Source organism: Nycticebus coucang, chromosome 7, assembly GCF_027406575.1.
Source record: "Nycticebus coucang isolate mNycCou1 chromosome 7, mNycCou1.pri, whole genome shotgun sequence".
NCBI lineage: Eukaryota > Metazoa > Chordata > Mammalia > Primates > Lorisidae > Nycticebus > Nycticebus coucang.
The window spans coordinates 134,476,132-134,528,785 of NC_069786.1; the positions used below are offsets into that span (position 1 = coordinate 134,476,132).

General features: G+C 56.5%; 2 protein-coding genes across 4 annotated transcripts; both read left to right on the forward strand.

The window, feature by feature from the left end:
* The first annotated feature begins 436 nt into the window (after positions 1 to 436).
* Positions 437 to 31,642, forward strand: ESPNL (espin like). Its single transcript, XM_053597919.1, has 9 exons — positions 437 to 730; positions 1,884 to 2,074; positions 4,066 to 4,252; positions 6,893 to 7,075; positions 19,518 to 19,649; positions 25,873 to 25,987; positions 27,191 to 27,303; positions 28,245 to 28,442; positions 30,032 to 31,642. Exons 1-9 carry the CDS (start codon positions 437 to 439, stop codon positions 31,640 to 31,642), a joined length of 3,024 nt encoding a protein of 1,007 aa, XP_053453894.1.
* Positions 31,643 to 36,963: 5,321 nt separating this feature from the next.
* KLHL30 (kelch like family member 30) lies at positions 36,964 to 49,202 on the forward strand. 3 transcript variants are annotated; one of them, XM_053598177.1, is made up of 8 exons: positions 36,964 to 37,054; positions 38,786 to 39,632; positions 40,685 to 40,817; positions 42,530 to 42,616; positions 43,180 to 43,335; positions 44,378 to 44,566; positions 45,491 to 45,636; positions 47,432 to 49,202. In XM_053598177.1, exons 2-8 carry the CDS (start codon positions 38,859 to 38,861, stop codon positions 47,681 to 47,683), a joined length of 1,737 nt encoding a protein of 578 aa, XP_053454152.1. In that variant the 5' UTR covers positions 36,964 to 37,054; positions 38,786 to 38,858; the 3' UTR covers positions 47,684 to 49,202. The 3 variants fall into 3 exon arrangements, with proteins under 3 accessions (XP_053454152.1, XP_053454154.1, XP_053454153.1); XM_053598179.1 differs by lacking the exon at positions 47,432 to 49,202 and adding an exon at positions 45,777 to 47,000; XM_053598178.1 differs by lacking the exon at positions 36,964 to 37,054 and adding an exon at positions 37,088 to 37,356.
* The last annotated feature ends 3,452 nt before the right edge of the window (positions 49,203 to 52,654 follow it).

Sequence of the window (52,654 nt, forward strand, 5' to 3'; positions counted from 1 at the left end):
TAGGTTCCAGGCACGGATTGCCCAGGGACACTCAGCTTTCTCGTGAGGTTGCAGCCCACACTGACCCCATAGTGGAGTGTGCATTCCAAGCCCACTGGGCAGGGCTGCCCTTCTGTGAGACTAGGAGAACAGTCTCCCAGGGCTGTAGTGACAGTCGATGGCACACATCCTCACCCTCTGCAGGTGAGCAGTGGTCTCCAGGAGGAAGAAGTGGGGGTCCCCCGTCCCCTGCACCCCCACCCCTGTAGCCCTGGCAAGGCCTTTAAGCGCTGTGGGAGTGGCTTAGGCAGGGCCCATCCCCAAGGCCTCAGCCCCGCTGCCTCCCATCTGCCCCGAGAGAGCTGCTTATCGGGTAACCAGAGCCGGCAGCTTCGTCCACGCCTGAAACAGGAAGCCTGGGCCTGTCCATGAGTTGCTGAGAGCCTGGGACAAGAGGATGGAAGGGCAGCGGGCACTCGCGGCCGCCAAGGCCGGGGATGTGGCCACCTTGGAGCAGTTACTGGAGGTTGGCGTCCTGGGCCCGGGCATTACTGATGCCCTAGGGGCTGGCCTGGTACACCATGCCACCCGGGCCGGCCACCTGGACTGCGTCAGGTTCCTGGTGCAGCGCGCCAAGCTGCCTAGCAACCAGCGGGCCCACAACGGGGCCACACCAGTGCACGATGCCGCGGCTACAGGCAACCTGGCTGAGCTGTGCTGGCTCGTCCGCGACGGGGGCTGTGGTCTGCAGGTGAGCACGGACAGAGACAGCCAGCAGTGGTCCCCAGGACCCAGAGGCCCTGGGCCTGGTTTCTGTCAGAATTGGTGGGTCTGTCTCTGCCCCACATCCCTCCCCAGCTTCCAAACACCACCAAGCCCTTGAAAGCCAAGGCCACCTCCTAAATCCTGCTCCTCACCTACTCCTGTGTCAGGCACAGAGAGCACACGTGCCCTTGTCCCCTCCCCTCCTCCCAGGAGCACTGGGCATAGCCAGTAGGGGTCCTACAGCATTCAGGACCCCGTTTCCCAGAGGGTCTAGAAATGGCTTAGGGGAGAGGTAATAGGGACCCGGGCCAGGAGGTGGGGGCCTGGCTGTGGAGGGCAGTGGGGTGTGGCCAACGGGGTGTGAACAAGGGTCTCAGGTCACATGGGAATCCCGTACAGGGCGTTTCTCCCAGGCCCCCACCTTCAGCTGCCAGCCGGCCCAATCCCCTCCGTGCAGGGGCCTCAGTGATGCCCCAGAATGCTGGCCTGAGATCAGAGTTCGGAGAGGTAGGGGCTGCTGGGATGGGGAGGGGTCCTCCTGTCACCTGATCCTCAGCACAAGTGCAACGGCCTGGGCACCCTGTGCTGTTCGGCTCTCCTGATGATCCCGAGTGCAGCAGCAGGGAGCTGTGCCCACATCTGGGCTCACTTCTGATTACGGGGCCCTCAGAGGATGCCCAGGCTTCAAGTGACACCAGGGCTGGAATGCTCCCTGGCCCTGTGGCTGGCAGAAGGGCACTTGTGGACATAGGACAGAGGCCCAGAGGCAGGTATCCCTGCACACTGCTGGGCAAGCAGAAGCCTCTTTGACCATGAGCACAGTGGACAGGGCCTACTGGCCTGGCTGAGCAGGGAGGGGCCATCCCTCCACATGGGAATGAGGCCAGGATGTAGACCCCCAAGACCTGGACACGGGTTCTGGTCCTGCCTCTTACCCTGAGCAGGTGGCCTCACTCAATCCCCAAGGAGGGAGTTGATGGGAGGGAGGAAGGGAATGGAAGCCCCCACACAGGGGTATGGGCAGTGTAGGGTCTTCAGTAGGCCCAGCCTTAGGCAGCTGCCTCTGGCCATGCAGTGCCGCCCAGCAGAGGTGGGTCAGCACCTGCCGCCAGCTCACTGACCTGCCTTTGTCCCCATAGGACCAAGATGCCTCAGGTGTCTCCCCACTGCACCTAGCCGCCCGCTTCGGACACCCACTGCTGGTGGAGTGGCTGCTCCAGGAAGGCCACTCGGCCACACTAGAAACACGGGAGGGGGCCTTGCCACTGCACCATGCTGCTGTCAGTGGGGACCTAACCTGTCTGAAGCTCCTGGTGGCTGCCCACAGCAGGTAAGGAGCCTGGAGCCCCACCTGGGTTGAGCTGGCCTCAGGGGAGGCTGCTCAGGTATGGCCTTTGGGGTGGGCCCTGGGGGCAGGCACTGTGGGGCAAGCCTGGAGCCACAGTGAGGCAGGCTGTCCCACTCCCTCAGGTTTGTTTGGAGATAAGCGTTCTTATTCCCTGGGGTTCCCACCTTGGATAGCTTGGCAAAGGCCTTAGGGATCACTTCTGTGGCTCTTCCCCAGAGCATCTGCACAGCCCAGGCCTGCTGGCCACAGAGACTCACAGACACACACAGCTTTTTTTTTTGGCCAGGGCTGGGTTTGAACCCACCACCTCCAGTATATGGGGCTGGCGCCCTACTCCTTTGAGCCACAGGAGCCACCCAACCCACACAGCTTTTAAAGAAGTCCCCACGAGTGAAACCCAGTAGACTTCACACACACGCTTACATGCCTGTGGCCTGCATTCCCACCTGGGCACTGATGCAGGAGCCAAGAGGTGGCTTCCACCTGGTCTCATGCTCACTGATGGCCTCACTGCCCACTCGCAGCCCCTGTACTGGACAGCTGCCTGTACTAACCCAGGTTTTTGTTGAGGAGCCCTGGCAGATTCTTGTGGGAGTAAAACTTCCCCACAAGAAGGCACCAAGGTACATGCTCAGCTCTTTGAAGTGCATTCCATGAGGCAGTGGACACTTGGGCACTTGGGCTCTGCAGGTCCAGGGGCCGAGCCTCTGTGTAACCAGAGCAGGTGCATTGTGGGTCCAAGGCCAGGGGCAAAGGGGAGAGGGAGGGACAGGTAGAGACCTTGTGAGGCACGGGGGGTTCATCCCAGGCACAGGCTGTGGGTGAATCATTCAGCTCTCAGCCTGTTTCCCTTCTGCCAGCTGAGGCCTGTGTCTGGACTCTGCATGACCAAGTGGTCAAAGTGCTCCTCTGGGTGGGTCCCGAGTTGCTGGGGTTCTCCCATCAGAAGTGGGGCATGAGTTGTGGGGGCACTGCTCAGAGTGCTATGGCTAAACAACCTCCCCCATCTGGCGAGGGTCTGGGACAGGCTAGAACTTGGTCAGCAGCCTCAGAGGACAGTCATGCTCAGCTGAGACAGCCAAGGAGTGGAGGGTCACTCAGGCCCTGCTCTCCATGCAGCCCCAGTATAGCACAGCTCATCACAGGCCACCGCGACCACCAGGCCGGATGCTCAGAGCAGCGGCACTAGCTGCAGAGGAAACATGGGCGTGCGGGGGGTCAGCTTTCTGTCTCCACTGGGACAACTGAGGATGTGAAACCCAAGGTTGTGACCTTCTTGGGTCTAAAAAGATTGATATGTATAACCTGGACCTAGGAGTCCCAAGGAGAGGAAAGAAGGCCTATAGGCACAGTCACCTGGGGGGCCCCAGCCAGGGTGAAGGCCCCAAAGTAGCTGTTGGAAGGCACCTGGGGATGAGTTCACAATGTGCAGGGTGTGGGCAGTGGTGACGCTGTGTCACCTGGGAATTGGGGTCATCCTTGGGCAGGGGCTAGCCCTCCCTGCAGCTGCTCGTTGGGCAGTGGGACACACCTGGGGTGACAACCTGAGGGCAGAGTGGGATGCAGGAAATCCCAGCATGCTGCTCTGACTCATCCTTGATGGGGACTGGAATTTGGGTTCCAGCCCCGGGTGCTCATAGCTCCTGTCCTAATCATAACAGTGCTTTTTTAAGAGCAGGGCCCTGAAACTGGGCAAGGTTCAGGGACCTGCCTAGCTGCAAGCCTCACTGTGCTAGGCAATCCTGTGCTAGGCAATCCTGAAACACGCCATGCCCTGTGCCCCAGCTCGATGGACAGCAGGCGGAGTGGATTCCCTTTAACAGTGCACAACCTGTGCAACAAGGAAGGTGGGCACAGATAGTCCGGCCAGGTGCCCAGACTGTTCCTGCCTCTCCATCAAGGTCTTTCTCTGGAGTAGCCCAGACACCCATGACTCCCTGGCCAATTGCCCTCTGAACCCTTCTTCCCTGCAGAGATGTGAACCGGCGGACACGCAGTGGTGCCTCCCCCCTCTACCTGGCCTGCCAAGAGGGCCACCTGCACCTGGCGCAGTTCCTAGTGAAGGACTGTGGCGCCGACGTGCACCTGCGTGCCCTCGATGGCATGAGCGCCCTACATGCCGCTGCCGCTCGCGGCCACTACTCACTTGTTGTCTGGCTGGTAAGGGGGACCAGGGGTGGGGAGGCGAACATCCAAGAAGCCTGGACCCTGGAATGATCAATGCCCGGAGCCTGGGTGGGGGCTCTTCTGGAAGCTGGGGACACATGGGGCTGCTAGGGTGTCAGAAGGGCCAGCCTGTGGCCCACAACCCCCGAATGTCCATGAGGCTGGGCCCCACAGCCTTGACACTGGCTCTGCGCCTCTGCTCTGTGGGCCCCTCCCCCAAGGAGTCCCAGTGGGTTTCCTGGGCTCTCAGGATCGGTGCTGCGGTGGCTGCTCTGTCGCTGGTGCCCACAACAGCAGCGGCCTGGGCCACTCGGCTGCTTGCTCAGGTCATGCTGCCTCAGACCCTTGGACCTATACCCATCCCTCATCCTTTTGGACCATGAAGGGACCATTTAGGCTTCTTTTGGGAAGGCAGCCCGGGGACCCCAGGGCACAGAGTGGCCAAGGTTGGGGAGATGGCCCCTTAAAGCCTGGACTGGGGGCTTCCTACCTCCACAACAGAAAACCAGACCAGGTGGGCTATCCAGGAGCGCTGAGGGTCTGTCACAGAGATCTGATGAAGTTTAAGAGGAGGGAGGCCTTCCCTGGGAAGGTGATGTTGGGGGCAGAGGTGAAGATGGACAAGGGGTAAGACCCAAAACAAGTTCCCAGAGGACGATACAGCTGTTCAGAGGGCCTGCAGGTGGGTAGGAAAGGCAGGCAGATCCTCTGGGAGGACCTGAACTCTTCTGAGGGTACTAGGGAGCCACAGAAGGCCTTGAGCCAGGAGCAGCAGTGTCAGAAGTCACTGTGGCTGCCCCACATTCTGTGCTAGCCCTGGGGCAGGTGTGGTCCTTTCCATGTACTATACCCTGAGCCTGGCATGCAGGTCCTCGAGTGAACGTGGGGCCTTCCTTGCCCTCCTGTGTGCACTGGTACCCCCTACCCAGCCCCATCCTGCTCCCCTACTTTATCCCCTCCGTGGCACCCACCCTGCCACGCTGTATGTCCACCTCCTCCGCCTGGTGGGGCTCCATCTCCACCCCGGGTTTAGGTTCCGGAGGGCAGGACTTTGTCCATCCGCTACATCCCCGGCCTGGCCATGTTCAGGATGCAGGAGATTCCTACTGGATGGATTGACAAGCAAAGGGAGAAGCAGGAAGCCCTGGCCCTCGGGATGGCATCCCCGGAGGACGCCGGCATTTGCCTCCCGCCTCCCTCTATGGCCTTGGCTAGAGGAAGCTTTCCGGACTGGGTCCTCCCCCCTAAGGCGGTGCTGCCCACACGACTCCTGCAGTTCTGACTCCTTCACCCCAGGCTTTGGCCCCTGGGCACCCACCTCCCAGCCTAGGCCCCTGGGTGAGCTGGTGGGCTACAGGGGGAGAAACAGCAGCTCAGGGCAGGGGCATCCCTGGGGACAGCAAGCAGGTGTCCACTGAACCCCTTGGGCTGAGTAGCCTGTTCTGGGGAAGAAACTGCCAAGCCACTGAGTCCCGGGCCAGAAAGTCCATTCCAGACATGGAACACTCGGCAGCCTCCAGACGGGCACACTCACTCATGGATGGGCACCCTGTCCCATCGCTATGCCCAGCTCACTGTCCTGCCTCTGACAAACATCTGAGTGCTGATCCTTTGGGGACACTTTGGCTACAGAAGGCGAGTGGACTGAACAGCTGGGGCTGTGTATGGTGACCCACGCCTGTAATCTCAGCACTCTGGAAGGCAGAGGCAGGAGCATCGCTTAAGCTCAAAAGTTCAGGACCAGCCTGAACAAGAGCAAGACCCTGTCTCTACTAAAAATAGAAAAACTAGCCAGGTGTTGTGGTGGGCACCTTGTAGTCCCAGCTACTTAGAGGCTGAGGCAGGACGATGGATTGAGTCCAAGAGTTTGAGGTTGCTGTGAGCTATGATGATGCCATGGCACTACCCTCATGGTGACAGAGTGAGACTCTGTCTCAAACAAACAAACAAACAAGAAAAGAAAGTGATAGGGTTGCTCTCATCTCTGCTGTTCCCATGGTCTTTCTCTCAGGGGGAAAGTTGGCCACATTCAAGGCGGGAGGAGGGAAAGAAGGGAGACACCCCCCGCCACCCGGCATCTCAGGGGCCACATGGCCATCCCACAACTTGGGTTCCAGCGAGCCAGCCGAGGGGCCCTGGAGGTGCTGTGGTCTAGCACCGCAGGGCCCTGCAGCTGCGGCCGGGCAGCACGCAGTGCAGCCCCCACTGCCCTATGGGACCCCCGGCCTGGGCACTCTCTGCACTGGTGCCCAGGGGACGCCAGCAGTTCCCAGCGTCCTTTCCTTCTCTCCCTACTTCCTTCATTGGCAAATATTTGTTTATTGTCCCCCAGGTGACAGGTGTGGCATTTTTTCATTTGCTGTGATGTTGATTTAAGACTTGGGACTGTGGCATCTCCAGATAAAACCACAGTGCTCTCTCCGTCCCCACCCAGACCCTGAAGCCCCATTGCCCGGGCTACAGGGGACACATGTGATGAGCTGGCTCTGTCCCAGACTTCCAGAGATGGGTTGCTGCCCTCCAAGAGGAACAGCTGAGGTTGCCCCCCTTCTGCTCTGAGCCCCTCCCAAAGACCCTCCTCCCAGGGCTGCCCCCCTGAGCCCAGCCTCAGCTGGAGAATCCGTCTCCCCCCAGGTCACGTTCACCGACATCAGCCTGACCATGAGGGACAACGAGGGGGCCACAGCCCTCCACTTTGCGGCCCGAGGGGGCCACACGCCCATCCTAGACCGGCTCCTGCTGATGGGGGCCCCGATCCTGAGAGATTCCTGGGGTGGGACCCCCCTGCATGACGCAGCAGAGAACGGGCAGATGGAGGTAAGGTGGTGGTGGAGGAGTGGCCAGATATCACCCCAGGCACTTCATGCCGGTGTCCCTGACCCTCACCACAGCCCTGACCAGGCTTAGACTCCCTCCCTGACCTTCACCACAGCCCTTGGGACGGGCTTAGACTCCCTCCCTGACCCTGACCGCAGTCATGAGGACGGGCTTAGACTCCCTCCCTGACCCTCTCCACAGCCCTGGGGACGGGCTTAGACTCCCTCCTTGACCCTCACCACGGCCCTGAGGACAGGCTTAGACTCCCTTTCACAGGAGAGTAAATGGAGGCTCAGAGGAGGCTGATTGGCAGGACCCACGCTCCATGCTCATCCTGTGATCAGAGCCAGGGTATGATATCAGCCCCTTTGCTATTCTTTTTCTTTTCTTTCCTTGAGACAGTCTTACTCTGTCACCAGGCTAGAGTGCCACAGCCTCAGCCTAGCTCACAGCAACCTCAAACTCCTGGGTCCAAGTGATCATACTGCCTCAGCCTCCCGAGTGCTGGGACCACAGGTGACTGCCACCATGCCCAGAAAATTGTTTTCTATTTTCAGTAGAGATGGAGTCTTGCTATTGCTCAGGTTGGTCTCAAACTCCTGAGCTCAAGTGATCCTCACACCTTGTTTCCCAGAGTTCTGGGATTATAATCGTGGGCCACAGCACCTGGCCCCCTTTGCTAGTCTTCAAATGAATCTTGGAGGCTCGTGTGGCCTAGCCCTCAAGGAAACAGCATCCAGAAACCTGGCATGGGCAGGGGGATGTTAGACGCTTGACACCTGTCAGCTTCGTGCCTGACCTTGGAACATGGACTCGGCTATTTGCTTCTGACCTCTGCACTAGGGCCTACCTGACATTAACTCCTGCTAAGGGCAAGTCCACATTCAGAGCAGTGCACACATCTGTTCCTCCCAGCTCCAGCCCACTCTGGCAGCGTTGAGTCCCTTCACCTCCATGGGGTCTCCAGGGTTCCCATGTTCCAAAGTCCAGGGGTTTAGGAAGCTACAGTCTAGAGCCAAGAGAAGTGTGTCCTGGCCCAGCCACAGCTGGTCTATAGAAGGGGATGTCAGTGACCTATTCTCAGTAGTGTTATTAATAGAATCACACACAGGGCAGCGACCTCAGAAGGCACTTGTTTGGTGCAGAGTTTCACCTTTTGAAGAATGCAAGGAAAGCCCCATGCCAGCTCCCTCAGCCTGCCAAGACTGTCTTTCTCTGCCTGCACACCTCTCGGGTCCTCAGGACCCTGCTGCCCCTATCCACTCAGCCCTGTGCAGCTCATACCCCATCTCGGTGCCCCCTCTTTGTCCCCTGCCTCAGCAGATATGGGAAGGTTAGGGCTGGGGGCTGAACCACAGGCCCTCAAGAAGAGAAAGTCTACAAACACCCCCGCAGTAATCCTCCTGGCCCCGCTGCGTTAAGAAAGAGGGGGTGCCAGGGTCAGTGCAGGGGTACGGGGGAAGAGGCAGAACCTGCATGGTGGGGCTCATGGCCAAGGTCTGGGTGGGGGCAGAGAGGTGTGTCTCTGACAGGTATGGTGGCAGGAAGAGGCCAGGGCTTAGGACTGGTGGCCCAGGCAAGTCCCCCGGGAGACCTGGGATCCCTCTCACGGGGCAAAGCAGCCCTGGGATTTCAGACTTTTTTTAAACGGTAAGATCTTTTCTCAGATGAAATATTCTATAGAAGCCTAAGACATTTAACAGATAAGCCAAAAGTCCTCTCACCCTTCCTCAGTGTAAAATAATCCTTATTATGGAATTGAAAACACATGAAAGTGTCATCATCGGCTTGTAGCTGAGCTGGGTTTGTCTTTATTGAGGCCACCCCTCCCACCCCAAGGTATTATTTAAGAGCAAATAAGAGAAATTTGATCTGTAAATACCTGAGCAGACATTTTGAACACTTTTTTTTTTTAAATCACAACCTCAAATCACTATCACACCCAAAAAGTAATTCATAATAATTCCTTAACATCAGCTACTATCCAGCCTCACATCTAATACTCATTTCCCCAGTGGCATTATAATCAGGATCTAAACAAAGTCCACAGGTTGCTGCTCCTTCTGTTAGGGGCCTGCGGTCCAACCCCAGCCTATTCTGTGTTTACAGCCACTCCCCATCTGGTGTCACCACCTGAGCACCCCTCTCCCCCGTCACAGCAGCCCTGGCATTGGGTTCTTACAGGAGCTCAAACCCTCTGTAAAGGGTTGTGCCTCCTTATGAGAATCCAATGTCTGGTGACCTGGGGTGGAGACCTGGGATGCCCTAGAAGTTTCTGCAAACGTCTCCCAGTCCATGAAAAAGTTGTCTTCCATGAAACAGGTCCCTGGTACCAGAAAGGTTAGGGACTATGGTCTTAATCTGTTAACAGTCGCAGAAATGCACTTAATAATAGGATAATGCTTCAGCTCCTCCTGCAACACATTTTAAAATAAATTCTTATTTTAGAACAGTTTAGAATGGTTTTAGATTTGTAGAAAAATTGGAGAACAGGATAGAGGGTTCCCAAACACCCGCACCCATTCTCCCCTAATTCTTAATGACTTACGATGATATAGCACATTTTTCACAGTTAACAAACCAAAGGCGACACAGCGTTACTAACTGAAGTCCGTCCTTCATTCAGATTTCCTTAGTTTTGCCAAACATCCTTTTTCTGTTCCAGAAGACCACTTCACTTTTGGTTACCAAGTCTCTCCTTTGTATGATAGTTTATTTCCCATTTTAAAAAGCAAAACTTCAGAATAATGAATTGGGGCTCTGGAGTCGCTAAGGGGAGCAATGGCTATCTTTAACCTAGTTTGTGTTTCAGTTTTATCACATTCATTATTCTCTGAATGGTGTGAATTACACTGATGACTCTTTTAAAATTTTCTTTTAAATTGTGATAAACACGTAACATGAAATATGCCATCCTAACTATTTCTGCATGCTCAGTTCAGTAGCATTAAGTATATTCATATAGCTGAGCTCCAGACCTCTTTCATCTTGCATAACGGGATCCCCATATCCACACACCTACTGACCAACAGCCCCCTGTTCCCTGCTCCCCCAGCCCCGGCAACTAGAGCACTACTTTCTGTTTGTGTTGAGTCTGACTGCTTTAAAAAAGAAAGTCTTTTTTCCCTCTTTTCCATTATACAAACTGCTTCAGTGCCAGCAGCCCATAGGTACAGAGTCCAGGCCAGGGCCAGGGCCAGAGTTTGACTACGTTAGGGACCTCTCCTAAGTGGAATCCCTGTCTTGGCTGCTTTGTTTCTGACCTGCTTCACTCAGCATGGTGTTCTCAAGGGTTTCCTGTGTTGCAGCACGTGTCAGAGTTTAAACGGTGGACTGTTGTCCGAGTCTGCACCACATTTTCTTTCTCTATCCATTCATCTGTTAATGGGTATTTGGGTACCTTTACATTTCCACTACAGCAAATAGTGCTGCTGTGAACATGGGGTGCAGACATCTCTGCAAGATCCTCCTTGTGGGTCTGTTCTAGCTGTACACACCCAGAAGCAAAATGCCTGGATCTATACCAATTATTCTTTGGATGTTAAACCAACCTTGCATTCCTGGAATAAATTTAACATGATATACAGGGTAGCCATAAAGTTCGTGTGCAATTTTAAACTGCATACAAATTTTATGGACACTATATTATTTCTTTTATATACAGCTGAATCTAATTTGCTAACACTGTGGCCTCTCTCTATATATATTTTTTGCACTTTTTGGCTGGGGCCGGGTTTGAACCCACCAACTCCAGTATATGGGGCCGGCGCCCTACTCCTTGAGCCACAGGTGCCGCCCTCTTTTTTTGTGTGTGTGTGAGAGAGAGCGAGTCTTACTTTGTCACCCTGGGTAGAGTGCTATGGCATCCTAGCAACCTCAAACACTTGGGCTCAAGCTATCCTCTTGCCTCAGCCTCCCGAGTAGCTGGAAGTACAGGTGCCCACCACAGAGTTCAGCTATTTTTAAAAATGGCATCTCACTCTTGTTCAGGCTGGTCTCAAACTCCTGAGCTTAAGCAATCCACTTGCCTTGGCCTCCCAGAGTGCTGGGATTACAGGCATGAGCCTCCATGCCTGGCCTATATTCTTGAGTAAAATTGACCTGCTACATACCTTTCTTTTTCTGTCTTTGCTGAATTTTGGTATCAAGGTATGCTATGAATTTGGGAGTATGTCTTCTTTTTCTATTTGGGGGGACATTTTGTTACATTAGACTTATTTAAATGTTTGATAGAGTTCACTAGTGAAGCCCCCTGAATATGGCAATCTCTTTGAGGAAAGGTTTTTATATATTAATTCAGTTTATTTAATTATAGAACCACTAGGGTTTTCTACTTGTATGAATTGTTTTTTTGACATATCGGTTGGTTGGAGACCTAGGAGGCACGTTTATGTGGCTTCCACATCTTCTTGTGGATTTTTAAAAATAATTCCACTATTTCCCCTGTACCATATTGGTCTGTGCTATTTGTTAGTGGTTACTATAAAATTACAGCTTGAATCTTCAACTTGTCCAAACCTAAAGTCAATCAGCTCTTTCACTCTCTTCTCAGACAATACAAGATTCTTCCAACAGTCTAAACAGGAAGAATAGTAGGCCATTTGGGGGGATAATATATATTTTTTAGGTAAAATTCACATACATAAAACTACCCATTTTAAAATGTTCAATTCAGCCTATAATCCCAGCACTCTGGGAGGTCGAGGCAGGTTGATTGCTGAGCTCAGGAGTTTGAGACCAGACTGAGCAAGAGCGAGACCCCATCTCTAAAAATAGCTGGAGGTTGTGCTGGGCACCTATAGTCTGAGCTACCCAGGAGGCTGAGGCAAGAAGATTGTTTGAGCCCAAGAGTTTGAGGTTGCTGTGAGCTATGACACCATGCACTCTACCCCAGGGTGACAAAGTGAGACTCGGTCTAAATAAACAAACAAACAAACAAAAAACAAAACAGTGTGCAATTCAATGGCATTAATACATTAATATATCATGCAGCCTCCACCCCATCTAGATCCAAAATATTTTTGTTGCCCAAAAAGGAAACCCTATAACCACTGAGCAGGCCCATTCTCAGCTCCCCACACCCCACTGATCTGCTTTCTGTCTCTCTGCACTTATCTGTTCCAATGTTTCCTGTGAACGAACTCCTACAATAGGTGATCTTTTGTGTCTGGCTTTCCTGTAGCATGATGTCGTCCTGGTTCATCAAAATTGTAGCATTCATCAGAACTTCATTCTTTTCAAGGCTGAAGGGCGTCCATGTGCGGACAGACCACATTCTGTCCATTCATTCCCTGATGAAATTTGGGCGCTTCTAAATGTGACCAGGGCCGCTTTAACATTTGTGTGCAAGTCTTAAAAATATTTGTGTTCCATTTTTAGAGTATATTCTTAGGAGTGGATTTGCTGGGTCACGTGGGCACCGTTTCCACAGTGGCCATGCCATTTTACATTCCCACCAGCAATGTGCAAGAGTTCAGATTGTCTACATTCTGCTGACACTTTTTATTTTCTGTTTATTACTTTTATAGCCATTCTAGTGGGGTAAAGGAATACCTCATGGTGGTTCTGATTTGCTGTAATGTAGTTTTAATCACGTCATTTATTTAGGGGACCAGTATAAAGTATTTGCTCAAGATCCCTCACACCCTAGGGGCAACTGGGAACATCTCTGAAGCCAGGCAAGGAACTGGCTTCCCCTTCCTATCTTGAAATCCATAGTTTCAGAGTAATTCGTGTTAGTCAACATACACAGGGTAGTGGACATCAGTGGCCACATTTGGAAGCATATCTCTTAGGAATGCAGACTCATGGGATCAGAATTTGCACTTGTACAAGATCCCCAGGGGATTGTCCTGTATGGTCAACTGTGGGTGTGGATAGAATCAGCCGAGCTAATCTAGAAAGAGTTTGCAGAGATGGGATGTGGGCAGAAGCAGCATTCGCAGCTTGTTTGCAGAGAAGTGATCAGAGGTGCTGGCAGAGGCCAGAGAGCAGTGCCAGGGCTCGGAGTGACCAGGGTTCAGGGCTGGAAGGCCTAGAGGGCTGGAACTGGAAGCCATTGTGGGGTCATGAGAAGGACAGGTCATTTCTGCTTCTCTTTGGAAAAGGGCGTTCAGTGGAACTGGAAGCTGTCCAGGCCGTAAGTCCAGGGTTTCAGGGATAAGGTGGGAAGGGAAACAGTATGAATAAGCTTCCCTTGATGGTCAGATCCCAGGCATAGCCCACTGGCAGTTCTTTACCTTACTAACCTGCTAATTCAAGAAGGGATTTTTGCTAAGTGCTGCAGGAGTCTGTGACAAAATGCTCTAAGCCTACAGTCACCTTCATTAACTCTGTGCCCACAAAAGGCATCCGTGTACTGTGAGCAGACCCCCTGGTTTATTATTTTGTTTTTTTTTTTTAGAGACAGAGCCTCACTTTGTCGCCCTCAGTAGAGTGCTGTAGCGTCACTGCTCACGGCAACCTCCAGCTCTTGGGCTTAGGCGATTCTCTTGCCTCCGCCGCTAGAGTAACCGGGACTAAAGGCGCCCGCCACAACACCTGGCTATTTTTTGTTGCAGTTTGGCCAGGGCCGGGTTCAAACCCACCACCCTCGGCATATGGGGCCAGCGCCACAGGAACCACCCAGGCCCCCTGGTTTTCAGGGCTCCGCAGGTCTGATTATCCTGTCCTCACTCGGTAATTCATTCATACAGTGGACTTTTACCGAGCACTGGTTTTGGGTGTCACCGGGAGGGTGCAAGGCCCAGAGGGGTGTTTGGACCAGATCAGTGGTTCTCAGCAGGGACAATACCCTTTGTGGTGAGTTTTGGAAATCTGGGGGCTGTTTTGATTGTTATGAAGGGTCTCACACCTACACAGCTTCCTGACAGCTCAGACGTGCATCCTGTTAGGAAACCTGAGCTCAGAACCTGCCCAAAACAGAGAGCATCTGAGTGTAGAACCAAAGTTCAAATTCACATACACACACACCAATATATATATTTTTTTTTTTGCGGTTTTTGGCCAGGGTGGGTTTGAGCCCACCACCTCCGGCATATGGGGCCGGCGCCCTACTCCTTTGAGCCACAGGCGCTGCCCACACCAATATTTCTTTATGGCTTTGATGTCCATATGACCTTTCTAAGGATGGTCCTCCTGTACTTACTGAGGGAAGACAGGATTTTCTTTTATTCAGCATTTTACAGAGAATTGTTCACTCTTGTAGAAAATGACACTGCTGAGGAAGTATGCACCTGATGTCTGAGCCATCCACAGTCTGATGTTTTTAACTGTTGAATTCGCAGTGATTCTACATAAAGTGTGTTGAAGGGCTTGTTATCATCACTTTTTCAACCTGACAGAGATTTGCGTTTAGCTGGCTAATTAATAAGGAAACCATTTATTCAAAGTGACAGTGTGTGTCCCTCAGAGGAAAGGGATGCTGAGGTGTATTAACAGACAGACAAATAGGTGTGAACTGGTCACTAGTCACAGAGCAAGAATTGGAGGCCCCCACTGACACCGTGCTGTGGGCAGGAGTCGTGGGGCACAGTCATAGGGGACAGCTTACAGAGTCATTAAGTCATTAACTCAGAGGCAGGGACTGAGAGACAGGGCTGACACTGCCTGGGAGCTGAGTAGGACACTTGGGGACCAACTTTCTGTTCTGCCTGCTTCGGCGCTGGCTCAGCTGCCGCTGACTCGGCCGTCTGATGTGGTGGTGCAGGATGATGTCACACCTCAACACTTCAGAGTGAACACACAGTTTTAAAATTATACATTATTTTCCTTTTGTTTCTCCTTTATCTTAGAGGAGTTTTAAATTATTTAAAAATTGTGTGTACAGGGCGGCGCCTGTGGCTCAGTGAGTAGGGTGCTGGCCCCATATGCCGAGGGTGGCGTGTTCAAACCCAGCCCCGGCCAAACTGCAACAAAAAAATAGCCGGGCATTGTGGCGGGCGCCTGTAGTCCCAGCTGCTCGGGAGGCTGAGGCAAGAGAATCGCGTAAGCCCAAGAGTTAGAGGTTGCTGTGAGCCGTGTGACGCCACGGCACTCTACCCAAGGGCGGTACAGTGAGACTCTGTCTCTACAAAAAAAAAAAAAAAAAAAAAAATTTGTGTGTACAAGTAGACCATAGTATCTGTGGAGCTCATTTGTAGTACGGAGTGAAGTGTTTGGAAGCCTTTGTCACAAAGTGAGGGCCCTTGGTGTGGTGGAGCTGAGGCCCCCTGGACAGAGTCCTTGTCTGGTGCCCTCCCCGGCTGTCCTGCTTCCCCTTTGTCTGGAGTGGTGATGGGAAGCAGGGGCTCCTAGAGCCATCGGTGTGACCCTGGGCTGCCCCACTTCCCAGCTTTATGACCTTGGGGAGGTTTCTTACACTTCACGCCTCGTCTCATCTGTAAAGTGGTGTAATAGTGAGCTCACGGTGCCTGTGAGGGTGGCAGCCGTCTACTGGGTGTCCCTCTGGTGTTCATTTCCTCTCCTCTGATGAGCTCTGTCCAGGTGTGAGCGAGGTGGCCCTGCCCCCCAGACCCCTGGACTCAGCCATACACTACAGCACACAGGACAGAACTGGGAGGTGAGGTCAGACGTGTCATGGCTCTACAGCTTTTAAAAACCCGTATGGCATTATCATTGTTATTCAGTCAACGAATAAATAACTTATCCTTTAAACTTACCCCCAAATTTGCCAGTTTCCTCCCCTCCATTCCTCCTTGCTTCTTGAGCCTCTTGCAGGGAATCACTTTCCTTCGGCTGGAGGTAAATAAATCTTCAGACTTCCTCTCAGAGTAGGTTTCCTGCTGGCAGATGTTTTGTTTGCTGTCTCCAAGTGTCTTTAGCTCATCTTCGGCGCTGGAGTGTCTTTGCTGGATATAGAGGTATAGATTGGTAACTTCCAGTCACTCTCCTTTGGTGTTTTGAAAATGTCCTCCATTGGTTTCTGGTGTCTGTTGTTACTCCCAAGAAGTGAGCTGTTGGGGGCTGCACTTCTGGGGATCTCTCTCTTGCTTTTGCTTTGGTCTCCACGCTCTCACTGCGACATGACCAGTGGTGGATTGCTCTTTATTTATCCTACTGGGGATTGGTTAGGCTTCTGGAGTTTGTGCTTGGGGCTTTCTCATCTGTATCTGATCTCTTTGGATCTTGCCTCTGTACCCACTCTGCGTGTCCTCTCTCTCAGGGATTATTGTGACGTGTATGTTGCACCTTCCTGCGTCTACCGTGTTTCCTATTCTCATTTTTATCTCTCTGCACTGTATTCTGGATTGCTTCTTTGAATCAATTTTCTGCGTACTAAGTCTTCAGCTTCAGTTCTTAACTTTGTGTTTTTTCTGCTCCAGACCTAATTAGTCACTTTTCAATCTACTGTGACACTTTTTATAGTTTGTTATTCATGCCCAGATTGTCAAGTTGGTTTTTACTTATTTGAAAGTAGCAAACGTCATCGTTTTATCATCCGTTAGTTCTTGGGGCTTTGAGGATCTGTTTCTGTATGGGCTGAATCTTCTGCTTCTCACTTATGGTATTGTACTTCCTTGCATTTGTGATGTTTATTGAACTTTATAACTGATTCTCTTCATCCACATCCCAGGCTGGAGGTTCCCTGGATCACCTCTAGACAGGAGCCGGAAGGCTGGCCTGCCTCTGGCTTCTGTTTTCTCTGAAGGTGGAACCTTTAGCCTGCAGTGGAAAGTGATAAACCAAAGTCTCCACCTTTTCCTGGTCTCCCTGGTCCCCTGAGGCTGCTGAAAGACTAGCTGGGTTTTACATCTGTTCTTTCCCTACCAAGGATTCTTGGAGCGAGGGCAGTTCTGAGTGCTGGGCTCACCCGCCACCCCTTCCCCATTTCCTTTTCTCCTGCATTTGGCCACGTCAGTCCTCACTCTGTGGTGGTTTTAGGGAGGTGGTTCTTATAGTTAGTCCATGTGTGGACCCACCTGCTTACTTGTTTTCCTGCTGGTGTGTGGCTACTGCACACATTTTTTCAGACTCAGACTTTGTCACTGCCCACACTCTGCTCACAAATCCCAGCAGCGATGGGGTCTGTGCCTTCCTCCTCCCCTTGGCTGCTGTGCCCTGTCTCCCTAGCACCTTCTGGGGCCACCATTCTCCCCTCCTCCATAGCTTCTGCCTCTCCCCATGCTCCTGCAAACCCTGGGGTGCACTTCACCCAACCCAGCCTCCTATTCCCTGGGATGGCCTCACCTGGGACACCACACGTCTCCATCCCAGGAGACTTTTGCTCACTCAGCCCCTGGTGGCTTCTCAGGGCCTGGCTCCAGTGACCCCCCTGCCTTCCTCCAGCCTTAGCTCTGTGAACATCTCACCAGTGGTTCCTGCTTCCTCGGCCACACCAAGAACCTCTGGGACATTATTTTGTTCCCGCCTCCCCACGGCCGTCTGGGCCAGGGTGGGTACACGCTGGCAAATCCTGGCCCACTGCCTGGCTCCACACCTAAAAATAGTTCTCATCCTCTTAAGTGGCTAGGGGAAATGCCAAAGGAATACTATCTCATGACATATAAAACTTATATGAAGTTAAAATATCAATGACCCAAAGTAAAACGTACAGGCGCGCAGCCATGATGGCATTTACCTGTCCTCTGGGGCTGCCTCTGCACCACAGCCAGGGTTGTGTGGTTGTGTCAGAGGTGGCAGGAGTGCAGGGCCTGGAACATTTACCCTATGGAGGGCAGCACCTGCCTGAGGAACACACCTGGCCAGCAGGGACAGGCACCCGACTTACGTTTGCTCAGCAATACATCCAAGGCCTGAGGTTCTGGCCTTGGTCCTGTAGACCTACATAAACGCCCTTCTGCCTACCCTCTGGTGGCACCCTGGCCGGTCCTCGTCCCATGGGTTTCAGGTGCCAGCAGCACTCAGGGCAGGAGGAGGTGGGAGAGAAGCCCACCTGAGAAGGACCACTCATGTGCCCCCAGGACAGGGCCTTCACCCCTGAAATCATGGTGATCCTGCCTGCTGGCTAGATAGTGGGGTGCCATGAGCAGGGCTAGGGAGACTGGTGTGTCTGTCATAGGTCAGTGCTCTTGTCCTGGCTTTGCAGGGAGGTTCAACTGTTGGCCCCAGTCCACTGGTCAGAAAGTCATAGAGCCAGGTTGAGGTAGAGTTCCCCTGGCCCCCAGTGCTGGGCTCTGGCCATGGTGACACCTCTCAGCCTGTCTTCCGTCCATCACCCTCTTTGGGAGGGTGGAGGCTAATCAGATCTTTTTTTTTTTTAGACAGAGTCTCATTATGTCACCCTCAGTAGAGTGCCGTGGTGTCACAGCTCACAACAACATTAAACTCTTGGGCTTAAGAATTCTCTTGCCTCCCTCAAGTAGCTGGGACTACAGGCACCCACCATAACGCCTGGCTATTTTTTTTGTTGCACTTGTTTTGTTGGCCCAGGCCAGGTTCAAACCCGCCACCCTCAGTGTATGTGGCTGGCGCCGTAACCACTGTACTATGGGCGCCAAGCCAGCTAATCACATCTTTTACAGATGAGGCACCTGTGATCTAGAGGGAAGAAGAGGTTTCCTTTGGGGTCTCACAACATTTTAGTTCAATTCAGTGTAACCCTAAGATGACAGACACAGCTGGCCTAGCCTCAGAAGAGGGTTTGAGCCACAGGCACACAGTTTAAGGAACCAAAAATCTTCAACTAACTCATGTTTGTTTTTATGTTTCTTGGGAACTGTAGAGGAGATGCAGGAACACTTAGAGTGTAAGAACGTCTGAGCAAGTCACACAGTGATCCTTGCAGGCCCCCTCCTACCTGAATTCTCCGTGGCCCAAGTTTACATCAGCCTTCCCATCCCACAGACCCCTTCCCTCTCCAGGTCCCCTCCCTCTTTCCTCCCAATTCCCATCACAAAGCCAATTGAGAGGGGGACAGGCAGCCCCTACCCTCAGGTTGTCCAGGTGAGGAGCATGCGGTTAGTGGCCTCAGTGCAGTCCTGACCTGGAGCTGGGAGGGCCAGTATGGACCCTCAAGGAGGAACTGGGGCCAGAACCTCTGGAGGGGGGAGCCAGGAAAGAGCCAGGCTGTGGGGTAAGCAAGGACCTGGGCCTCCAGGACATTATACAGGATTAGCAATGAAAACTGGTTCTGAATTTAAAGCCTGGGGCATTGTAGTGCCGAGGGCCAGGTCATGTCTGGCTGCATGGCTGAGACCTGCTCTGCTGTCTGCTTCCAGCTGTACCCTTGGAGAGTAACCCCTGTGTGTCCCCGCACCCCAGTCTATGGGTGCCCTAGGGTCTGCTGCCTAAGCATGAGCAGTGTTTGGTGCTGTTGGGGCCAGGATTGGCTGTGGGTGAGGCTCAGGGCTCCTGGGTGGGTCTCTGAGGCCCGTGGCCCAGATTTAAGCCCTGCCCCTGTGTGGACAGCACAGGGCCTAGGCTGGCCCCGTTGGTAACTGGTGAGTCTTGGCTGGTCACACGTGTGCCTCTGTCCCTGCAGTGCTGCCAGACCCTCGTCTCCCACCACGTGGACCCCTCCCTGCGGGATGATGATGGCTACACAGCAGCAGACCTGGCAGAGTATCATGGACACCAGGACTGTGCCCGCTACCTGCAGGAGCTGGCCCGGCCAGTAAGACGGGGCTCCCCATCTGTCCTAGAGGTGTAGGGGTGTATACAAACCTGCAGCCCAGTCAGCTGGAAAGCTCATGGGGCACCCAACCTACACTGTGTCATAGCCAGGGGCAAGGGCCTGGGCAGGGCTGAGCCAGCACCACAAGCCCTCAGGTGGACACCAACACCAGGGTTGGTAGGAAGCAGGCCAGGGCCATAACAAGGACGATGACAGGGACTAGGACAGGAATAGGAGCTGGGACAGGAGCAGTGAAAAAGGCTGTGACAGAGGCTGTGACAGGGGTGGGATCATAGCTACGGCCAGGACCAGGGTAGGGCTTGTGGCTGGAACTTGGCCAAGGCACACCATTGGTCTTGGGCTGCAGAAACCAGGCCTGTGTTGTGGGAGCCTCCATGGCCAGGGTTCCTCTTGGGTGGAACCCATATGTCAGACTGAAGATGCCCTGGGCTGGGAGCAGGGCCTGAGTCCTTGCAGAAGTGACTCAAGGGCAGCAGCCCTGCACCCCTACAGCTGCCCAGAAGGCAGCAGGTCCGGCCCCAGCACACCCCTCAGCACCCGCCACCTCTTGAAGCCCGTTTTCCCACCCGTGAGGACAGGGATCATGCCTGTCTTGATAGTCCCCAGCCCCTAGCACATGATAAGGCTCAGCAAATGTTTGCTGAATGAGCAGAGGGGCAGACAGATGGAAGCTGGAGGACAGGTGATGGGAGGGAGGGTAGAAGTGGGGGAAGAAGGAGGGACTGGGTGGGGAGGGTGGAGCAGGCATATCCCTGAGTGCTCCCGTGTCATCCCCTCCTACTTTAGGCCCAGCGCAGTTTCTGTGACAAGTCTGTTCCAACCTGCCTTAGTTTAGGCCACACTTTGCTTTAATGGTCACAGCCACAGGCAGATGCCCTGGGACCACCCAGACCCTGTTTCCCCAGGGCCCAGAAGGTGATGCCCCCACCTGGTCTCATGGAGGGGCTCCTATGCCTCCTCTTTCCTGGGGGGGCCCTCAGGGTGTCCAGGGGCAACTGAGGCAAAGCTGTAGAACTCCCTGGCCCTGGGGCCTGCCGGACGGTCCTCCCGCTGCCACCACCGAGAGCCTCTCGCTGCCACGGACTGAAACCCACACCTGGCCCGGGCGAGGCAGGTGCAGCTCGGGTGGACCTGGGAGCTCAACTGCACCCTGGTTTTGTCCTGGTGTAGCAGTTTCAGGAACTAGAATTCAGTTACTGCTTGAAGTCATCTATTTACTAAATTATTTACTTACTAAATGTTCGATGGGTTATTGTTTAGTAAAAGGTTGTCCTCCTGGCTTGGGCTTGGGGAGATGCTGGAACTCGGGTTTCTGCCGTAGCAGACGGAGCCTGGCTCACCCGGGCTCCCAAGCAGTCACCGGGGTCAGCCCCACCGCCCTGGATGATAGCTGAGATCAGGGGTAGGTAGGACACCTGGGAGTACCTGCTGCAAGGTCCTGCCCCTGTCCCACCCCAGCCATGCTAGGGTCCCCTGGCCTGAGCTTTCTGTCTAGGCAGGGTCTCTGGCTTCCACCCCCAGACCCAGTGTGGGGCAGGATGGGTCGTGTCAGGCTAAGCTACCTCCTTCCCTCCTCTGGCCCCTTCCTGCATCTGCACCCTCCCCCTCCCCCTTACCCCATCCAGCTCATGAAAACCCAAATCAGTGGCCTCTTAGACCCCTTGGTGTGCGACTTTCCAGAGCCCATTTGGGAGCTCAGGGTCTACACCATGCCTGCCTCTCCATCCCCTCCCTGGGAAGCCCAGGGACAGCAGGGATGCTAGTCTCTTGCCACTGCTGGAGCTGTCCCCCCTCCAGGCCACCTGCCTCCCGTTCCAAGCCCCCCCTTTTCTGCGGGGGGTAGGCTGTCAGCTGCCGGCCGGCAGGGCAGAGGAGGCTGCGTGCCTGATGCAATATTGATGGGAACGCAATACGCAGAGGTCCCCTGCTCTGGCCTCCTCCCACGCTGGCCCCAGAGGAGGTGATGAAATCCATCATTTTCTCCTTGACACCACATCCTGTATCTGCTCCCAGGTGATCTGTCAGTCCTGAGAGAGGCAGCTTGGGGAACAAGGCTGGAAAGTCAGCACTGAGGCCTACCCTGTGGGTGGCACCTCCCTCGGTGCCACCTCTGGGTTGGGTCTGTGGGACCTGGCTGTACCCACTGCCGAGGTGAGGCCCTGCCTCTCTCTGGGCCTCGGGCACCCCTCTGCACAATTAGGGACTGGACCTCGAAGACCTGGGTGAGGAGGGGCAGGAAGGGCCATGGGGGCAGCCCCACCCCCCACTAGCCTGGAAGCACCAGAGGGGAAGGACAGCTCCGGATAGTGAGCGTGGCCCTCTATAGACAGGGGCCAAGGCTCCAGCTCTCCCATAGTGCCCAGGGTTCCTGCTCACAACCTGCCCCAGGCTGGGGCTGCTGCCCCGGGCATGTGGTACCAGGAGGTGCTAAGCCCCAGTTTCCTCACACATAAGACTGGAGTGAGGAACCTGGCTTTGAGAGAGACACTCCTCACCCCTCAGTAGGCTCCTGCCTGTGCTGGGCCCTTGGGACAGGCTAGTTTCCTTCCTCCAGGGCCAGAGAGGCTGTAGACCAGTGGTTCTCAACCTTCCTAATGCCGCGGCCCTTTAATACAGTTCCTGGGAGTCTCGACCCACAGGTTGAGAACCGCTGCCCTAGACCCTTTCATTTTACAAATGGGGAAGCTGAGACCCAGCAAAGAAAGGGGACTCCTTGGGCAGCCTTCTCCCATAGGGAGGAGTGGGGCCTGGCCAATAACTGAATCTCAGCTGTGGCGGTTGGTGTCCAGCAGGTATCTGTGGGTCATGATTTTCTCAGCCTGGGTGGCATTACAGGCCTGTAACCCGGCTCGCCACTGCAGCCCCAGATGCATAATGCATGGCAGACACAGTAATGCTCAGATCACACCAAAAACACAGGGTTACAGCAGGCACGGGTCAGCTGTAACCACAGGCTGTGACTGCCGACCTCAGGGCAGTCATCCATCCTGGGACTCAGGGCAGCACATGCCCGACTATTGGACCCCAAAGGACAAGACCCAGATCCTGGGGTGTCACTGAGTTCAGGGACAGATGTGCAAGGCAGGGACCTGGCTGTGCCCACGGCCTGGGCGGCGTCACAGCCGACTCTCACCCCTGCTGAGACTCAGCAGATCCTTACCACAGCTTACCACAGCAATGTGACAACGGCCACAGGGCACCGAGGCCCTGCCAGGTGCTCTCCATGACCTGGTCTTTCCAGCACCTCTGATTTGCAGGCCAGGACATGGAGGCTCAGGGTGAACCCTCAGGGCTTCATGTTCCCGAGGAGTGAGCAGAGCAGGGTCAGGCCCAAGACAGGAGGGGTGGTGTGAGGTGCCCAGGCCATGGTGCTGCTGGGCCAGAGTCCATTCCCCTGGGCCCAGACCAGCCTTTCTGTCTTCCCCAGCTGAGGGGGCTGCTGCCAACACAGCTGAGCTTGATGGAGGTGGGGGGCTTCTTGCCCTTCCCCTCCAGCAGCAAATTCAGTGGGCAAGGCTGGGGGCTGCCAGGCGGGGAGGGTGGTGGGTGGCAGGAGAGGCCCCTGTCAGGCTCATAACTTGGTCCTGGCTGGGCAGGGAACAGGACGGGGCAGGAGGGTGGCCACTTTCCAGGACCGACCCGGGGTTCAGCCCCCTCTGTCTGTCCAGCTGTTAGTGGCCAGCCCATCTGGTGGGGGGGGGGGTTGACTCTTGGCTAAAAGCTCCTAAGTCAGCCCAAGCGTCAAGGAAGACACAAGTCTTCTGAGTCCAAGACAGTAGATTTCCTTATGGATAGTGGAGAGCCTCGTTTTGTGGGGTCCCCTTGCTCCCGAGTCCCAGGTGGTGTGATTTGGGTCCAGGTGACTGGTGCCCACGGTAGGTTTGTGTCTCAGCTGAGGGCCACTGAACCCAGGCTCCTCAAATGTCTGGGTCACTTCCCCCAGGGAGCAGCCAGGCGTGCCAGGAACAGAACATGGACCCAGTGAGCCAGGAGACTCCAACTGTAGCTCTGCTGTGTCCCAGCAGTGGGATCTTGAGAAAGCCCTTCATCCTCTGGGCCTAAGTTTCCCCTTCTGTGCCCTGGAGCTGTACTGTGGGGGAGGGTGCGGGATTCCTCTGGGCAGTCTCTCTTCTCTAGTGGCCCAGAGATCTCAGGTCTTCTTCTCCCTCCCTGGAGGGTCCCCTCCCCAGCCTCTGCACTGTGAGGGTGACAGGGCTGTGGTAAGGGATCCTACACCCAGCGATGTCCGCCTCGCCACCTGACACCTTAGCTCTCAAATATTAATGTGACACCTCCCACTCTGGGGGCGGCAGCTTCAACAGCCCCTGACAGCCCAGGACGGCCACAGCTCCCTGTGCTCAGCCGCCTGTGTCTGTTTCCATGCTCCTCCTGGGCTGGAGGCCGAGCAGACACTCTCCAACCTGCCGTGCTCCCAGGCTCCTGAACTGTGGGCACACATTCCTGGAAGGAGCCAGGTGCGTGGGGGCTGGGCAGACAGGGTTTGGGACTGTCCCTCTCCCTGTCCCTGTGCCTACAGCTTTGGGGCGTCACAGCCTCCTTGCCAGTGGAAGGGGAGTGGACTGGACCCACATTAGCCCTGAACAAGAGAGGACGAGGGCAGCCAGGGTTTGCTTAGGCAGGGTGGTGTCACCTCATGCAGGCTCAGGCAGAACAAGGACTAAGAACTCAAGACAGGACAGCAGACTGGAGCGGACTGCAGTGAGGGTGCTGACCCCAGGTCACACATCCTGTATCAGCTGATTGTGCCAGGCCCTCGACCCTGCCCGGGGCTCCTGCCAGCTCCCAATACTCACTGGAGGGAGGGGCAGGATGGGGTCTCAGAGGGAGTGCGTGTGTATCCCTGCTAGCTGGGGACAAGCCCTGGGCAGCTGCGTGCCAGACGGTGTAGTTGGGATCCTGGGCATGGCAGGGTCAAGCCAGCCTCCAACTCTCAGCTTTAAACCGAAAGGCAGCAAGCCTGGCTCTGGGTCCTGGGGGGACAGTTTGAGTGTCCTCCTGAAGCATTTCTCTCCGCCAAGTAGAGACAGTGGGGAAGCAGGAGGCATGTGCACCCAGCTGCCAACAGCACTGGTGGTCAGGGCGCCCTGTAGGCCTCACAGCCGTGGGGTGAATAGGAGTCTCAGTTCCCACTGGCCAAGCTGATACTGAGGCTGAGCAGGGCAGTCTGGGTGACCTTCAGGTCAGGGGCCCAAGAGGGCAGTACCTGCGAATAGGGGTGTTGGCCAAGGCCAAGTTTATGCCCTGCCCCAAATTTGGCCAAGGTGGGGGCAGGGTGCCCCTGCAGCTGCAGGGTCCCTGAGGCTGATCTTGGTGGCCTCTGTTTCCAGGCAGCTCTGTGGAGGGTAGCCCAGGAAGTGTAGCCCTGGCCAGGTCCCAGTCCTGGTCCCTCCCAGCCTGGACACTTGTGGGTCCTGGGCATAGCACCTTCCATCTGAGATGTGGTCACAGCCCCATGGCCCTTGCTTAAAAGTCTCTAAGAAGAGGTCCATGTTTGTGGCCCAGAGCCTGCACCTGCTCCCCTCAGAGAAGACAGGGGGCCACCCACTGGCCACAGTTTGGGGGAGGACAGAGGCAGCCTGACTACCCAAAAGACCTGCTCTTCAAGAAGGCTCCTGGGCAGGCCAGGAGCTGGGGTTAGGATCAGGAGTGTTGGAGCCCTCATCTGAAGATGACCTGTGCCCTCAGCCCATAGGCACCCCCCAGTAGGTCTCTCACTAAGCCGTTCACCCCTAGGACACTGACAGGCCCATGACGGAGTGGGGGCTCCAGATGGGTCTCAACATAGAAGTGAGGGACAGTTGAGGAGGGGATGTGTGCAGGAGGGTAAGCACTCCATGCATGTGTGTGTGTATGTGTGTGCACGCACACATCCTCCTAGGCTGAGGAGAGATCTCCAGAGACAGCCCCTGAGCCAGATCTTGAGGTGGGGTGGTCCTGGGGAGGTGGCATGGGGGGTGGTCCAGACACATGGTACTTGAACCTGAGAGCAAGGGTGTTTGGGTACCATAGTCGCCCAGTATGCATGGGGGCAGAGATGCACAGGGCGCAGCTGGGAGCCCATGCATGGCACAGGCAGGCTCACTCACTGGATGGAGCTTCAAGGAGCCCAAGTCAGGCCCTCAAAGGGGGCCTACGGACAGAGGCCCACCTGGGCCCACTGACCAGGCCTGTCCACCCCCAGGTGCCACTCCTGATGACACCCCCCCCACCACCGTTCCCTCCTCCTCCGCTGTCGGCCACGAGGCACTCCCTGGAGGAAGGAAGAAGAGGGGGCTCGGGGCTCGGGAACCCCATCTGTGAGTATACCTCTAGCAGGACTGGCCTGGGTGTGAGGTCCTTGGGGGTGGGGTGGGTTGCTGACACCCGGCTCTAGGCACCCAGGTCGTCTATCCCGTCACCCTCCTCCCCAACTTCTCCTAGGTTTCTTGGTGTTCGCGTTGCCTTGTAGAGGTGGGATTAACATTTCCTACAAAGGGCTCTACATCACTGCACTTTGTCCAGAGGCCAGGCCAGGCTGGGGTGGGGCCCAAGCCCCTCCAGATCAGCTGCTGGTCCCTGAGACTCAGCAGGCCGCCGACTGGGACCTATGGCTGTGGGGGGCAGGGGATGGCCCTCAAACCGCAGGTCACCAGCCATGCAGGGATCGTGACCAGTATTTATCACAATTAAAAGGAATGAAATAGTGTGAACATACCAGCAGCACTGCACTCAGTGATGGGTGTATATGCACATCTGTGTGTTCTGTGTACACATGTGTATATGCACATCTGTGTGTGGGTATCTGTGTATGTGTATTGTGTGTACATGTGTGTCTCTGTGTATATGCATATCTGTGTGTGGGTATCTATGTGTGTCTGTGTGTACACATGTGTGTATATGCATGTCTGTGTGTGGGTTGTATGTGTGTACGTGTGTGTCTGTGTGTATATGAGTATCTGTGTTTGGGTATCTATGTGTGTCTGTGTGTTGTGTGTACACGTGTGTATATGCATGTCTCTGTGTGGGTTATATGTGTGTCTGTGTGTATATGCATATCTGAGTGTGTGTTATCTGTGTGTGCACTGTGCGTACATGTGTGTCTCTGTGTATATGCATATCTGTGTGGGTGTCTTTGTGTAATCGTCTGGCTGGGGTGCAATGTGTGCCTTACCTCAGGGCTGTGGCACTGAGATGTGTGTCTGCAGTGGGGCACTAGAGAACAAGCTTTAGGGCCTGGTAGGGCTGAGTTAGGCCCAGGACCCAGGGCGTCCCACCTCCCACACTTCTCTGGAGTTGCAGGAGGGCCTGGGAGGGGCCATGGCAGGGGTGGGGTGAGATATAGGATCAGCCAGGCTGGGGCAAGCCCCACTGACACCCTGACAAAGGTCCAGCAGGCCCCCAGGGCATTCTGTGGCCAGGCTGAGTGGAGTTACTACCCATTACAGTGCCCCTTCAGGAGGCAGGTTCTGTCTCCAGGCCCGGGGTCTCCCCACCACACCAGCTCCTCCTCCTCTCAGCAGCCACGTCACTCACCCCCACCTGGCCTGGCCAGCCTGACCAGCCTCCGCCAAGGGAGCAGATGACCTGTACAGCACCCCTGAGGGTCTCCAGCACAGCCACAGCTGCCCCGACGGTGCGTCCCCCAAGCCCCTCCATCCCCATCTCCAAAGCTCCCCATCAGCTTTCCAGTGTGACCTCTTGGGGACCTAGGGCGGGCTCCTCTAGCACAGCCAGGCCCTTCCTGGACAGGTGGCCCCAGCCTTGCTGCCTAGGGTGACTCTGGACGGCTTTTGAGGACATTCTGAGTTCTGAGGAGATAGGAATTTCAGGCAGAGCAGCTGTCATAGAAAATATGGGCCTTTCTCTGCCATCCCAGAAAGCCACCACAGCCTAAGCCCCTCACTCTGACCTCTGAACTCAGGGACACTCCCTCCCCCCAGCGTGGCTGCCATCATAGCACAAAGCAGCAGCCATCCATGGGGAGAGTGGGCCTGAAGCCCACCACCCACCTTCTTAGGGGCTCCCAGCCAGCCCAAGACTGGCTATAAGAAGCCTCCCTGACAACCCCCACCACTGGGCCCTTAGACTCCAGCCCAGTCTTTCCCTGAATAGGTTCTGGGAATTTTCTGCCCCTGAGATGTTCTGTGTGAATCTGGGAAATGCCACATGGCACTGGCCCTACTGGAGAGTTGGGGTGCACACAGCATATTAAAGGCTCTGACAAGTCCTGTAGCACAGAAATAGCCACCAGACTCTGTCTGTGTAGCTGTTCTAAGAGCAAGTTTGCCCATAGACATGGTATGCTCTGGGCAACCTCTTCTAGACCACATACAGGACAGGGGAGAAATCATTGGTTGCCTATCTCAGCCAGCAATCCCCCCAACACCTGGCCCCCACAGAGATCGTGGGGCTAGGGGCTGAGAGGGGAGGGTGTTGACTGTGGCCCCCACCTCCTCCTGTCAGGATGTTCTGTTTGTGCACCCTGGGGAGCAGAGCCAAACTCCCCCATGGCCTCCCCTCCACTAGGGGTCTGGGGCCCCTCTGGGCCTGTGTGACCTACCCCTATCTGCACAGGGTGCAGAGGTGGCTGTGGTGGGGGACACCCCCGATGGCCTGGCCATGCTGCAACTGGACGGGCTGCCCACGGGCGACATCGACGGGCTGGTGCCCACGCGAGACGAGCACGGCCGGCCCATCCCTGAGTGGAAGCGCCAGGTGATGGTGCGGCAGCTGCAGGCGCGCCTGGGCGCAGACCAGGCTCCCGAGGCCCAGGTAGGGAGGGAGTGGTGGGGAAGAAGGAGATGGGAGGCTGGTCTAGCCAGGTGGAAGTGGAAGGTGGGGCTCCCAGAACCCAGACCCAACCCGAGACCAGGTATCGCACTCTCCTGTGGCCTCAGCTGCTTCCACCAGAAGTTAGAGTTGATCTGGGTCAGAGGACCCCAGGCAGTGTGCCCCTTCACCTGCTGTGGCGGTGGGGGTCACACGCACGCTTTCATGTGACGGCTTTGAATCTCTCACCCACTTTGTGCCAAGCACTGTTCTGGGCAGTAAAGGGCAAGCCTTGCCCTCCTGGGGCTTACACTACAACCGGGAACACAAGGGTTAGTAGCAAGGACACCCAGGCATGCAGGTGGGGCGATTCCTACTGCTATGGCAGGAAGCAGAGCAGTGTAGACACATGAGCTGATAGCTAGGTACTCAGGAGCGCCCCCTGGGGGAAATGACCTTGAACAGGGCCCGACGAAGTGAGGGAGGAGGAGCCATGGGGGGAATTTGGGGTAGCAAGTGCAAAGGTCCTGGAGCATGACCAGGTTGGCCTGAGGGAGCCCAGCAGGAGGACAGTCCCACAGAAGAGGGAGTGGATGATTGGATGGTGGGTGGAGGTGAGGCCAAAGAGGAAACTGGCTGATACTGTCCAACCTCTGTAAGGCCTGGGGGGCTATTGAGATCTGAGCAGAGAAGGGCTGTGGTTTGACTTGGACTTTTACAGGCTCCTGCCCACTGTGTGCTCAGTCAGTAGTTCTAGAATCTACCCTTAGAGGTGCAATCTTGTTACCATGGTCTGGAGCTGCGTTATCCAACACAGTGATACCAGCCACATGCAGCTTTTTAAATTCTTTAAAATCATTCAGAGTGAAACTCCCACCCCTTAGCTACACCAGGACATCACATTTCTGCTGCCAGAGGAGGCTCACAGCTACTGCACAGCATAACCCATGTCTCCACCCTCACCATGGACAGCCCCCTCTGACAGCTCAGCGTATCCTAGCCTGTCAGGGCTGGAAGCCTACAGATGGAAGGCAGAGCAGTGCAGGGGCCTCTGCTCCAGCTGGGATGCCCCTTTGAGTTGTACCTTGCGGCAAGACCCAAGGAGCTGCCATGGTGCTGAGACCTCAGGGACCTGGAGCGTGAGCAGGCTGAGGGGTTCAGGATTTAGGGTTCTTGGCTCAGTCCCAGCCTGGCAAAAGCCTGGGGGTCCCCTGTGGGCCGTCATGGGCTGGACACTGCCCAGGATAGCAGCTGCTCTCTGGCGACAGGGTGAGGTGCTGGCGGGGTGAGTGTGCATCACCCCGTGGCTGAGGTACACACCCTCTGGGGCTGCCATCCAACCACAGAACCAGAGTTGGCAGAAAAGAGCTGGAAGACCATGATAATTAAACATGGAGCAGATATGGAGGGATTAGGAAAGATGTGGGGGGCACCTCTACCTCTTTGAGGGGAAAAACTGCCCCTCTCCGGTCTCAAATTCTGGACTAGGGGCTGGCCAGCCATGCCCAGGGGGGTTGTGTCTGCAGGAGTATGCCCCCCGCCTGGGCATGGGGTGTGGACCAGGCCTGATTGACCCCTCCTTCCTGTGCCAGGACAGTGGCTGGAGCTCGGGCCCCATGCAGCAGGCGGCCTGGCGGTACTCGCAGACCCACCAGGCCATCCTGGGCCCCTTTGGGGAGCTGCTGACCGAGGACGACCTGGTGTACCTGGAGAAGCAGATTGCAGACCTACAGCTTCGGCGCCGCTGTCAGGAGTACGAGAGTGAATTGGGCCGGTTGGCAGCTGAGCTGCAGGCCCTGCTGCCTGAGCCCCTGGTCAGCATCACTGTTAACAGCCACTTCCTGCCCCAGGCACCTGGGCCCGAGGCCAAGGAGGCCATGGCCCTGAAAACCGAAACCACAGGCTCTGCGGAGGTCTCGGAGGCTGTGCCCGGCGGGCAGCCCCTGCCCTTCTGGTGCAGCCACATCGCCCGCCTGGTGCGCAGCCTGTCCCTGCTGCTGAAGGGCATGAATGGGCTGGTGCAGGGGGAGGAGAAGCCAGCCTCCCTGGATCCTCAGGATGCCCAAAGGGAGGCCCCAGCCAGCCCCCCTCGGAGCGAGGCCCAGCGTGAGATCCAGGAGTGGGGGGTGTCCGTGCGGACACTGCGGGGCAACTTCGAGTTGGCCCCCAGCCTGCCTTGTGGCTCCATGCCTAGCCCCTGCGGGCCGGGGACCCAGACTGGGCAGTGCCTGAGAGGCTGCTGGCCAGCTCCCCCAAAGCCCTGCAGTGGCCCGACCAAAGGCGAGCCCGGGCCGGCTGACGCAGAGGAGGCCAGCGACTCAGGCATCAGCTGTGAGGAGGTCCCGTCGGAGGCCGGGGCTGTGCCGGGCCTGGATCCCGCCAGCCTGAGGAAGGAGCGCATCGTCATGCTCTTCCTCAGCCACTGGAAGAAGTCAGCTTGCACCCCAGCTCTCAAGGCAGCAGCTTGCCGGACCCTGGAAGCCCGCCGTGCAGAGCCCCAGGCACAGGGGGCAGCCAGGAGGCCTGGGCCATCCTCCCTGCCACCGCTGGGAGAAGGGGTCCAGCTTGGCCACCTGTGGCAGCAACGCAGCATCATCACACGCCTGCTGGGAAGCTGGAAGGCCATCATGGCGCACGTGCCCGGCCGCCAGCTGCGGCGACTGAGCCGGCGGCCCCACGGGCCCCTGTCTCCAGAGCAGTTCCTGCCCCACGTGGCCGGGGCGCCTGTGCCCTATGGCAGCCTGTCGCTGGACCTGTTCATGCTGGGTTACTTCCAGCTCCTGGAGTGCGACCTGCCGGCCGAGGAGCGCAAGATGCGCCACCTGCTGTGTTTCGAGGTCTTCGAGCACCTGGGCACCCACGGCTGGGAGGCTGTGCGCGCCTTCCACAAGGCCGTGACTGATGAAGTGGCTGCCGGCCGCCGAGCCTGGACTGATGGCTTTGAGGACATCAAAGCCCGCTTCTTTGGCTCCAGCCAGGCTCCCTCCTGGAACACAGAGCCTGGCCGCAAGACGGGCCTGACCCTGCTGGGGACCCTGCCACACGCTGCTGTCCCCAGCAGCGGCCCTGAGCCCACAGCACAGTGGCTGGGGGGTGGCTCCCAGTGGGGCAGCTTCAACAGTGAGGACATCTGCGGCTACATCGACCGAAGCTTCGCCTTCTGGAAGGAGAAAGAAGCCGAGATGTTCAGCTTCGCAGAGTGACTGCTGGCTGGCTGCCTCGGAGCGGGCTTGGTGGTGTCTGGGGATTGCTCTGTCCTTTCTTTGCTTATGGCCCCTGGTGGGCCAGGTGAGTGGGCCCTGTAGGCAGACAGTGGATTCAGGAGTCCTCTCAGTCAGCCTGGCCGGGTAGCGGGGTAGCCTGATGCCCATTCACTTTCCAGGGCCACCAGTCACCAGTCCCTCTGTTTCTCTGGTACTGGGGCCTCAGCCGCTGCCAGAACCCATGTCCATCTTTCATTTGAGCCTGAGGCAGCAGCCCCAGACCCAATCCTGCCTCTGTTCCTTCTGGAGACCTTGGGCCATACCCCTTCACCTGGCATCTGCGGATCGGGCGGAGCTGGAGTGGGGAGAGAGGGGCTTGAGTGGCTCAAGGCCTTCCTGCCTAACCACCCACCCACCATACTGACTCAAACATTGGCAACACACTGCCCACTGCCAGGGCATGCCAGAGGCCCTGCTCCCTCTAAAGAAAGCTCCCTTTGGGGTGCTGTCCTCCAGGTGACCATCCCCTCCCTGGTCCCTGGCCTGAGGGGGTGGCAGGGCCTGGCCCAGGACACAGCAGGGCATTGGGTTGGGACAGAGAAATAAAGAATGTCTGTGGGGGGCTGAAATGGGGTGCAGGGGCACAATGGTCAGCACCCCACTCTCAAAGGCTATTGGACCAGAAGAGAACTCGTGGCAGGGGTGGGCACACGAGCTGGACCTCAACCGGGTGGGGCACTCCTCAGAAGCACTTGGGTGTCACCCATAGGCAGCTCTTTTCCACATGGGCTGGATGCTGGCAGAGGGCAGAGGAGAAGGGACTGCAGTCTCAGGGGCTGGGCTCTGCAGAGTTTCCCACGCCCAGGGTGCTGGGCGCAGCTGGCTGTGGGTGTGGCTTGTTCCAGCTCTTGATGGGCCACCACCCAGGCTGTGGGGCTAGGGAGGGCGGCAGGAACCCATGGGACTTTGGGGATGGGATTTTGCAGCTGTGAGTTGGCCCCAACAGGCAGTGGAGGGGTGAGAGGTTTCCGGAATCTTCCACTGGTCACCATCTCCCTGCATCCAGGCCCCCTTGGGGCAGAGGTGAGGCACTACCCTGGACAGGCTTGTTGAGGAGTCTCCTGCAGTGTCTCCACCACCCTTCTTGGAAGAAAGGAGCCCTCAGCTCTGGGGACTGTCCAGGCAGAGCTTGGAGGGCATCCAGGCCTGTTTCCCAGCTGAGGGACTACATCAAGGCCAGGAGGGGGTACCCCATAAGCATATGGGATCGGGGGACCTGGGCTGCATTGCTCGGTGAGGGGAGAGGTGAGACTCAAAGCCAGACTTGGGGACATCTCCTCCACGCTGCTCAGGGCTGACTCCTAAGTGAACTTCTATAGATACCCTGCTTTTGGGGGAGCAGGCCCAGGGATTCTGATTCCCTCAGCCTGGATGGGGCTGAGAACCCTGGCCTCTGGCAGCTCACCTGTGGGGAGCAGGTGTCACTGGAGTAGGCAGAGGCTGGCCCTGGCAAGACCCCAATCACAGCTGCACAGCCTGTTTGGTGACTATAAATCCATTGTCCAGGTGGCAAAAAACTCACTGAGGACCTCAGAGCCCCAGGGTGTACCCGGAGGCCATGGACTTTGATGAGGTGGCCAAACCAGAAACAAAGGTGCAAGACCCGGGGAGGGCGGGCGGAGGCTTGCTGACGAGTTAAAAACATGCCAGAGGGAGGGGCTCGTCTCCCAGCCCACAGATATATGCAGGTGAAGATACAGAAAAAGAGAAAACTTGGGCGGCACCTGTGACTCAGTGGGTAGGGTGCCAGCCCCATATACCGAGAGTGGCGGGTTCAAACTCAGCCCCGGCCAAACTGTAACAAAAACAGCAAAAAGAATAGCGGGGCATTGTGGTGGGCGCCTGTAGTCCCAGCTATTCAGGAGGCTGAGGCAAGAGAATTGCCTAAGCCCAGGAGTTGGAGGTTGCTGTGAGCTGTGTGACTCCACAGCACTCTACCGAGGGCGACAAAGTGAGACTCTGTCTCTACAAAAAAAAAAAAGAAAAAAGAAAGAAAGAAAAAGAGAAAACTGGCTCAGCGCCTGTAGCACAATGGTTATGGCACCAGCCACATACGCTGAAATTGGTGGGTTTGAACCCGGCCGGGGCCAGCTAACCAACAATGACAACTGCAACAAAAAAACAGCCGGGCGTTGGGGCGGGCACCTGTAGTCCCAGCTACTTGGGAGGCTGAGGCAAGAGAAATCGCTTGAGCCCAAGAGTTTGAGGTTGCTGTGAGCTGTGACGCCCTACCAAGGGCAACATAGTGAGACTGTCTCAACAAAGAAAAAAAAAAAAGAAGAAGAAGAAAAAGAGAAAATTTTACCAAGGGCGACTAGAGTAAGTATGGGAAAGGCGTGCACTGTCTACACTGGGAAAGTTTTATGCAAAGCCCACTCGTTTTTAATGTCTCTAAAGTTCATTAGAAACAAAAAAAAATGAACAAACCCTTCATTGGAGGCTAAGCTGCAAGAAGGACCCCAGTGGCCCTGCCTATTGATAGACATGGTATATGCCCCGAGACACACACACACACACACACACACACACACACACACACGCAACAGAAGTCATAGACATCACACAGGCTGTAACAGACATAGAGGCTCCATCTCCATTGCTCACATGGGGGCAGCTTTACAGAGAGGCCCATGGGGCAGTGGCGGACCCCCCCAGGCTACCCCCCATATGATGCACTGATCACTGGGGACACCCAAGGTAGAGCTCCCCCTCACACATGCTCCAGGGCATGAAACTGTGTGCAGGGATGTGCCTGCACTGCTCTGAGACACTGGGCTTGGCACTGCATCATGCAGCAGGAAGCCCCAGATACAACGGACAGGAAAAAAGGAAACAAGCACAAAGCAGAGACGCTCGCATTTTAGACACGAGTGGAGACCTCTGCAGCAGCAATCTGCCCAGCATGGTGCTTCTGACCCTAGAATAGTCACCCAGGTGCACAGATTAGCACAGAGCATGGCCAGGATGCGGCTGCTGCAGCAGATCCCGGAGGACGGCTTGTCGGCAGCAGTGCTGAGTGCCTCGGGGCACCCAGGCCCCAAATTGGATAAGAGCTACCAAGTATAAAAAAGCCATGGAAACTGGAAGAGGAAATGGGCAGCCATGGAAACTGGAAGAGGAAATGGACATCCTCACAGCCTGAAGGCCCCAGGCCCAGCGGGTTGGGAGACACCGTCACACCTTGGTGGCAGGAGGTACACTCACTAAGCCCAGCTGCAGTGCCCTCTGGCGTGTGTGTTAAGTGTCACAGATGCTTACACATTTTAACCTGGTGATTTCACGCTCAGAATTTATTCTGGAAAATAATCACAGAGATGAGGCCATCTTTGTTAGAACAGTCCTAGGTGGAAAACAACCCGAATGTCCATGAAGAGGAGCAACTTAGTCTCCCTTCCTGCTTTGTAAAGCAAGATAGTCCCTGGTGGGATGAAATTCACAGCTACATCTTCAAACGCTGACCATGTGAAAAACGGGCATGGTCAAGGGTAGAAGACCCACGTCCACAATCACAGTGACCAGCAAGAGGCTGGAAGGGAAGAGACCCTTCTGTTAATGGCAATGGTCTTTTACTGGTGGAGTTTCCGGCTTTATATTTCTCTGTGTTTTCTGAAGTGAACATCTGTTATTTTTACCACCATAAAAAGAAACAAGCAGCTTATTTTTAAAAACTGCGCCATGCGGTAGCAATCTGTTGATGTGGCTCCATTTTAAGCCCCTGGTATTGGGTTTCCCAAACTGACCTGTCATGCGAGGTGCTGGGTCTCTGTTCTGCACAGTGTCTCCAGTGAGGCCAGCATACTTGGCAGGCGGTGCTGCACACAAGCAGAGCCAGCGCCCAGTGACAGCACCCTGTCCCCAGAATCCCCATCCCTATCCCCTCTGTCCTGGGCTGGGTGAGGGACCCTGCATGCTCTGCTTGCCGACAGGCACTGCGGGCAGACCGGGCACTGCAGAGCCCTCGCCACCAAGGTCTGGGACATAGTGAGAGCTGGGGACATCATGAGGGTCCCCACCCCATGACAGGCGGATGCCCAAGGCCGGGGGCAAGTCCTGGACCATGTGGGAGGAGCAGAGGAAGAGTGGACTTGAAACCTGGCAGCAGCTGGCTGCACAATCACTTTGTAAATGCCTGCTGAGCTCATCAGTTTGGGTGGTAGCCCCTTCCCCATGGATTGTACACAGGGGTGTGACTTCCAGCCCACAGCCCTCTCCTCAGCAGGTGGCAGGGCCAGCAGCTCTGCCTGCCAGGTAGGTGCCCTGTGTCCAGGGTGTCAGGACATCTCAACTCCCTGGAGAAATTAACCAGCCCTTGCCAGGAGCAGGTTCTGTCCCCTGGAGGCCACCAGGGCCCTTCTGAGGTCTATTAGGGCACCAAGCCAATCCCTGGTGGGTTATGAAGAGGCCACCACCAGACTTGACACTCTCTGGCTCATCTAGAAATGGTCCTGTTAGGAAGGCCCAGAGGGTGAAGGGAGGAGAGGCCAACAGGTAGAGGGCCCTGTGGGTGGAGAGTGGAGGGCTTCTCTCCCATGCACCCGGCTCACCCGCCTGACCTTGGTCAGTGCCACAGCCCATTCGGACCAGATGTGAGGGCTTCCCCCTGAGACTCTCAGAAGCCAAGCACTATGTGGGAGGCCTTGGCCCGCAGCCACTGTATTTTTAGATGACCTTATTTCTTAGCCTCTTTGGGCAGCCCCAAAGGCTCTCCTAACCCTGCTCCATCTTGGGGGGCACCTGGGCATGGCTTCTCATCTCTCTGGGCACCCCCTGTTATAAGCAAAGTCATCCCTACAGCCACCGGAGACCCCAAGCTTTGAAAGATTTTGCTGACAAACCTGCCTATTATTCATGATAATTCCCACTTCACAGAGGAACAAGGGGAACACAGGTACCAACCTCCCAACAATGAGGTGTCATCTGTTGGCCTCAGACCCTGAGCTGGGCCCTCTGTGACCCCTCAAGTCCTCAGATCAGGCTCCTCTGCCCCTAGATGAGGAAACAGAGGTGGGGCAGCTGACCCCACCTCCAGGTCAGCCCAGGAGCCGTGGGGAGGACTAACGTGCGTTCTAGCTCCAGAGCCTTCCGCTTGTCTGTCCTGGGCTGTCATGTGACACGACCAACATGGGCTTTCTGAGTGGACAGTCTGTGGAGCCAGCACCTCACTCCTGCCCCCACAGGCCCATCCCTTCCGGCTTGACCCTCCCAAACAATGCAGACAGAGGCTAAAAATACCCTGTGTGTCCACGTGGCCACCAGCCCAGCCTGCCCCACCCAGCCTCTAGTCCCCTCTCAGCGGCAGGCAGACTGGCTGGCCATCTGTGTTCTCAGCAGGAGGGTCCAGGACCAACTGAGGTAGGACTGGGGGGCACTCTAGAGGGGTCATAGGCAGAGAGAGGTGGGGCTAGGGCAGGACTAGTGGAAAACTTTGGAGACCTCCACACGCAGAGGCCAGCCAGGCTCCTGGGTGGGCTGAGGGCTTAGCAGACACAGTTTCTCCAGTGTCCTTGCTAGAGAGGTAGGCAGGAGGGCGGCTGGACCACTCCTCAGACTGCAGCCAGGGCCACAGCAGCCAGTCACCAGCCTGAGACAGGCCTTGGCCCCTCACTGCTCTGCCTGCTCACCTTTCCTCGTTCCCAGCCTAGGTAGGCCCTGAGGTAAGCGGGCTGGGAGCTCACACCTGCCAGCCCCATCCTGGCCACCACAGCAGCTGGCCAAGAGAACACAGTGACTGGAATGCGAGGCTCAGGGAAGCCCCACCCACCCACACAGGCTGCTGGAATCTCCTATCATCCCAGGAGGGCACAGCCACCCTCACCTGGGCCAGAGCACCTTCTTGGGAGGGGCCAGCAGGGTAGACACTCAACCAGAGATACATGGGTGTCCAGGCTGCTGGCCTCCTGAGCTGTCCTGCCCCCAGGGGTCCTGGGAGGTCCTGAGAGGGCTCCTGGGATGGGATTAGATGAGTGGGTGAGTCGGGAGGTGGAGGCGCCTCAAGCTCCTGCCACCCTGCACCTGCATCCTGGCTGTAGCTCCCGGTTCTCTGGGTGGGACTTTGTGGTTGTGATCCCTGATTCCGTAGCATTTTATCCCGTTCCCCGCGTGGCCCGATGGCTCTGTGTAGCGCCCCCTAGTGGTCTCTGCTCCGCAGGCCTTTGCACAGACTTTATCTTGGTCATTATCATCTGAGAGTAAAAGGCCAAAAGTATATAAATAAACAGGCACATATTTAAATAATCCCAGAAGTGGATTTGTTGATTCAAAAGATATGAGCAGTGAAATGCAAATTCACCCTCCAGAAAGCTGCCTTTGGCTGTTTGTCTTTAGCACCTGCACCCAGCCAGGAGTAATGTGGAGGTGCAGAGCCTGGGTCCTCAAGCCTGGCTCTGAGTTCATTCCAGAGGCACCACTTCACAGCTGTGTGATCTTGGGCATGTAGCTCAAGCCTTCTGTGCCTCAGTTTCCCCAGCTGCAAAAGGGGCAATGATTGCACCCTCTGCCCTGATTAACACACAGGTAAGGCTTAGGGCAGCCTGTCACGTGGGGTGCCATGGGAGCAAGAGGTACCAGAGTGAGGACGGTGCCTGGAGCCTTTTACCAGAGGCCCAGAGAGGCCTGTGGCTGGGCCAAGGTCACCCAGCAAGGTCACAGCAGAGAAATGGAGAGAATCAGTGAAGCAAGAACCATCTCAAACGTGTCCCCCCAACAGCCCAGCAATGTTGGATCCAGGACAGTGGATGCTTCTTGGGAGTTGGGGTGCCCCTGCAGTCCCATGTTCTTGGGCCTGCTCTTCAGGTCTGAGTTCCCTTGCTGGCCCTGTTCTGCTCTGACTGCCAGGCTGTGGATGGGTCTTCCAGGTCTCCCACCCTACCTGAGCCTCGGCTTCCTCATTGTCAGAGGGAAGGACACTTGCGCCTGCCTCTCAGGGTCACAAGCTGGGTTTGTGAGAGATGGTGGGAGAAGGCAACTGCCACGCTCGTTTTGAGAATGACAGGAACAAAGGAACAATTGGCAGGCAGTGGAGCAGGACTGCAGTGTGTGTCTGAGACCCTGCCCCTCACCTGGCCTGCTTTCTTCTCTCCCCAGGCACTGCCTGGCTCTGAGCACTTGTTCCTTGTGAGTGGGTGGGTGGCCAAGGGCACTCGCCAGCACCAGCACCATGGTGCGGAATGTGGACGACCTGGATTTCCAGCTGCCCTCGCATGCCCAGGACATGCTGGACGGCCTGCAGCGGCTGCGGTCTCAGCCCAAGCTGGCCGACGTCACACTGCTGGTGGGTGGCCGGGAGCTGCCCTGCCACCGCAGCCTCCTGGCCCTGAGCAGCCCCTACTTCCATGCCATGTTTGCGGGCGACTTTGCTGAGAGCTTCTCTGCACGCGTGGAGCTGCGGGACGTGGAGCCGGCTGTGGTGGGGCAGCTAGTGGACTTCGTGTACACGGGCCGGCTGACCATCACGCAGAACAATGTGGAGGCGCTGATACGCACGGCTACACGCCTGCACTTCCCCGCCGTGCAGAAGGTCTGTGGCCGCTACCTGCAGCAGCAACTGGACGCTGCCAACTGCCTGGGCATCTGCGAGTTCGGGGAGCAGCAGGGGCTGCTGGGTGTGGCTGCCAAGGCCTGGGCCTTCCTGCGGGAGAACTTTGAAGCTGTGGCACGTGAGGACGAGTTCCTGCAGCTGCCTCAGGACCGGCTGGCCATCTGTCTTGCCAGCGACCTGCTGCAGGTGCAGCCAGAGCAGAGCCGGCTGCGAGCCCTGCTGCGTTGGGTGCGTCATGACCCACAAGTTCGGGCCGCCCACCTGCCTGAACTGTTGGGCCTGGTGCACCTGGACGCCATGCCTGGGTCCTGTGTGCAGGAGCTGCTGGCCACAGAGCCACTGATCCAGGAGTCGGAGGCTTGCCGGGCGGCGCTGGCCCAGGGCCATGGTGGGGTGAGTGAGGGGCTGGGGGCTTCCACCCTGGGAAGCAGAAAGAAGAGCCCAGAGACCCGTGGGGTGGGTTTCCCAAGGTCCCCTAACCTTGATGTCCCTTAACCTCGTGATGCTCCCTGCCTTGGGCCAGTTACCTGTGAGGGTGTCACCATTCACCCAACAAGTACAGACTGTGCCCTGTGTGTGCCACACCCTGGACACAAGGGGAAAGGGAACCTAGAAATGATGAGATTTGTCCCCTGTCCTAAACAAGCCCAGTGAGTACAAACCTGGAAAAAGACCCACGGAGGGATGGGAGCTTAGGGGAGGTATGTCAGTCAGCAGCCGCTCAGGCACTAATGGTGTGCAACTTCCTGTTTGTGCTGGCGGTGGACCTGGCAGGCAGGGCAGGGCCTGGGGAAGTGACAGGCCCGGGTGTGGCTGAGACAAGGAGCTGATGGGTCAGTCAGCTGCCGGGCAGCCTTACTCCAGGGATTCCTTTGCAGCTGAGTCTGGGGACGAAGCTGTGACTCAGGGTGGTAGTTCCCAGGCCAAGGGTGGAGTGCGTGGTGGGCAGAGTCCAGCCCTGGCTCTGGCCAGTCACCATGGGCTAGCCTTGGGCTGGAGCTGGACGTGGGTTATCTTATAATTGCTGGTGGTGGGAGATCCAGGCATTTCATGAGAGGGAACAGGGTGGCAGTGGGGACCCCAAGGTCCTGGGCTGGCTACTTACTGACCATCCCACGTACAGCATTCTAGCGTTTCCTGCCAGGCCAGGCCATCCTAGTGCTGCCTGCTACAGGCTGGTCAGGGACACAGGGAGGCTTTTGTGGGACACTGGGGACAGGTTTTAGGGACAGGGTCTGGGGCTCAGCCCCCAGAGCAACACACAGGCACACGTATGTGCACACACCTATGCCCACTCACACATGCTGAGGCTCACATGTGCTGAGGTTCACACGTGTTCAGGCCCTCCTGGCCTGCATGTGGGTGTTGGCACAGTGGGACCCTCGTGGGCCTTGGGCACAGGGAGGCCCCACCCCACTGCTTTGACCCCAGCCCTGGCCCTACAGGTGCTGCCAGCCCCCCCGCAGAAGCTGCAGGAGGTCCTGGTGGTGGTGGGTGGGCGGGCGCTGGAGGAGGACGAGGTGGATGAGGAGCCCACTCCCCACCCTGGGAACTTCGCCTTCTATAACACCAAGGCCAGTGAGTACCCTCCACCCCAGGTAGGAACTGCTGTGCCCACCTTGCAGGTGGAGTGAGGGAGGGGCAAGGGGCACAGGGGAGCTGCCTGAGTGCCCTGCCCCCCGGATGTGCCTCACCTAGGGGCCACAGCGGAGGGCAGGGGGTATCTGCTGATGTCACTGGGGTCTTTTTCAGGTGCTAGGGCTCTGCTGTCCAGACTACACTGCGTGGGTGGGTGGCCTGGGTGGCCTGGCCAGGGCTTCCTCTTAGTGCCTTGGCCCTGTGTGCCTGGAGGGGGGACCTGATCTTGAGGGGAGGATAGGGGCCTATGGGGATGAGGCAGCCTAGGGGAGAGCTCAGGGTCTGGGTCAGGTCAAATGGGGTTCTAGTTCCGGCCCTTGAGCAGGTAGGTCACTTCACCTCAGTTTCCTCATCTGTGAAATGGGCTCCTGGTGCCTCCTTCCACAGCTCCACCCTAAAAGGGCCCTGTGAGCACAGAGACCAGGCCTCCTATCTGGAGGGAAGGAGGATGAGGGGCCCGCAGGGGCTCTGAGGCCCTGGGACCTCTGCAGAAAGGGTCAGCTGGTGTTCTGGGGCGACCGGCAGGTCGCCAGCCATCTCCACGGCGTCAATGGCATCGTCAGTAGCTGGCAGGCTCCAGGAAGCCCAAGGCCGGCTGTCGCAGTCAGGGGCTGACGAGAGGGGATTTGGGGCTGACGTCAGAAGGGAGCAGCTGTCCCTCCGACCCAGCCGGGGGGGCCGGGGGTGAGGGGGCACAGTGGCAGGAAGGGCCTGCTGACTGTAGGCAACTCCCACCCTGGGGTGACAGAGATATGAGTCAAGGAGACACTCACTGCTCCCAGGGAGGCCCAGAATTCTCTATGTCACGAATACTGGTAAAGTCTCCCCAGGGGACACCCCCAAGTCATGGGTCTCTCCCTCAAACACTCAAAATGTGCCCATTTATAGGAATTGAACATTCACTGTCTCATTTAGATTTTTCCAAAGCATTTTCTTATCTCTTGTTTCATTTTTTCCCATACAGTTCCATGAGGCAGGCCTGACTCTGTCCCTTATGTTAATAGTGACAATATCTCTAACAGCCATCACTGTTGAGTAGTAACTGTGCCAGACACATGCTGTCTTGTGAAGTCTCCACACCTCCCTGGGAATTACCCCCATTCTACAGGAGAGGAAACTGAGGCTGGGGCAGGAGAACTCTGCTTGCTGCAAGTCCTGTGTCTAATGCCCACACACCCCTGGCTGCTGAGGGGCAGAGGGTGCTCAGGATGGATGAATGAATGAATGGGGAGTGGTGAATGAACGGGGTTTGTGTTATAACCAATAGGTGTCACCTACAGATCAGACCACTTAACCTGTTCCCAATCAGACCCAGGGGCTGAATGGTTCATTCAGGGTCAGACCGTGCCCTTTAAGGCCTGGGCTGCCTCTTACCACCCCTGGGTACAAGTCTCGGTGCCAGGCTCTGAGGGGCAATGTATGGGGAGTGTCATGAGACCAGACACCCAGAGCCTACTCTGACCCCGCCCCTGGGTGTCGCCCCGCCTCTGCCACCCCCTGAGTCCCATCCCTGTCTTTCCCCACTGGGAGGGAGACATTTCTGCACCAAATGAGTGGAAGAGGCACCCGGGGAGGGCTGTGGAGGGCCAGGGAGGGGAGGGCCACAGCAAGAACCAGGCACCCTGACCCCTCCACCTCTCCTCTCCTGCCAGAGAAGTGGATGGCACTCCCAGACTTCCCTGACTACCACAAGTGGGGCTTCTCCCTGGCAGCCCTGAACAACAACATCTATGTCACAGGTGGGTAAGTTGGAGGAACCTTCAGAGACACCACGCAGACCATCAAAACCAATCCCCCACTTAGCAGGATCCCTGACACTCAGTCAAGGCTCTTCCTGGCCTTTCATGAGGTAAAAACAAGGGGAATATAGAAGCCTCAGGGCCACGTGTGCGTGGAGCAGCACTCCACTGCCCAGCATGGCCCCAGGCCGGCCCTTCTGTGCTCTGTAGTCAGGGCCTCCCCAGAAGGATATTCATGATGGGGGTATCACTCTGTTCTTCATATCTTAAAGCTGGAGCTCTTTATAAGATGTAGGTGGGGGAAATTTCCATTGATGGAGATTTGAAACCACTGACCTGACCTCCTTGTTTATGGGGGACGGAGGGACCTGTCCAAAATCACACAGCTAGACTGTGCCACCCACAGGGGTCCTAGCTGGGCTTACCACATCCGTGACCGTGGTCCACCCATGGGGTCCCACCCCAGATTCCCCAGCTTACCCCATCCAACACCATGGCCTAGCACGAAAGGGAGGCGCCAGAGTTGGTCTGCAGTCCAACCATGGACAGAATCTCTCCCACAGGTGGCTCTCGGGGCACCAAGACAGACACTTGGTCCACTACCCAGGCCTGGTGCTTCCCGCTGAAGGAGGCTGCCTGGAAGCCTGTGGCGCCCATGCTGAAGGCCCGCACCAACCATGCCAGCACTGCGCTCAACGGGGAGATCTACACCATTGGCGGTGAGGCCACCGTCTCCTCCCTGCCCTGGGCGGGTCTGAGCCTCATCCCTGCAGCACCAGAAGTGGGGGCCTGTGCCAGCCTGAGAGACCACAGCAGGGCAGCTCCCATTCTGGGCTCCCCAGGGTTCCCAGCCAGGTGGGCCTTCAGGACACATGGCCTGGGTGTCCTCAATGGCCAGCTCCCAGTGCTGCTGATGTACCCCAGGGACAGCAACACGGATGACACTTCAGTCCCCAGAAGGAGGCCTGGCAGAGGCTGCTGGTTGGAGCTGGACACCCATCCCAGGACCTGGCCCAGCCCTCTGCTCAGGCTCACGGGGCAGCCTCCAGGAAGAAGGGCTCATAGTGGCCCCCTTGCTATTATTTTTATTCCCACCAAAGCCCAGCCTGAGCATGAGGGTCGCCGTGTCCCCTGGCATCCTGGAACTATAGCAGGGAGTCACCCCTGGAACCTATCTGGTTAGAGGAATGTTGAAAAATGAGATGCATGTAGGCCCAAAGCTCTGCAATGACAAACTGGCTCAGAGGCCACTCCTAATGCCCAGTAGTCTCACCAGCCTCTCTCCTCTTAATGGCCGCCCTGTTCGGAGCCAGAGAGCAGGAAGCACAGTTCCTGGTCCAGGGCATTCTGAAGTCCCCAGGTTGTCACAGAGACCAAGGCCAGCTCGCATGAGACCAGGACATGGCCTCCTTCCCTGTGACAGCCCCCTCACTATTGACCTCTACTGAGAAACTTACAGGACTGCCTCCAGCTCCAGGAGCTGACATCTTGCAACCCACCCCTCCCAGGACTGACTCCCCCCATTCTAGTTTAAAACCCCCAGGAAATGACTCCCATCCTGTGAGAGGCCTGGGGGCAGCTTCCTGAGGCTCCTGCCGGCACCTTCCCAATGTGCCCACCCCAGCCTCAGTGAAACGGGGACACTTCCCAAGGCTGTGGCCTCCTGTACTTGTCCACTTGGTCTCCTGGGCCCTGAGTCTCCAGGAACTGCTCCCTGTCCCTAGTGCCTGACCACCCCTCTCAGCCCAGACACCCCCACAGGCACCACCCTGGACATGGTGGAGGTGGAGAGCTATGACCCCTACACGGACAGCTGGATGCCGGCCAGCCCTGCCCTCAAGTATGTCAGCAACTTCTCCGCCGCTGGCTGCCGGGGCCGGCTCTACCTGGTGGGCTCCAGCGCCTGCAAGTATAACACGCTAGCCCTGCAGTGCTACAGCCCTGTCACAGGTGGGACAGAGGTGGCTGCAAGCCCTTAAAGACTACGGTTCACCCCAGAAAGGATGAGGGTGGGGGCTTCTGAGGACAGGTGGGCCAAAGGGTGGGACAAGCAGCCACAGCCTTTCACAACCTGTGAGAGGTGGAGGGACAAGGGAGGAAGGCAAGGAGGGAGGTGTCAGGGCGAGGGTGTGGTTTCCACAGTCACAGCCCCTCACAGCCTAGAGGCCAGCGGCACCTCTGCCCTCTGCAGTCTCTGGTATACAGCTGGGTACCCAGTGGCCCCGTGACAAGGAAGCCCACGTCCTGGAAGCTGCCTGGCGGCTTTGTCCACATGGAATGGCCTCATGGGCCAAGAGCAATGACCCCTGATGTCTAGGGGTCTGTGGCTGAGCTCAGACTCTGGCCTCTGCCCGCTCTGAGCTCAGCAGCCCCAGTCCTGGTCTCTAATCTTGTTTCTCACTGTGGACAGAGGAGATGCCAGCAGGGCCCATTCTGCTGTGGGGTGTGGGGACCCCACAAGAGACCAACTAGGTCCAGGGTCTGCTTGGGGCCCACCTGGCTACCAGACCTGAGGAGGCAGCGCAGAGAGGAGGCAATGGCACTCCTGTTTCATTCGGGGGATGAGGGACACCTAAGCCAAAGCCCTCTTCTGGGGGTGAGATTCCTGTGGGACCTCTGCATCCTCCACAGGCCACCCCCGCCCGTGGTGCAGCCATGTGAGGAGGTGGCCGTCCCCTCCTCTCCCCGAGGCAGAGCGAGGTTGAGTGAGAGGCAGGGCGTGCACACAGCACCAGCCCCCAGCCCCAAGGGCTCCCATTTTACAGACAAGTTCACTGAGACTCAGAGAGGTGCCTTGCCCTCAGTGCCTCTAAACAGAGGAGCACATTCGGGTTACCCTGGTGAAGGTGGCCCCAGTGCCTTTGTCCCCTGCAGATGCGTGGAGCGTGATCGCCTCACCCTTCTTGCCCAAGTACCTGTCCTCGCCACGCTGCGCTGCACTGCACGGGGCGCTCTACCTCATTGGCGACAACACCAAGAAGGTCTACGTGTACGACCCTGGGGCCAACCTGTGGCAAAAGGTGGGCCTCACCTGCCTCCCAGCACCCCTCCCCCAGGGCTATCCCGATGTGGCAAAGAGCAGGCCTAGGAACACAGTGGGTGGGTACCTGCAAGTGGCCTGCAGGGCAGGGGAAGGCAAAGGCCCTGGCTTTCTCCCCAGGACACAGAGCAATGACAGTGCCGGGCCAGAGCCCCTAAGGATGGGAGAAACGAGGACAGTGGGAGAAGGATGCCCATGGACTGCTGGTCACCACCAAGGCTCTGTTCCCCATATGCCCATCTCCCTGTCCTCCCTCTCAGAGAGCAAAACCAAGCTCAGACAGTAGGTGCCTCAGGGACCAAGGAGGAGGCAGTCTCCCGGCCCAGGGCGGATGAGGTCCTGAGCTGGGGTGAGGCGGGAGCAGCCAGTGCCTGGGCTCCCTACCACTCCACTCCCTGCACCCCTCATAGGAGACAGACTCAGCCCCCAGCTGGGTGGCTTAGGCCACTGCCTCAAGATCCTCAATCCCAGGCTGGGCACAGTGGCTCACGGCTATAATCCTAGCACTCTGAGAGGCCAAAGCGAGTGGACTGCTTGAGCTCAGGAGCTCAAGACCAGCCTGAGCAAGAGGAAGACCTGTCTACAAAATATAGGGAAAAAAACTAGCTGGGTGTTACAGCAGGTGAGGCAGCTGCTCAGGAGGCTGAGGCAAGAGGATCGCTCAAGAGTTTGAAGTTGCTGTGATCTCCAATGACACTATGGCACTCTACTCAGGGCAACAGAGCGAGCCTCTGTTTAAAAAAAAAAAAAAAAGATCCTCAGTTCCTTTCCTGCAGCACCCTGGGAGGCTGTACTGGCAACTGGGTGACAGCAGGGTCCCTGCAATCCTGCTGCCCACAGCTGTCCCTTGGCGTCAGCACTCAGCTGCCCCACGGCCCCCATTACAGTGATGAAACAGGTGCAGGTTAGGCACTGCCAGGCCAGTTCCCCTGTGCCCTCCCAGCTGGGCCACAGCCGGACCTCTCCCAGGCCCAAGCTACTGTCCTAGCTGGGACCTGCACCACAAGGACCCCACTTTGCCCTCTCTGGGCCTGAGGGTGGGGGCAGCCACTCATTTCTGTCTTTGTCTGGAGGCCACACCCTACCGCCCACCCACACTCTTCCTAAAGTGCCCAAGTCTCTCTCCAGCCTCTGGAAAGCTGCTGCCCTCAGGCCCCAGCCCATCTCCAGGGCACTTCCAAGGCCATAGGCCAGGACAAGGGATTCAGTGTGGAGCTAGAGGTCCCCTGGTGATACTCCCCGCCACCATGTGTCTGTTGGGGCTGAGCCACACCTGTCTCCTCCACCAACCACCATGAAGCTGGGAGGCAGCTCAGGCTCAGGCCTCAGGTCCCTATGACTCTGAGGGGCTGAAAACACCATCCTGTGGGGCAGGGGTTGTAGAGGAAACTGTGGGTCTCCCCCAGGAGTAGTTGGGTGTCCAACGTTTTTTCTTCTCTGCCATACATTGAAAGAATGAGAGTTGTCTGGGCCACACATTAAATACACAAAGACTAATGAAAGCTGATGAGCAAGAAAAAGTCTGTGCATACTTTTTGAGATATCCAACTCCACAGATAAGCAAAACAATTCCTCAAATAATCTCATGCGGCCTGCGGGCTGTAGGTCAGACACCTCCCTTTAGCACTAAAGGTAGGACCTGACAAGCTGCAGGGGCCTAGGGATGACCCCTCAGTCAGAGCCCTGGGGCTTTGGGTGGGACATTGAGTGGGCAGCTGGCCATGGTCTCTGCCTGTCCCTGCCCTGCCTGGACATTGACCACCGGCCATCCACAGGTGCAGTCCCTGCACAGCCTGCACGAGAATGGCGCACTGGTACCACTGGGTGATGCGCTGTATGTGACAGGCGGCCGCTGGCAGGGCATGGATGGCGACTACCACGTGGACCTGGAGGTCTATGACGCAGTGCAGGACTCTTGGACCCACCACGGTGCCCTGCCGCGCCTCTGGCTCTACCACGGGGCCTCTGCCATCTTCCTGGACATCTCCAAGTGGACCCAGCCCTTCAACCCTTCCCAGGAGCACTGAGCCAGGGGGCGCTCCCGGAGAGCAGTCCCCACAGCAGCTCCCTGCCACCCTGTGGCCAACTTTTATTCTGCTTGTTTGTTCCCACGGAGCTGCCACCCCCTCTAGGCTGGACTCCGGTCATGAGGGTCATCAGACGACACAGCTCAGTGCACACAGCTTTGGTCTCTGGAGCCGCCACACCAAGCTCTGAGCTGTGTAGTCATAGGGCCTGAGTGCTGGACACCTGCATAATGGGGACAAGAAGCCCTGATGCCCTTGGGTTGCTAAACCCTCAGAGAAAGGAGCCAAGGCCCAGACAGCCTCTCAGTGCTCGCCCTCTCCCGGCACCAGCTGTCCCTGCCTCTGGGCCCAACCGGTGGCTTTCAGAGCAGTTGCACACGTGATGGGGAACAAGGAGGGATCCAGGAAGCTGACCTTGTGGGGATGGAAGGGTCCTGGGATGGGGTTAGCACAAGGCCACCTGGATGATCCCCTCCAGGCTGAGTGTCACAGCACATGGGGCTGTCGGGTGGGCCCGGGGCTGTCCCCACACCCAGCCTCTGCATGTCTGCCTTGAGCTTCTGCTTCTAGGGACAAAGAAGGCCCCACCCATCTCTTCTGTACCAGCCATCCCATCAGCAGGGCAGCCCCCACCAAGGCAGCAGGAGAGGGTGCTCTCTAACAGGATTTCCTCTGTTTCTTGGGGGTGATTTTCATCAAAACAAAGGTTCTTCATGAGATGAAGTTCCCACTGGGTGAGGCCTAAGGTGTCTGCAGGGACTTTCTGGGTGAGGCTGTGGGCTGGCTGGTGGCTTGCTCTCAGCAGCCTCCTGAGAAAGGGCAGTGGGTATCATCTGCCAGGCCTTCCTGCCAGCACATGGTGTGACTGAGTGTGGCTCAGGCCCCCACAGAGCCCCCCATGTCTGACTGGGGTCCCACATGGACATGGCATCCAAGCTATTTCTCATTGTGAAGAGGCGTCCACCTTTGTAACCAAGGAAACAGCAAAGGCCTCTCTTTGGGTGCTGAGTGCCATGTTCCTGCTGTCACAGGCTCCATCAGAGGACACAGGGCTGAGGTCAGGAGAGGGGATTCATGCTGGTGCCAGCCCTGGTAGTGACGCTGAGAGGCCATGGGTAGGTCCCGTCTCCCTCTGGATGTGGGTCTCCTCTCCTGGGCAGGCCCACGGCTCCTTCTGGTACCTCACTGGGAGTCAGAGGCTTGGGGTACTCCACTGGGTGTCGGGGGCTCGGGTGTCCCTGGGCTCCGAGGACAGGAGTCTCTGGTCCTTCCTGCTTCTGTGGGTCCCAACCCACTTTGCCCCCAGACCTGCCCTCTCATGCCCCTTTTTTGTGGGACAATTGAGTCGACCCCCTTGAGCCCAGACAGAGAGGGGCCTCAGAGTGCTCCCAAAGGAATCAGAGCCCCGACCTGAGGCCAACTGTGTTGGCTTGTGGGTTGGGGAACCAGGTGAGGGTTTCTGGGGCCCTAGACCGTTTCCACATGGACGTCCCTGAAATGTTTTCTAGATAGTTATCAATAAAGAAAAAAAAATAAATAAATAAAAATAAAAGCAAAGACTTGGAATGTCAAAATAGGCTTGTTTTGATCACCAACAGCTGAAAGGGCAGTGTGCTAGAGGAAGGCTGCTCTCTGCTCCTGCACAGCCTGATGGGGTGGGGCACATGCCCCTCCAGGGCCTGGTGTAAGCTTCTACAACTTGGCTGATCAGCTGACCTGTCCCATTCAGGGGCCTGTTGTTATCTTTCAGGGTTAATTGGATAATTGTAAATAATTAAGGAGAATTTAATAAAGGACCATCTCTAAGCCATGGGCAGGTTGAAGGGACCTAGCAAGAATGGGGACCTGGCACTACCCTGTGCCCCTGGAGAAGGAGAGGGCCAGATGCAGGCTCTGGGCTCCGGAGAGCTGCCACGGGCAGCGGCCTCTGGTAAGGGGCAGCCTCTACCACTATGATCAGTCAGGGAGGAAGGACCAGAACAGACCCTCCCCCTCCTTCCCACCCCAGCCTTCTGCTAGTGCTGGCCAAACCTCAACAGAGTCCAGAGGGAGGAAGGGATGGATGGGCCATAGAGGATACCCCATGGGGCAGATGGCAGGCAGTGAAGGTGGCCAGACACCAGAACAGCAGGCGGGAGACTCAGGCACACTACTCAAACACTCAAGAGCTTCTCTTTTTTTTTTTTTGCAGTTTTTGGCCAGGGCTGGGTTTGAACCCACCACCTCTGGCATATGGGGCTAGTGCTTTACCCCTTTGAGCCACAGGTGCCACCCTCAAGAGCTTCTTGTAGAAAATAGACACTATGTTATTCATCAACTGAGGAATGCCTTGGGGCAGCCAAGGCATCTTCCATCAAAGTCCCCAGGAAAACAAGTAGCCATTAGCAGGCTTGGGGCTAATATGGGCTTCTAGAAAGGGAACGAATAGCCTTGGAACATGCATCCCCAACTCTCAGTCCCACTGGGCTGTGGGGGACGAAAACACTCTCCTAGCCCCAACGTGTGCCTCTGGGTAAGCCAAGGGCCCTCAGACGACCCCAGCCTTCAGGAAGCACCTGGTACCCTCAGAGCCAGACCCAGCACAGCCATCTCAGGCTGGGATCCATCCGGTTGGTCCCCAGGTGAGCTGGGGTACAGGGGTGCTTTGGCCACTTCTGCTGGACTTGGGTTTTCCCCACATCTCTCAGACAAGACCCTTTATTATGATTATGGATCTTCCCAGTTCTAGGTGGGGACAGTGATTGCTGAAAGCAGGATGCTGGCACTCTCACATAGCTATAAGTAAAGGGACTGGTCACTGGACAGTCCTCTGGAGGGGTGGCACAGCCTCCATGTACCAGGCAGGCTGTCTGCTCTCACCTTTGATCTCCAGGGCGGTGTAGCCACTCAGCCTAGAGCACGGCTCCTGCCGCTGTGTGTGCGGCTGATGCCTCTGGGTCCCAGGTACACGGGGTGGGGGGTGCGGGGAAAGTCAGGCATAAAGTTGATTAATGGAAGAATTAAGCAGACTGTGACAAGAATATTCATGGGGGAAGTAATTCCTGTTTGGAACAGATACCCCCAGAGCCAAGGTAATTTCCTCAAAGTTAAAAGACTGCCCCACAGTTTTGACATCAGGGACTGGGGTTATTCTGATCCCAATCACATCTAAGAATATGGCTCATTCTCTCTGCATCCTCACCAGCATCTGCTGTCTTTGGAGGAGATGGATAAATTCACACCTAACAGTTTCTGGTTGAAGGGCACACTTATAACTTTGATTTAATATATACAAAAGGAAACTATGTAACCAAAACATGTGCACCCCTATAATACTCTTTAAAAACAAAAATGTGATTCTTGGCAGAACGGCAAACAACACCACCGGTATCTACCTTCTTGCTTTAATCAGCAGAAAATCAGCTGAGAGTCCCTATAGATGGAAGTGGCTTGAGATGGCTTGAGTGCCTGCCCCAGTACATGCAGCCCGCAAAGGAACTGAGTAGTGTTATCTGAGTTGAATTGAATCTGTGGGTTTCTAAGAGCTAGTGACTTCAAGTTGTAGGGGCCAGACTGGGACATGGTTTTGTTTGGTGGCTCCATGATGACCATGGGCCAATCCCAAGGTCTGAACTTCAGTTTCCTCACCTGTACAACGGGGATAATGATTTGAGAACTGGATGATGTCATGAGCTTAGCCGGCTCTGTAAACAGCAAAGGCTGTTGGCATGTCCGTTTGGAGGCCACATAACAAGCTGACTTCAGGGGCCCGCTGTTCTGAGGGTGAAGGAGCTTTTATTCCCATGATTTCATCCACAAGAGCCCTTTCTTTGGAGGAGAGAGGAGTGGGAACAGCTTGACTGCACCAGGCTGCTGGGAAGCTGGGCCCAGGCTGTGACATGAGGGCCCAGGAATGAGGATTAGATTTCAGGCAGGAGTGAGGGCACATGGGGGAGGCTTCCAGATCTGTCTGTCCTTCCACCCTAATTCTCCACCTCAGCCCAGAGGCCAGACCTGCTTCTAAACTGCAGCAGGAGGGTTGCCCCTTTATCTGCATAATTCTTTGCTCGGCCCTGACCTCCTTGGGTGGACACTATTTGCAATGTGACCTCCGGAAACACACAGGCCCCCACCTGAAGGCCCCCTGCCCTCTTAGCTCTCCACCCACCCCAGGCTGTGACATCACCTTGGGATAGTGTTACAGGAGGCTGCACCAGCACCAGAACCAATTTGATTTGGGCCCTCTAACAGGGCCTGTGACATCACTAGGATTGTTCATTGTTTGGGAAAATAACTTTTTCACATAGCAACGGCTCCTGTGCCCAGCACTGGCCTCATGAACTGAGGCCCCCCACTGTGAAGTGGAATGATGTCACAAGAACATCTTTAGGACCATGTCCCCCCAATCAGGTACCTTATCCCCCATGTCCCTGGAACACTGTCCACCTCAAGCCATAGCTCCAGTCAGGCCCCAGCAGGGAGCCCTGCATCTGTGGGGCAACTTTCCTGAGAGGGAAAAGACAGGGCTCTATGTTTTCTCCCATAACCTTCAAACTCATCATGTAGCTCATATTTCATACCAACTAGGGTGGGAAGAACCCTAATGGGCAATATGCGCGGCTGTGAAAATATAACCATGCCTAGTGGTACATGTTGAGAGGGCCTGTGCCAGCTTTGCCCATGAGCTGTGTGTCCCTGAGAGAGCTGCCTGCCTCTCTGGGCTTGTCAGTGGGGCCCGTGGATGAGGTGCTGGGTGTGGGCCTGCTTTTCCAGAAGCAAGAAGTTACATCTTCTGGAGACAGGAACCCCTCTCTACCAATAGATTGCAGGTGCCAGCAAAGAGAACACCCCACACTGGGTGTCTTTTGGTCCACAGATAAAGTCCCCTCTGAATAAGTGACAACTGGATACAAGGTTAACAATTAACACTGATGCACCTACTCCAGTGTGCCAATGTCACGTTTAAGCATTCAAACATGTCATGACAAAGTT

Coding starts and splice junctions, on each gene's coding strand:
- ESPNL (XM_053597919.1), top strand. CDS start 437: ATGGAAGGGCAGCGGGCACTCGCGGCCGCCAAGGCCGGGGATGTGGCC. Junction 7,076..19,517: donor CAGAGAACGGGCAGATGGAG/GTAAGGTGGTGG, acceptor CTGTCCCTGCAG/TGCTGCCAGACCCTCGTCTC. Junction 28,443..30,031: donor ACCAGGCTCCCGAGGCCCAG/GTAGGGAGGGAG, acceptor TTCCTGTGCCAG/GACAGTGGCTGGAGCTCGGG.
- KLHL30 (XM_053598177.1), top strand. CDS start 38,859: ATGGTGCGGAATGTGGACGACCTGGATTTCCAGCTGCCCTCGCATGCC. Junction 42,617..43,179: donor CAACAACATCTATGTCACAG/GTGGGTAAGTTG, acceptor TCTCTCCCACAG/GTGGCTCTCGGGGCACCAAG. Junction 45,637..47,431: donor GGGCCAACCTGTGGCAAAAG/GTGGGCCTCACC, acceptor GGCCATCCACAG/GTGCAGTCCCTGCACAGCCT.